Below are 72089 nucleotides of genomic sequence, written 5' to 3'. Positions count from 1 at the left end.
TCTGTTCCGTGGAACCTGTTGGATGCCAATCCCAGGATATGTATTCTCAACTTTAAACCAAGTCATGATAAAGTCCCACACCTCATACAAACCCTTCACCTCTGTCATTCAAGTTCTGATTCCTGGTTTTAAGACAGAGGATGAAGAAGGTGGACAGGGTATGAAGGAAGTAGATGGTGACCCTGGATGATGCCCAAACAAAATAGCTCCATATTTTTGTAGAGTTAAGCAAATTAAGTTGTTGTAAGAAGCAATTTTGTGATTTCTGTAAGCAGTAATAAACACCTGGAAAGAGGGAGGTGATGATCCTTCCAGAGGTTGCGAAGACCAATCAGGGCCATTGAGGGAGTTGCCAATGTCACTGTTACCCACCAACAATCCCAATTTCATGTCTGCTGACATCAGTGGATGTAAACTGATTGTATTTTCTTTTTTCTGCCTCCTCCACTGATGTTATTGGATAGCAGAAGAGGTGAGGAAAAAGAAGATGTGAAGGGAGACATGAAAATGCATGGCGGGTACAAAACAATGGCAGCTCCTTTCAGCAGTTACAGGTAACTCTCCACATGGCAGGTGGGGGTGACCAATGAACATCCCCAGGGACTTCGACCCAAGTCATAATAAAGCCCTACCCTTCATAATAACCCTCCACCCGGTCATTTAACCGGGGTGGTTTTCCATAGGGTTGAGGCAGGGTAGAGAGGGATAGGTGGAAGTAACTAAAGACCCTTGAGGATACCCAAAAAAAGCTGGAAAAAAAACATAATGGCTAAGTCTTTGTGTACTGGGATCTCTGTGGGCAATAACCTCAAATGTCCCTGAAAACAGACGTAACAATTACTCCCGTGATTGCGGGAGAATATGGGATAGGGGCTGCTTATGTCACTCTTATCTGACAGGGGTTCTTGAGTCATCCAAGTGACACAAAACTGTGAGGAACACTGGCTGCCTCTTTCGGCTGTCAAGGTTACCCCCAACAAGGTGGCGGAGTGGAGGGTGAGCTTGTCAAGGGAGCTCACCCAAAGTTTACCTGGCTGTCCCCTTAATTTCTACACTCCTCCCGGGTGTTGCATCTTGTGGTGTTCACTCTTAGAATTCACTCTTAGAATTTTTATCTTAAATGAAATGATTAAAAAAGTTAACTTTTTGGGGCTTTTTGACATTTTACTCATACTTGCATCTAAAATAAATTAGAAAAACACCATCATTTTCCCTTATAGCACATCCAGCTGCCCCTTGTGCGCGGTATGGTGCTTTGGGCAGACAATTATCATAACAACTTAATAAAGTCAAATTTTTATCTGGACACCCTGCCAGGAAAATTATGTTTCTCGACACCGCTGACCTAGGTTGCGCTAACGGGTTTATAACGTTCGTGTCAGGAGCACTTACTGGTTCAGATAATTTTTACGAGCGTCTTCTGCCCACTTCATAAAATAATGTATTTATTTCCAAATGCCGTATTGTGCTCTGCAGGTCTGTCTGGCCGCAAAGATAACACAATTAATGCCGCACAGATGCCGATCGCTCACTTCTGCAGCCGGTGAATGCTGTCTATCAGGAGTGGAGGGGCTAACAGACCTCAATAAAAATAAGTGGTCATTTTCCTGTCCCAAGAGGACACTTATTACCATGAAATGTATCAGTAGATTGCCAGTAATAGGGCCCAGCCCCCCTCCTTACTCCTGTCCCAAGCTTGCACACACAGCACAGTTTAAGATACGCTAAGATACAGGCTTATAGATTCTTAAAGTGGACATTTCAGTAACTTCAGCTTAAGTCTGCATGAATAAATTTTCTGATATTGATCAAACACCAACTATAACTTTGTAGCACGCCATGATGGAAGAGGCTGCAGCTGGAGCTGGGTGGTGGCCAGGCATTTGTCACTACAGCAGTGAAATGCACAGGTACCAGGATCTACAAAACCCCTTAGCTCCTACTTTATACAGCACCAGAATCTCTATGCTCCAGTCATTGGGTTCCTGAAACCCTCATCTCCAAAAATGTTTCAGAAACCCTTGTTTTAAGCTTCAGGCAACTCCAGAAACCTTTCAGCTGAGGTTGCAGTAGGCTCCATAAACCTTCTTCGGTTTCCAGAAGGCTCCACAAGTTCTTTGCTCTAGTTCAGGGCAGCTTCAGAATCCTTAAGGTCCAGAAACAATCACCTCCACCAGGCCTCATCTTCAGATAGCTTCAGTGACCCCCAGGTCCTTAAACACTAAGCTTCCACAGGCTCCAGAAGTTTTTACTTTCAAGGTAGGCCCAGAAACCATTGGCTCCAGCTTCAGGGGGGTTGCTAAACTTTCAACTCCAGAAATACTCAGCCTTAACAAGCTTCAGGGGTTTTTGGTTCTAGTTCCAGGCAGCTTTAGGAGCCTTTAGCTACATATGTCTAGATGTTTTAGGCCTCAGAAACCTACGGCAATATCCAGAAATCCTCAGCTTCATCAAAAGCTTTTGGTTTTATCTTCAGACACCTTCAGTGACCCTCAGCTTTTGAAGCACGAAGCTTTCATAGGGTCTAGAAGCTCCTGGCATTAGTTCAAGGTGGACTCAGGAACCCTTGGCTCCAGCGTCTGGCAGGCCCAGAAACCTTCAACTACAAAATCACTCAGCCCCAGCATGCTTCAGAAGTTTTTGGTTCTAGTTCCAAGCATCTTTAGAAATGTTTAGTTACAGAAACTCTTAATTCCAGATTATCCAGGCCTTATGAAGCTCTAGGTAGTTCAAAATATCCACCTCCAGCAATTCCCAGAAACCCTCAGCCCCATCAGAAGCTCTTGGCTACAGCTCCAGAGAGCTTCAGTAACCCTCAGCTGCAGAAACTCTCAGCACCAATGTGCTTCAGAGGTTCTGAATCTCTGGCCAGCCGTAGAAACCCTTAGCACCTTAACTGCAGATTGTCCTGGCCTCAGAAGCTCCAGGTAGTTCAAAATCTCCAACTCCAGCAAATACCAAAAACCCTCAGCACCATCAAAAGCTCTTGGTTTCATTTTCAGCTTCAGTAACCCTCTGAAATACTAAGATTCCATTAGCTGCAGATATTCTTAGCTCTAGCTCAAGGTGGCTTCAGACAGCTCCAGTAACCCTCAGCACCAACGTGCTTCAAAAGCTCTTGGCTCCAGGCAGCTTTAGAAACCTTTAGCTACAGAAACACGTAACTCTAGATTGTCAGCACCTCGGAAGCTCCAGGTGGTTTAAAACATTATAAATGTTGTAAATTATGTTCCTACTGTATCCTATAGAATTCCTGTGAGTGCACTACCTTCTACATATACCCTCACTGACCATTTTATCAGGTACACCCTGCTGGTACCAGGTTGGACTACCTTTGCCTTCAGAACTTCAATCATTCTTAATAGCAAAAATTCAACAAGGTTCTGGAAACATTCCTTCGGGGGGGATTTTGGAACCTTGAATCCTCCATTCCACTACATCCCAAAGGTGTTTGGTTGGCTGGAGATCTGGTGACTGTGGAGGTCATTTAAGTGACCCTATTGTCATATAAAAGAAACCAGTTATAGATGATCTGAGTTTTGTGACATGGTGCGTTATCCTGCTGGATGTAGTCATTAGAAGATGGGGACACTGTGGTTACAAAGGGATAGACATAGTCAGCAACAATACCAAGGTAGGATGTGGCATTTATATCATGCCCAGTAGGTACTATGGGGAACACAGTGTTCCCAGAAAATATCCCCCACACCATTACACCATCACCATCCTGAACCATTTATACACGGCTGGATGGACATCAGTTTATGTGCTGACAAGGTTCATGATGATAGGAGGAGAGAACAGAATGGCGCTGATATAATTTTTAATCAGTGTGCTGCTTCTGCAATAACTGGCCAGGTATTGGATAGAGATAAAAAAGAGACCTGTAAGTGCCGCTGAATTGGAAAAAAATAGGTCCCCTGCCCATCAGGTCTGTGCCATATGACAAAGCTGTATATATCTTAGGAATGGGTGGGCAAAAATCCTAATCCTTGAGCAGGCAAAGCTCACTCATTTTTGACTGGAGATCTACTCTAGGCTTTATAAGGACCCCTTTCTGGGAGCAGTAAATTTTTATTAAACTTTTCAAGGTTAGGTCAGTCTGCTACAAGACACGGCTGACCTGAAGATCTCAGACAGTTGAAGCGTTGCCAGGAAAAGTTCCCAGACACTTCTCTGAGTCTTCATAAAACTCCACGGCCCGGCTCCTTTGTTCCCTGGACAATCCCAGGACATGCTCATTGTCTGCAGGGTATAGGGGCTATGTCTGAACAATGGTCCATTCAGCCAGAGGCATAGAGCCCCTTCATAATCCGGAGATAAAAGAAAGTTCTCCAGAACACTGGAAGGAGTCACATGTACAGCATGGATACACCAGGCTGGTGGCTGGTGCATAGGCTGTGGTGGTGTCACATTGCAGGATAATGAGGCCTTACAGAATAAGTCATAGCACACATCTCCAACATGGGTCACCGAATCACTATATGTATATAATGAGATTAAGGTTAGCAATATTCTCAGCATCAATCAATATCTCTTCATTTACTCTTTATTGACCTGGGGAAGAATAATCATAGGTTTATAAATATCATCTATTGCTAAAGGAAGAGATTATATTGGACACACACTGACCCAGCATAATATAAAAAAACAGACAGAGATACAAAATAACTATGGAATGTGTTCAGCATTAACAAGAAGCTTAGGCTGTTTGCCTAGAACTTTGGAAAGAGGAAAGAAAGAAAGAAAGAAAGAAAGAAAGAAAGAAAGAAAGAAAGAAAGAAAGAAAGAAAAGAAAGAAAGAAAGAAAGAAAGTGACCCATGTGATGGCAACCACGTGATTTGGTGATCAATGCCTTTTAGCACATTCACTAGCATGACACCAAAACTCTTTTAGGCTATCTGTAAGTAGGGCCTATGGTTTAGGCAGGGATTCCCCAAGACCTAAAATTTTTTTAGTGGGTCCTTAGGGTTAAAAAGGTTTAGATAGATAGATAGATAGATAGATAGATAGATAGATCAAGGGAAGCCGATGGATTAGGAACATGGTTGTGCTGTTGGGCTGTATGTTTTTATATCTAAAGACTGAAGGACATGAAACTTAGGATCACTGTGATTTATATTGAAAATTGAAAGAAATTACTCACGAATTAGCTAAACAGGAATTGAATATACCAATGCCGCCATAACCACCTCCTTCCTTGCAACAATTTTAAAAAGGAGGGCTGCTGGAAGTACAAACATCAGACTTCTCCTCCCCTTCCTCCTGAAGAAGCGGATTTTTTTCCGTGAAACGCGTCGAGAACCAATTCAGAATTTAAACCCTTTAGGGGTATTCTTTATGGCTTTAAAAATCCAGCTTAAAATTGATGTCTTTCATCGCATATCTTTTTATAGATAGATAGATCACCTTATATTTGCAGTTATTTTATTCCATGGTTTGATTAGAATTATCTCCCTGGGCACATTTTGCAAAACTTATGATGTAGAACCTTGTAGTTTAGAATGTTCTATTAGGCCAGGATGTGACTGCCATCATATGGGCCGTACTAAGCTCCAGCTAGGAATATTTGGGGACAAAGCAGTAATTAGTGGAGGACACAATGGGGCTCATTGTCCTCCGGCTGATCACTGAGGTTTGCAGCTCCTCCAGCTGAGCAGCATTTAAATAGAGGGATGAACGATGTTCCTAGAGTTCCTGGGCGGACTTTTTCTGCGGCCCCCAGGCAGACAAATCTTCCTAGAATTTGGCCTTGGACATGACAGTGTGGAGCTGCTGGTGCTGAAGGACAGCGAAGGTTGTCTCTGGCTGGGAGCTCTGGTGCCCTCTAGTGAAGGCATGTGAAAATGATGGTGATTCCAAACCACCCTCCATCCCATGGAGAGAACACACATATATATGAATGCTGCATAGGCTGTTTTTTAATTTGCTTCTCATTAAAAATGTAACAAGCTTGATAAATGGTGTTTGTAACATAAGAGTTGCAGTGCTTATCTCCAATCCTCAAGGGCTGCCAACAAAGCATGTTTGCCCAACAACCAGGTAGAAGCACGGCAGCATTAATTAGTCATTAGGAAAACATTGATTATTTCGCCTGTAGCTTAAATAAGGGAGAGAAGATCTGAGGACCAAAGTTGGGATTAGCTGATTTACATCCTAAACACAAGGGAATGGTTCAATTTTTCATTATTCATTCTTAAAGGTTGTCAAAGATTACAACAAAAATTTCAGTTGGTATCTAACAGCTTAGAAACATCTGTCTTGTGTTTATTTTAGAAGGCTTGCCAACATTGCCATGCAATAGAAAGTAATATGGAAAGAAGTAAAATTTCAAATACTGCATTGTGAACAATGAAAATGTAATTTCTCCACAATGCTCATAGATACAGAAATAGATGGGGGGGGGGTGTTTTAAAGTGCTTTTAAAGCACTGTTAAAAAAAAAACCTATAGATTACAAAAAAAAAAAAAAAAAACATGCTGCAATGGTTTGTTCTAAAGGAAAACTTTTTTGATCTGATGAACATTGCAGGCCTTACCAGTCCCACTGAAGCTGGCGTCATTTTGATTTGGGCAATGACTTATTAGTTGGGTTCATTCGCCAATGCCATGCTCCAATGCAGCCTATACATGGTAATGAGTGGCCTTGAGTGGTCACACAGGGGCAAAGGCAGCTAGGACATCATTAGAAGGTTCACTTTAGGGAACTCGTTAGCTCCACATAGTTTTCAAGTCCTTAATGGGAACCTGTGCTATGCCTATGCAGCACAAAGCAATGGGGTCACCGATTTCCCCATACTCCATCTACTCCATTTAAGTGGGAAATGGCTTAAATATCCGGGCACAAAGTAGAAGGAAGGAGTCCTTTGTAAAAGCACTGTTGGTTGTTAATTGGCCTGGTGCTGTCCATAGTCTTGAGACATCTCGAAGTCACAACTTGGTCCTCAGAGATTTGGCACCTGAATGGGGCAGAGAAGAACCAGCAAGGGCTGCTGGAGAGGGAAAGGACTAGGAACCTGTGCTTTGCCCTTTACACATCATATGACTTTGAGAAAAACCTAAGCAGACAATTGATGAGGGGACACAAGACCCATCTTATCTTTATTTAAGTAATTGGTTTATTTGGATCATTTATTCCACTTGTTTTGTATCTTTTTATATTTAATAATAGATCCTAAAAAGACGATTATCAAATATGGAGCCAGTACGTTTTTGAGGGTCTGTAGGAAGCACTGACTGTGGCGTTAACCACTAGCTATCTCTTTTAAGATGTCCCCAGTTTTTCACAACCTTCGTCATCAACCATGGTTGTAGCTTGTCTTTGATGATCACCTATAGCATGCCCATAGTTTCTGACTATCTACTGACTAATTTGTCCAATTTGACCTTTTTTTGTGGCATAACATAAGATTTGGCCCCTTGGTGATATCTCAGGTAGCACTTGAAGTCTTCTACATCAAATAAGTTGACCACAACCAGTGTCTTATGGTAAGGAAGTCCTATAGCATGAGGAACACTGTCAGTAGCAAGGACTTGGACGCAAAACCCACTAGAGACAGGGATGTTTGGTATAACATTTTAGAAGATTTGTTTCTCTTCTTTCATCCTTGAATAAATTCTCTCTTTTCTCTGATTCCTCAGGGAAGTTCAAGCTGCTGGATCAGGACCGGGATGTGCGAGAACCTGTGCAGTATTTCAGCAGCGTAGAAGAGGTGGCAAGTGTCTTTCCGGACCGAGTGTTCGTCATGGAATCCATCACTTTCAGTGTCAAGGTCAGACATTGGGCATTCTGCAAGTGTGTGTGTGATAGGGTATATGAGCCCAAGAAGACCATGAAATGTGAATTGTGGTCTAACAGTCCTTTAGAAGCAAATTTTATAGTAAATGTGTGGCCATTTTCACCACAGGCAACCAATGTTGGCAGGATAGTGTAGGCACCTCCAACCACCAGCGACAAGTGTTTCTTTATTGTAGAGTATCTATGTCAAGTTTTTACTTCCATTGATAGTTTAGTTACAGAAATCAATCAATTACAATTTCAACAGCCAGGATGTACATTTTATGGGTATAAAGTCTTAACCTGAAAAAATGTGCCTTTTGTCTTGAGTTCATTGTGAAAATTAGCATTGCACTTTATGGTACATGAGTGTGCCTAGGTATTCCTGTGCCTACAGCCTCATAGCTGTATATCTGCAGTCCAAGATCTCAGAAACCACTTCCTTATGACTTCTGGCCTCACAAAATTTGGAGTGAGATTTGATGATGTTGCAATTGAGCTGTTCTCCTTGCTGGAGGCTTGGTTCTGAGGAGGCAAAGTCCTGCCTCTGTCAAGCTGGTGGCCTCCACAAAGAGACACAGTACAGACAATGGCATGAGAAATCAATGGAAATCAACAGAAAAAATCAATTGAAGACAGACCAGAGGCAATTGGAGAATGAAGAAGAAGCCATTGATGGGGTCATCTTTGTTCCACCAACCCCCTTCACCCTCCTCATAAGCACGTTTATGTGTACTGTAGCTTTTAATTTATCATTTTACTTATTTTTGAGATTGAAGAGGGGCCATTTTTGGCATACCAATTCAAGTCAAACATAGTTTGAGCTTTTGTAACTTGAGCCCCTTTTGCCCCAAACTTGGCATTTTTAAAGTCCAGTTCATTTCACCAAAATTGCAAAATGTAGCTAGAATCTTAACATTTTTAGCTAAAAATTTGGGTAAATGAGAATAACAAATTTTGTTGATTTCTAATCACAGAAATCCAATGTAAAATGAGATTAAAGTGTGGTATTCATGCTAGCTGGAATAATTTTTAATGAATATATAACTTTTTTCCCAGGTGGTGTCGGGGGAGTTTAGCGAGGACAGTGAGGTCTACAACTTCACACTACACACAGGAGATGAGCTTACTCTCATGGGTCAAGCAGAAATTCTGTGCGCTAAAACGGTCAAAGAAAAGTCCCGTTTCAACACCATCTTGAGGAAACTGGGCAAGACCGGCACACTGGGCAAACAGGTGAAAGGTAAAATGCCCTGCTTAATATGCATGAACCATCGAACCAACGAAAGCCTAAGCCTACCATTCCAATGCAAGGGCAGCTTTAGCACCCGGAGCCCATTGGAGCTACAGATGCAGGAGGGTGAGCACACCATACGGAGTATTATTGAGAAGGTTAGGCTGCCTGTCAACGTAATAGTGCCTACTCGCCCCCCTCGCAACCCCTATGACCATCACATTATCCGTGAAGGTCATCGATACAAACTGGTCAGTATTATCTCCAAGACTGTGGTTCTTTGTTGTCTTCTACGTAAGGAAGAGGTCAACCCCTTCCATTTCTTGCTGCTCACAGACATGCCCCGTTTTTTACTCCCTGAGGGTCTTCTTTGTGGTGACCCCCATTTTGACAAACTAGTAAAGGACTGCGCCCTTTACTGCCAGGAACAGAAGTTTAACCCAGATGAGTATTCTAAGGCTGTTCGGGAGACAAAGACAGATTTTGCTGAGGAATGTGCCAGCCCACGTAAAATACGGGTTTGCTTGCAGGGCTTCTCAGCCGGTTCAATAAACTACACCCGTGAGGAGCTGAGTCAGGGCCTACAGAGGTTATCCTTGTGTGTTTACAGTGGGACAGTCTCTGAGGATGCCAGCCCCCAGGATTGTCGAGATGCCCAACGCCAAGGGTTGGGGTCATCTTCTGATAACTCAGACTTAGATCGGGAGTACATGACACCAGATTGGGTGGAACATGATTTTAGGACTCAGGAACAGTTGGAAATACCCTACGAAGAACTTTGGACAAACCAGAATGTGGAAAATTACTCTGAGCCCAGCAGCAAGCCTGTCGGGTTGGAGAGTGGCAACAAGACCCAACAGGACCTTATCTCTTTTGTGACCACCCCTTCTCCTCTTGAAGGCAAGTCCTGTTCACCACCTCCACCAGCCTTAGGTGTCGATGAAGTAAAGACAGAAGCACCTCCACCAGTGCCCCCAAAATCTGAAGCAGTAAGTACATAATCCTTATTCTTCCTAGTCCTATCTTGCAAGTATGGAGTGTTTGATGAAAGTTTGGAATTCAATTTACATAAATTTGCTGAGCAACGCGTTTTGCAGAAATGAAGTTGTTAAAGAACAAGCCTTCACAGAATACATTCAAGGCGTCGAAGTTAATTTTTTCTAGAAAGCTCAAATGTCCAAATGAGAACATTGTCTATGTGGTTTGCTGGATCAACCAGGTTCACCCATGACAGTCTATCTTCTATCTTCTTTAGCCTTGGAGAGCTTTAATAAATCAGGCCCAATGTGACCAACTCAGGAAAACTACACCAAATACAGAGAGATAATTCACTTTACCCAAATAGGATTGTAAGGAGGGCCCAAGAAGGCACACTGATCCATGTTTGATGCTAGTATAATATCGGTACTTATATACAATCATTCATAGCTTATAGAGTAGTTACATGAACCATCGCGCATTCAAAAATATCTATATATTGTTTATCATAGAGAGACTGACCCTTAAATAAAGGCATTCTGATGGTACAGAAACTTTCACAGGGTAAGTCACAAGGGGCAACCCTCTTTTTTTGGTGATCAGAACCATGAATACTTACATAATACATATAACAAAGTAGAAAGTATTCAAAATAGTTAAATCTGAAAAACATAAAAAGGCAAAGTAAATATAAACATTTTTCAAGGGTAAATCAAGTTATCAAAAGGTCGAAGCCAACTATTAAACTTTAACTCTATGTCTTTGCTCATTTTTAGCTACTATTTTTTTCAACTTGACTAACTGTTGAATTTTTATGGTTGATCAAACTCATTTCCCCCACCTACTAGATTGTAAGCTCTTCGGGGCAGGGTCCTCTCCTCCTGTATCACTGTCTGTAATAGTCTGTCATTTGCAATCCCTATTTAATGTACAGCACTGCGTAAAATGTTGGCGCTATATAAATCCTGTTTATTAATAATAATAATAATAATAATAATAATAAGTAGAAAAATCCTTTGTTCATGGTTTTTGATCGTGACCATGTTTTCTAGGAGATTGAATGTGGTTAAAATTAATCAAAAATTGCCTCATAGCTATGAGAAAATGATTAAATTAAACATACATTTATTGATATTGAAAAATATAATACATTAAAAAAAGAAAAACTATTCCTAGGATAGCAACAATTTGTATAAGAGCACAGGGTCAATAGTAGAAGACCGGGATGCCAGGGTCTAGCTCAGTGTTTCTCAACCAAGGTTCCGTGGAATCTAAGGGTTCCTCCAGAGGTTTGAGCAATAAGCAATTTGTGACTCTCAGGTGAGTTAAGTGACATCAATTATCTTTTTGGCTATCTGTAAGGGTGGCATTCTTCCCAATGGCCAGCATGTAGGGGACATTCTTCCTAATGACCACTAAGTCAATTTACTGTGAGCTGTGGATATAGTAATTAAAGCAGAGGTTCCCTGCAGACCTGAAAGTTATTTCAAGGTTTCCCCCATGTTAAAAAAGTTGAGAAACACTGATCTAGCTGTCAATGCTCAAACGGTGCTTCTTCATGCTGCCTGTGAAGATTATTCTATTTGTTCCATCTGTTTAACTATCAGTCAGCACTTTTCCATCTTTGGAGTATCCATCATTACAGATCTGGATCACCTACCATTCTGCCCCAAGCCCCATTGTGTTTATTATAATGTTTGATGGTTCTAAACTGAACTGCATTTTTATATCATCATCAAGGTGTAATGATCTTTTATTCCATGGCACACTGTTGAAAAAATATTTTCACCTTAGTAACAGTGAGGGAAAATGTACTTGAAACAAACATGATCTTCTTCTTGCTTTTGTTTTGTAGGTGAGGCAGGAATGTCGCCTTCTCAATGCCCCACCAGTGCCCCCACGGGACGGCCGGCTCTTCCCTTCATCATCTAGCCCTCCTGTCCCACCGCGGCTTCCAAAATCCCAACTATCCCAAACACAATCACCCAGCCCCAGCCTTTCCTACTACTCTTCTGGGCTACACGACATGTGAGTATCTCATGGCCCAAATTTAACCACATGATTTCCTAGCGTTAGGAGGACCAGCCATTATGAAATTTAGGAAAAGCCGATATTAATTTTAAAGTAATTATGTAGGCAAAGTTTAAAAAAAATTAAGAAAAACATGTGAAAAACATGAGCATGACTTGTGGGTATGGGAGGTCCTGATAAACACTGCCCACCTTCTTATCCCAAATCGTCCTATTCTCTATGATTTTTGGGGTGCCTAATGCCAAAAGTGTCTAATAATGGAGTTCTTTATGTTCCTTATACTCACCAGAGCTTGCTTCATACCTTTATGTGAGGTGTGGGGAGACTGCCAACATCAAGAGCCAAACTTAGAGAATGCACAAAAAGTTAAAAAAGAGTGGGGATATACAAATTTCATGGGTAGGTCTAAATATTGAGATACGTTTGGTCTTGGTTGGCTCCTTACACCTTAAGGAAGAATTTCAGTTTAAAATGCCTTTACAGTTTTTCAAGACTATTTGGATCCTAAAAAATTAACTACACTGTATTTCAAAAAGGTTGTGGACACCTGACCATCACCAATATTGCCAAAAAATTGTGGTTCCTCTAAAATGATTGTTGCCAGTGAAGGATATTGTTCATGCCCATGGTTTTGTAACTGGATGCCCATCATGCTCATATGTGTTATGGATATGTTCATAAACCTTTGACTATTTTATAGCGCAGTGTTTCTCCAACTATGGTTGCGTGGAACTCTAAGGTTTCTCTGGAGATTTATTTGGCCACTCAGGTCAGTTTAACTGACACCAATGATCTTTTTATAGAGTAAGAGTGGCATACTTCCCAAACGGCCAGCAAAGGAAGAATCATTTCAAGGGTTCCTCCATGTTAGAAGAGTTTAAAAGGCTGGTATAGTGTTTCTGTTCACGTTTGTGTTCCATTTTTTATATCAAAGCTGATATATACTTTTTGATCTTTACAGATCAGGAAATCGCAGTGGCAGTTGTTCACCCTCCCCAGATTCCTATTCTTTATACTGCTACCCTTGTACCTGGGGAGACTGCAAGGCAGGAGATGCATCCAACCGGCCGATGTCCAACACCATGGCCTCCACTTCCCAACCCACACAGACATCTTGGTCAGATTCTTGGGCCTATGCTGACACCGGTCCGAGCGTGGCCAGTGGCCGCTCTACCCCTCTACTGAGCACAGACACAACAATTAAAACTTACTACAGCTGCCCAAGGTTAAAGCCCCCACAAACTCAAAAACGCTTTGCCCCTTTTGGAGCCTTGAACCCTTTTGCCAACCCAGCCTTTACGTCTACTCCTTCATCATCTGGAGATTGGTTAGATCCTCTGGAACATGCTAAATCTTCTTCATCTTCTGTCTCAGATGTTCTGGATCCCTTTGATGTGAGTAATAGTCAAAGCACATCCCCAGACTCCTCTTCCATTGGATCGGAGCTCCGATTCATGCCGGAATCCTTATTTAAAAGCGGGGGATCTGGGACTTCTCCTGCTCGACCACCCCGACCGGCAAAAGGGTTCGAGACTGAAAACATTGTAATTAGAAGCACAGCTCCTATCTCACCTACCATTGTAAGGGGTGCAGAGGGAGGGATCACAAGAGTTTATCTTACCCAAGGTGTCATTGAGGTGCCACCAATCTCATCCAGAAGTAGCTTGGATACATCTTCCTCTCACACTCCTGGTGCCCCAAGAGCTCCTGGAGACCCTACAACATGGCACCCACCACCTGATCTATCAGCTTTGTCAGTGGAAGAGGTCTCAAGGTGCCTCAGGTTTATTGGACTGTCTGAAGATGTAGTAACGTTCTTTGTGAGGGAACGTATTGACGGCAGCATCTTCGTCCAACTGACGGAGGAGATCCTTTCCGATGACTTCAAGTTGACTAAACTTCAAGTTAAAAAGATTATGCAGTTCATCAAAGGATGGAGGCCGAAGATTTAGATGGTATTGTACCCACAGACAAAACTTCTAAGCCTCCAAAAAAAAAGGTGATCAGGAGACGTTGCAGGGCACAGACTGGGCTATTTTTATCAACAGACTTCCAGAATTTTAAATTTTTTCCATATTTTGTGGACATTTGTTTTTAACTAATAGGTCCTCACAAAACAGTATACATAGCACAATTTGCACAAAATGTAACACAAGGTTAATGGCAACAACTGCTAAAAATTTAATATTGGAGCTGTGTATTAAATATTGAAAATGGCATAACTACTGGAACTGTATTATATTGTGAACATGATGTTGCATGGGGTGACTTGGTTTCTCTATTTTTCGGTCCATGGGCCTGATTTATTAAAGCTCTGCAAGATTGGAGAAGATAAGAACCTGGGTGATCCAGCAAACCTAGAATGAATTTCTTGAAAATAATTTGCTTTTATTTGGCAAATGTTTTCAATTCCGGAACAGATACATTTCAGGTTTGCTGGATCACCCAGGCTCTCCCATGGTAGTCTATCTTCTCCTGTCTTGAAGAGCTTTAAAAAATCAGGCCCAATATTTCAATGTGTGTTGCAGATATGAAAAAGCAATAAGGGCCTGTTTTCTGCTCATTAAATGTATGGCTATGTATCTGGTCTTGAGCAGAGTATGCAGCCAACATATAATTATTGCTATTTAGGTCTACCTGTACTATTGAGCCTTTTCGAGTTACTAAGGAGGGCTTGGCTCTGGTCGGTCCTCCAAAGTAAATGCAACCACCTGGCTGGGTTCAGGTGAGAAGGCCCTAGATCTTTTAGAGACAGGATTGGTGCATTTTTTGCACCAGGTATTTAGTTATTCTGACCTAAGATTCAGGCACGTGGACCTTCAAAAAGATATCTTCATTTATTTCTTGTACAATTGTCAGAAATGTAGAAGGTAAGAAAAAAAGTTGTTCCCCGTTTCTTTAAAAAAGAACCTGAGAAAGTTTTAAACTCTTCCCCTACAAATATAAACATTCTGGGGCTGGAATTACAAAAGTATAAATTCATGCATTCCTACTAAAAGTATGGAGATGTTCTAACAATCAGCCCGCTAATGCCACTCATCATACCGGTTTTTGTTGCCCACATCTTTTACAAACATCATTCCCTAGTGGTTGAACTTTTGATAGTTAGACTTACGTCTTTTTTCAGCCTATGTAACTATATTACCCCTGTAGAACACAGAGAGCTAAATCAGCATTTGCATCATTTGTAAAAGGCACGATTACTGATAGGGGGGCCCTTCCAAATTTTACTAATGCAGAATAGTGCACCTTACCGACATCTGTTACACGACCATTGAGTAAAACATTAATATTGGCTGTTAGCATTGATTTTATGAATAGGGCAGTTTTATTAAATTAAAAAAAAAAATATTCCAATAACCTCCGCAGCGGTAACCCAGAGTGTGACTCGAGGTAGAAATAAGTTGCTAAAAGCGGTAACCCCGAGTCACACTCGGGGTTGGTAAACCTATGGAAGCTAATAGTAAAAAGAGCCTTACCGGATCGGCCAGAGTCGTCCATCGCCGCCAACCCGGTCTTCTCTCTTCCTCCGGCCGACTTCTGCACGCGATGAGTCACCAGGTAGTTCCCGGTGACGTCAGTGCGTGTGTACGTTGCCGGTGGGGTGGGAAATTCAAAAGCTATTTGTATTGCATTCAATACAAAATAACTGTATTGAATGCAATACATTGGATTTATATGTGTAAAAGCAGTACATTGGTTTCATGAACATTTATTTTACAGTATATATATTAGTATGAGTATAAGATGTATTTTTTTTTTTTTTAATTAACAGAATTTTTTTTTTTTTTAAATAATAGATTTTTTAATTTATTCAGTTTATTATTTAGACGTGATTTGTGATTCAAACTTTATTATACTCATACTATTATAATATACTGTAAAATAAATTTTCATGAAAAACAATGTACCGCTTTTAGACCGGAAAGAAATGAACCGCTAGGCAGGTTAAGCAAAGAATTATACCAGAGCTCCTTTGCATGACCTGGTAGACAATGGCAAATATCCTAAAACCTGTTGCATAGACTTTGTTAACTGATGTGCAACCCATTCTGGTCTAAATTCATGGCCAAATGGTTTGAAAAATAACCCTCATTGTGATCTCTGACATGAGACTGCATTCTGTTGTATTTAATTGGACAATCCATGTCTTGTACACTTGTAGTGGCATATGAGGGTCAGCAAAGCACTTGCTGAGCATTGTCAAGAAAGAAGAGCTTGTATATGTATTAGGCAAACAGGTTGAAAAAAGACAAAAGTCCATCAAGTTCAACCACTAGGGAAATACACATAAAATCCTATAGACATAGTTGATCTAAAGGAAGGCAAAAAAAAAAACCTAATACAACTTGCTCCAATAGGAGAAAAAAAATCCTTCCTGATTGAAGCAATGGGATGTTCCCTGTATCACCACTCTCTGATATCTTTACTTTAAAGCCTTAATACCCAGTTATATTCTGTGCTTCTAGAACAGCAACAAACATTTTCTTAAAGCAATCTATAGAATTTACTGAAAGTACTTCCCAAGGGAGCCGATTCCACATTTTCACCTTACAGTGAAGAATCCCTTCCTTACCTGGAGCTTAAACTTCTTCTCCTCCAGGCACAAAGAGTGCCCCCTTGTTCTTTGTAATGATCTCAAAGTGAATAATGGTTAAGAGAGTTCTCTATATGGACCATTTATATATTTATACAGGGTAATTATATCCTTCCTTGTATGTCTCTTGTCAAGGCAGAATAGATTCAGTTCAGCTCATGGCCCCACTACAGCCATTAAAAAAATTGACAAACCATAGCTGTGGTTGGTAATATATTACCAAGATTTACATGGAGCTGGCTGGAAATACATTAAATATACACATACTTATCTTGAGGTCTTTAGGGAAAACAAAATTCAGAAATATGAATGTACCATGACTGTCTGATCTATGGTTCTGGTGGCTTTTCTAAATGCAGTACATTGTTTTTCATGAAAATTTATTTTACAGTATAATAGTATGAGTATATTAAAGTTTGAAACACAAAATCATTTAAAAACAATAAATTGAATAAATTAAAAAAATTTATATATTTAAAAAAAAAAAAAATAATACACATTTTACTCATACTAATATATATACTGTAAAATAAATGTTCTTGAAAACAATGTACTGCTTTTACACATAAAAATCCAATGTATTGCATTCAGTACAGTTATTTAGTATTGAATGCAATACAAATGGATTTTGAATGGATTTCCCCCCCTGCCTGGCCAAGATGTACACACGCACTGACGTCACCGGGAACTTCCCCGGTGACTCATCGGATGCAGAAGCAGGAAGAAGAAAGCAGACGGAGATTGCAGCGCTAGATGGCGTGGGACCCCGGCGGATCAGGTAAGCGCTCTATTTACTAACCTTCCCTAGGTGTTGCAACCCCGAGAGTGACTCTGGGTTACCACTTGTAGCAACTTTTTTCTACCTCGAGTCACTCTCGGGGTTACCACTAGGGAGGTTAAAGCTTTAAGGATCAGCACAGTAATAGGAGTCTTTTAAAAAAACAGAAAAAGCAGCAGCCCCCATATAGCTCAGTGCAGGTTGCTTGCTAGAGTGGGGCTCTATCACAGCCAATAAACATGGAACGGGTATAAAAATTATCATAGCAATTTGTTTCCTCTATAAAAAAAAAAAAAAAAATCTATACGACACCCTAAATAAAAAGCAGCCACGACACATAAATGAAAAGAAACATTTTATTAATCATGCCCACATTGCATGGAATGGACGCATTGCTGGGGCTCGGTCACCTCCTCTACTTGTCCATAGTGGACAATCAAGTCTTTTAGCCAGCGCTAAGTGCAAAAATTAAACTCCATTCAAGAAAAGCTTCTTTAGGGCGGGGACATTGTGCCCGAGTAATCGCAGACTTAAGGCACGTACGGCTCAAATCTTTAGTTGGGGGTTCAAGCCTTTCCTCTCCTCCTCGGCCTCTGTACAATCACTGGTCTCTGGGCTCATACATGGGTTAAGGCCCCCGATGTAGGCAGATAATTAGTGGTGGAATTTCTTATTGGGGTCGTTGGCGTGGTCGATCAGTAGCTGACAGGGTGTGAACTGGCTTCCGTACACGCTTTCGTACTTTCTCATCTTCTCTACGATACGCTTCGCTCCAAAGGCGTCCGTGTATCTGAAGGGACCTGTGTAGAGACAAAAAGAGGGTTTTATATGTGAAATGGGATCACATAGGAAGAGAATTTACAGTTTGCCAATGCACAAGGTCCAGGGTGAAAATATCTCCATTTATTTATTTTCTTTAAACAGGACATTACCTGTATCTAAACAATTAGCAAATGTTCTGATTTTGTTCGGAAAAATAGCAGAAAGCTTCCTGGTACGAGTGTAGCCAGGCACCCTATACCTACATTGTGAGATCTAAGTCATTGCTGGAAATTTGGGCATGTCCGTACTGTTCTGCTTATTGTTCTTGCCCGTCACTGGGAACATGGGAGTGCAAGGATCTCCCAGATTCAACATTATCTGTTCTGTGTATATGTTCTTCTCCATCTGGATCATTACTCTACTAGTTATCAGATCCATAGTTACCACTGGCAGCCTTGACATGAGGAAGCAATGCCCTGTCCATACCAGGATCGCTACCTTAATATGGCACTGAACAAGGCAAGGCAAGTCCATAATGACAAGAAATCAACTGCAGGGAGACCAAAGATAGTACTAGCAGCTGGTCCTTTGCTACAGTTGCCACATTACAGGTACTCTTCATTAAACATAATAAACATACAATGACTTTAAACATATTTTTACATGCAACCAGAGTTGAACATCATATGGCTTGGTTATCAGTCTCTCTTTATCTGCAAAGAAGGACACTGGACAAGTAAAGGTCTCCATGAGGAGTTAAATTAGATGTACTGCATATAATATGCTAACCGAAATGTGCTTCTAGCAGGGGAAAGAGGGGATAATAAGCATTTTTTTTGCTCCTTTGCTTGATACCGTTCAATGCGTGGATACCACAGATAAAAACCACGTGTACCTCTTCAGAGACCTTATAACTCCCCACTCTCCTTAGGTATGTTGTAAAATATGGTGACAAACAACCATGTGACTATTAGAGACTTATTTGTGGGTCACCTATATGGGGCTAATGAACCAAACTTTATCTCACCTCCAAGACATGGCGGGAAGCCAAGACCAAACACAGCACCGATATCTCCCTCCACTGGATTGCTCAGGATACCTTCCTGCAAGCACATGACGGCCTCATTCACAAAGCGGGTGACTAGACGCAGCTGGATGTCCTCATCAGATGAGCTTTAGGAAAAAAGGATTCACAGGCATTAATCACAAAGCTGTATTTAACCAAAAATGGATTCAAATATTCTGTGACTGCTGGGATCCTAAATACCAAAATGCTAGATTAAGTTTAGGTTTTAACCTCCCTGGCGGTAATCCCAAGTGTGGCTCGAGATGAATTTTCCATACCAAAAGCCGTAACCCCGAGAGCCACACTCAGGGTGGAGTTGCCAGGGAGCCTAAAAGTCCCACCTGGTGCCGGGCATCTGTGTACCTGGCAATCTGTGTCTCCGGCGTGTGAATGTTGGGGATGCAAGGCCAGGGGAAGCAGCTCGCTAGTGTGTGGCTGGGAGGCGGGAAATTTAAAATGCCAAGTATTTTTAAATGTAGCGCTATTACATTTAAAAATACTTAGTATTCATAACGCCAGGGAGGTTAAGGTACTATTTGTTGGCAAGCCTTGTACCGTCCCCCCCACTATATAGATGCCACCATTGCTAGTTATAGCAGTGTTCTCCCCAGCGCCTATTAGCTGGACACACCATCCTGCACTTTCCAGTAGCTGCCCGGCTGTTTTTGGGTGGTTGGGTCACAATCCAGGGAGCCACCACCCATCCACAGCTTCTGCCCACCCAGCCAATATCAAAATTCTGGGGAAAATATTGTATACACTGACCAAGCCGCAGCAGCCCCTTCCACTTTCATCATATTAGGATCAGACTTACACTTCAGGTTTGGCCTGCAGTTTGAATTTCTCCAGCAGTTCCTCTGTTCCAGAGTTGATAGCTCTGTCCTTCACTCCCTGCTGGTAGATGTAAAAACCTTTTCCAGATTTACGGCCTGCGACAAAACACAAGGATGTTCAGGACCTGCATGAGGCTGTATTCAAGCCATTAAAATGAGAGTTTCATATAGAGAAATGGTTTTACGGAAAATTTTAGTTAGTTAAGTAAACATTTTAAGGTTTAAATTATCAGGAGATGAAAAAATGAAGATGGTGAGATGAAGAACTGACATAAGTAGAACTAAATTATTCATTCTAACAATCTGAGATCAGGCAGGGCTTCATTGCAGACAGGGATAAGCAATGTCCCTTCCGCAAAAAGCATTCTTATAATATATATAAAATTTGCTGAGATGTGTGGGCAAAGCTCAGCATTTGATGAAAAGATACCTAGTACATTTCGGATTTTGCTGGAACCGAATTAGCTCGTCCTGGCCCAGAGATCAAATGAAGGAAGAGAAGAAAAATGGAACTCCCCATGATGGAATGGGGACAGGTGAGTATACAAGAGGGTTTTAGTTACACTTTCTAAAAGGACTCTTACACTGGTGAACATAGGTAATTAATCTTCATTTTGGGGTTATACAGGACACACCAAGAGCAATAAGTATATATCAGTATCAGTGATTGTACACTCTATTTTGAGGCTCTTGCCATAATGTACAATATGCACAAAATGTGTATTCACTAAAAATTGAGAAAAGGCAAATGCAATGTACTTGGACTCTCTGTAAACAAACAATTATGCTAGTTTTCTAGGGACTGTCATTACACATATAGGGCTCTTTTCATAAAACAGGGAATTGGAATATTCCCTCAAAGAGTTCCTGGTGGGAATCAAATACTGCCATTGAAACACATGGACCTGAAGATTCCCGCAAGGAAATGTCCAATTCCCTGCTTCTTTGAGAGGCACATTGTGATAAGCAACCCGACGGGTCGGCTGGACTAAAAGTTTTTTTAAATACTTTTTTTTTTTTTTAACTCATATAGGGAGTTCTAGAACTCACCCAAAAATCCCTTCTGTACCATGGCTTTTAACAAATCAATGTTTCCTCCTCCGAAACGTTCACCAAAAGCTTTTCCTAGATCTTCAGCCACGTGAGCTGCAACATCGATACCAACTTCATCGGCCAGAGTAGAGGCGCCCACAGGAAAGCCAAAACCGGTGGAGAGAGCATCCAGCTTCTTGGGGGCAACCCCTTCCTGATAACAGAATGGAATACAAACCAGAAGGTTAAAATACACCCATGTACAAATACACATACATGAACACACACTTGACCTTGAATAGCAAATATACAAACATTCTCACTGACCTGCAGAACTCGAACAACTTCTGCCATCATGGGACCCAAACATCTTGTGGTGTAAAATCCTGGCCCATCCTGAAAAAGTATTCAACATTTAAATAGAATACAAAAGTATATTTGTATATATATCTCTATCTTGATGTTATATAAAAGGTCATAACAGCTTGCTGGCTTTCGAAGTTGTAAGGTCGATGTGCACACACTTCTAAACCTAACCAGAGTTCACATCCTGAGAGTAACCTAAAAGTATTAATATGGTCAAACTTACCAGCATTTACCCAATGAAATAATCGTTTTGGGCTGTGTAAAACCTTAATACTTTAAAAAGGAAAAAATACATTTGTATTGTATGTATCAAAGTACAAAGCCCTGTTAAAAGAACTGTAAGCAAAAAATATGTGGTACTGGATCTTGTTGCACTCCCAGGAGTTACAGAGCAGCACTGAAGCCAGGCAAAGAAAAAAGCCACAGCTGTCAGGGGCCTCTCAGTGATGTTATTTCTGTCCAATTGTGCAGACATAACAAAACACATCAGGACTGGTTGATAAAGGTTGAAAATACAACCCGAGTTACATATTTGTTAAGTTGCCATTGATAATTTCTTCAAATACTCTGTCAATATTTGACAACGTTAACTCAAAACTATTTATTCCAGAAGTGAAAACTCTGGCCCGTGGGCCAAATCTCGGCCCTCAAGGTCCTTTTTTTTGGCTCCCCAAAGAATTGCGAAAATTAACTACATCTTGCCCGCCTGTCCATGTTCATCTCACATCTTCATTTTTTAATTCATGCAATACATTATTTCTGTACACCCATCAAAGCCCAGGCAATGATCACATGGTGCCTGACTTCCAGGGAGGGGGATGGTGTTTGTTTCAATCCATGAGAGACTACATAGTGTAATATTTAGTGTCAGACAAACGTGATGTGAGGATGAACCACACACCGTCTGCATAGATAGAAATTAGTCCTTTCAACCCTAAAGTGTGTAAAGGGGTTTGTTTTTGTTAGTTATGGATGAAGTGTTAAACTTCCTCATTTTTTTTCAATAAATTTCAAGTTTGGCCCCCGATTTGGTCTAAATTTTTAATTTCGGCTCTCTGTGTATTTGAGTTTGACACCCCTGATTTATTCTATAGGCTAAAGAATTGCATGCAAATTGAAGAATAGTAACATGTAAAACACAGAGCGGTATTATAGATACTCACCACTAGATGGCACTGCAGGATTTAGCATGCAATTACTACACACACAGGGGCTGTACAGCAAACCTGCACACATTACTACATAGGAGTCTACGGCGGAGGCCCACTATTTATTTACTACCTCTTTAAATGTGCCCAAATTACATTACAATTGCAGCTCTTTTAGCTTAATTACTGACATTTCTGTGCACGAATGTCACAATTACAACAGCCAGTGCCAATATGTATTACAACAACATATAAACCACCACTACATATCTCCCATCCTATTGTGTGTGAGATTCCCCCACATACTAGATTGTAAGCTCTTCGGGGCAGGGTCCTCCCCTCCTGTATCACTGTCTGTATTAGTCTGTCATTTGCAATCCCTATTTAATGTACAGCGTTGCCCAATATGTTGGCGCTATATAAATCCTGTTTAATAATAATAATATAACTTACCTTCACCACAATGATGACTTTGCCCTGCTTCAGTCCAACGGCTACAGCAGAAGCGGTGGTGTCCTGGGAAGTTTTTTCTGTAGTGATAATTTCCAAGAGCTGCATCTTATCCACAGGGGAGAAATAGTGCATCCCTATCACCTGTACAGCAGAGAGAGAGATGAATGTGGGTTACACCTCAATTACCTACAGGTACATGGTTAACGAGGAAGAATAAAAGACGTGCATTAGGTTTCACCAGTCCTGGCAACTACATTCAGCAAAAATCTTCCCTTGCAAGCGGATAGGCCTGCATTGCAAGGATCAAATACTCATTTACGTCTAGAGGTAGGGTAATGGTACTTTGTCATCAGCCTCCGCTAGAACCACCTCCACGTCTGCTATGCCTTGTGGTCACAAGGCACTGACACTATTTGTCACAATGCAGGCCCAGTAGACCTGCAGTAACAGTACCTTCCCCAGTAATAATAATAATAAGCTGGGTGGCAGCCCCTGTATTGTGACCCAACTCTTTAGTATACACCCAAAAATGCGGGGTGGTGCACCCGGCTAAAAGGGGCTGGGGAGAACACAGAGTAAGGAGAGAAAGTCTAATACCTGCCTATAGCAGTGAGATGAAAGAGAAGTGTACTGGTAACCAGGGCATGAAGGATAAGTGAAAACGATCCTGGAGTTCAACTTTTGTTTTGGCACACAATGAAATTAAATCCTGAGCCATCTCCACATAGCATTAGGATTAGTTGTCCGGATTAAAGACAACTACAGCTACCATTATTTGAAAGAAATTATCTGGATTATCCAAATTTTTACTACTTATGGGGAGCACTCTGGCCTATGCAGCGCTAGGTCCTAGGTTCAAATCTCGCCCAGGACACTATCTGCATGGAGTTTGCAGGTTCTCCCCATGTTTGCGTAGGTTTCCTCTGGCTACACATAGCAAAAACATGCAGTTAGATTAATAGGCTTCCACCCAAATTCACATTTCAGTCATGAATCATAACGCGAACGATTCCTTAAGGAACTGCAGTAACTAACGGTATACCAAAAGTGTGGGTGCTAAATAAATACTGTATAATAATAATAATGTTGCAGAATATTCCACAATATTGCTACTCCAAGATGTTCCTCCAAGACATAACCAAAGCTGAACGATCTGCTCCTTAATGATCCCGGAAGGTACACACGAACCGCAGACTCACCTTGTCAGGTCTCTTGCTGACTGCAGCGATTTGACCAATGGGGAGGGCGGATGTGTTACTGGCAAATATACAGTGAGGGGGGACAACCTGAGGAAGACAGACAGCAGGTGTCATAAAACAGACAAAGCCATAGATAAATATTACTGAGATACAAACATGAAAGATGATCAGAGACTCACAGCCTCCACTTCCTGCAGAACTTTGTGTTTGATTTTAATGTCCTCAAAGACGGCCTCGATCACCATGTCTGCTGTCTCAAAGCCCTTGTAGTCCAGTTGACCTGTCAGGTTGCTCATCACACTGTCCCTCTCGAAGGAGGTCAGAGTCTTCTTCCTCACCTTGTCATTCAGCCTGCAGGAGGGAAGACAATGGCATCATATAATAGGACACACAGTTTGTGTTTATAGTGAGTTAGTACCTGGTAATCAGCAGCTAGCTTACAGATGGGATATTATATTGGTTCTGGCCATGGCTATGAACAATACCACTTTTCGCTGCATTTGCAAATAAGGTTGTTGTATGCAATGCTAAGTAGTGTGCCATGTAGCTCAATAGGAGGTCTCAGGCTTTTGGAGTCACTGTGACCCCTGCAGACAGAACACAACTTTCAGGCCCTGAGAGGAGCCCAAACTGCGCATGCCCAGTCAATCAAACCACATTTGGACATGTCCGGCTAACATAACCCAGGCACGGAAGATCTTCAATGAAAATAAATTATTACCAAAGGTCCAGCATGCCTTGCCCACGTAGATAAGGGCAGGTTGATCTCCTTGGACTTTGAAAGCCTGTACAGTGGCAGAACATTGCTGGTGATTAAGAATCCCCATTATGTGTTGTATGAATAATGTTAATCTGTAACTAGCCATAAATACGGTGATAGTCCTGGCCTACACTGCAAGGTCACATGATAAAAGGTACTGTGATGCATCCCTGAGTATAAACCTCAGCAGCGAGCACCCGAGACTCACTTTGTACTTTTGAAACTTGCATACTGGGACACAGCAAGGTCTCTTGGCCAGGCCAGTTTTTTAAGCGATATTGTTTACGTTCTCCAGTGGGAAATTGAACTTAGAATGGTTCAAAAATGGCATGCAGAGGGCAAATAACTAATCATTAGTATTATTTGTGGTCTCCTTGCAGCAAATTTTTTTATTAGTACTGACCTTCCATGTCTTGTTCTGCAAGGTTTCTTTATGTGGAGACTCCAATAAAAGTATACCATTTCCAAATCTAACTGCTCCTTATAAAATAAATATTTTTTTTCCCTGCCAGCGAGTCTGAAATTGTTTATTAGGATAGACCACCAGTTAAAACGAATAAAATTGTACTGTCAGATCACCAGGATAATCAATAAACCTGCTTCATTGGGGTATGGCTGCATTTGGTGTTCATTTCCTAAACAATTTGATTAAATCTTTCAAGACAGTAATTACTTTATATTGAGGTCTATGCATGAACACAAAGACCTTTTCTACACTAGTGATATTTTTTGGTCTCATATGTGCAAATTCTCCTTCTTTCTTACCCTTTGTAGACCTGCTGCTGTCCTCTGCCCAGACCTTCCACTGTAGTATCTTTCAGAATGGTCTGAATGCCTTTATCCACAGAGACCTGAGCAATACCGGCTCCCATCAGACCAGCACCGAGGATGGCCAAGTTCCTGCAATTATAGAGAATCCCTTTATAATGTTTTATACATGATTACCATTACAAAACAATACATTTCTGTGTTTGTAATACAGCACATTCTCGAAGAAACCTAATTACCTAATACAGGCAGGGCAAAAAGATGCGTGAAAAGGGCTTGAACCACAGATACTCCCCTTTCAGCACTCACTTGTTGTCCTATATCAGATACTTGTAGCTATTATGGAACCAGTCCCTTGGCTTAAACAGTAAAGTTACCATCACCACCACTTCAGTGTTCAACGCCAGCTAACCTTGGGGATTTTAGTACCAACTGTGTGAAAGGGGCATTATTAGAAGAGCAAGGGTAGATCGGAGTAGACCTCTTTGCATAGAGAAAATCACACTGTCCTAGATGTGTAAGATGATGGCGTCTTTTTAGGTGTTGTATCATTTTGGGAAGTAGTCTAGAGCCTATGCCCTGTGTTTACAGCTTAGCAAGACTGAATATTGATATACTAACTGAAGTCTCCAGCAGTAATGCCAATAACATTGCTGGATTTACAGACAAAAAGGGAAGCTGTATATATGGAAGAACAAAATAACAGGACGTAAAACCTCAAAACAGCAGAAAAAAATAGGAAATAGGAAAAATAACTACTTAGTACAATTTGAAACAAAACAATTAGAGACTTACTTGACTTCTTTCTGAGGAGTTCCAAATTTGTTCTTTTTGCACTGAACCTGTCCATGGTAGAGTCCAGTCAGAGCTTTAGATTCACTGGTCATTCCCAGCTCACCAAATTTCTGTAAGAAAGGAGAATGAAGGTGAGAGATAGCAGCCATACTCATATCTGGATTAAATGACAGAACTAAAATAAAAGCACATGGACTTGTCCTTGTCTTATATTCACCTATATCACTCGCTGACCATGTTCTTGTCAGATGTTCTAACTCCCATAAGTACACCCTGACTTCTATTTCCAACAAATACAGGACAAGTTAGCATGTACTTGTATGAGTCAATGACAAGGAAGTGTTAAATGAATACAGGACAAGCACTCCAAAAACCAGAACGTATTGCCCATTAGCAAAGTACCGTATTTTTTGCCATATAAGACGCACTTTTTCTTCCCCAAAACTGGGGGGGAAAAGTTAGTGCGTCCTATACGACAAATGTGTTAAAAAAAATAATTAAAATATTATACTCACCCGATAATTTGAAACAAAACAATTAGAGACTTACTTGACTTCTTTCTGAGGAGTTCCAAATTTGTTCTTTTTGCACTGAACCTGTCCATGGTAGAGTCCAATCAGAGCTTTAGATTCACTGGTCATTCCCAGCTCACCAAATTTCTGTAAGAAAGGAGAATGAAGGTGAGCGATAGCAGCCATACTCATATCTGGATTAAATGACAGAACTAAAATAAAAGCACATGGACCTTGTCTTATATTCACCTAAATCACTCGCTGACATGTTCTTGTCAGGTGTTCTACTCCCATAAGTACACCCTGACTTCTATTTCCAACAAATACAGGACAAGTTAGCGTGTACTTGTATGAGTCAATGACAAGGAAGTGTTAAATGAATACAGGACAAGCACTCCTAAAACCAGAATGTATTGCCCATTTGCAAAGTACTCCGCTGTGCTCTTTAACGTGTGGTGTTTTAGGAACAGCAATACTTATTTTTATTTATTTAGAACTCTTAAAATTCAGCCAATAACACAGGTTGATCAATTACCTCCTTTCTTTAAATACACAGCAAACACTTTACCTGTGACTCTGCCAGATATCCAGCCTCAGATCCCTGCTCCAAACCAGTCTTCACCACCTGATAGAACAATATGGAACACATTATGTCAGCTGTGAACTTCAAATGTGAAAATTTTCTTTTGTGAAACACAATTGTTCTAATATACATTGATATAAATCCTAAAACTTGCTTTTATTACAGCAAACCCATGGACATTTTGCCTAGAGGCACATACTACTTATACAGTGTTGTTTTCTCTAAAATGTCAGGTCTACCTTGGCTGCCACATTGCTGGCTATGTGGATCACCCCTACCCACTGGCGATACAGTGCAACACAGCCAATAAAGTGAAGCTGACAGCAGAAAAGCATTGCTAAAACAAAAGCAAGTAAAGAACCAGGCACTTTCAAAGGCAAGTGTGTTTTTTTGTTTTTACTTTAGTTCCCCTTTAAGGAAGTACTCTAATATATGGCACAAAGAACTGGCAACATACATGCTTTTAGAACAGAACGTGATAGCGATGGGGGCTTCAACAGTGCATACCTCAATGATTTTCAGAGGAGCTGGGTACAGGCCCTTGGTCTGTTTCTGGACTTTATTCTTTACAGTATTGTAGATCTGCTGCCTCACAAAAGCGATGGACATAACATAGTCTGTGAGCTCTGAAAAGGAGACAGAACAAATCACTTATACAGGACAAACACATGACAGACAGTAATAATGAACAATGATAGTAAAGAAGGTTATGCTGTGCACCAGGAGTCTCAGTCTTCAGGGTGAAAAACACCCAGAGCCATTTAATCCGGAAGACGGTGGAATTAAAGTGCAAAGCGGGAACAAATCATCCCCTAAACGGCAGTCATTTAAAGTGTACAAATGCAAACCGTGCTGCTGGTAGCAACATGGAAGTGCCCCAGTTTGCACCATTGGAAGATTGCCTGCTACCACAAAAAACAAAAGAGAACCTAACATGCCACGTGACCAACATAAAGGTCACGCAGCAAGCTGAGTCATTTTATCCCCCCATCTTTTGTGTTCAGTCTCTGGGTGTGTATACCTGCTGTGCCCTATATGAAGGGTCCCCACCATTTGTGCAGTGTTCCTGGATCTGCATCCCCCTTAAAAGTGGTTAATAGATAATTCTGCAGGGGACCTGCCTACCCATGCTCATCTCCTATTCACCCCACCAATCTATATCCCCCTCTTTTGTATGCTATTCCCCACCTCTTAGATTGTAGGATAGATGTAAGCTCTTCGGGGCAGGGTCCTCTCCTCTTGTGTCACTGTCTGTATCTATCATTTGCAACCCCTATTTAATGCACAGTGCTGCGTAATATGTTGGGGCCATTATGAATACTGTTTAATAATACTTAAAGGGACTCACCCCACCAAACCTAAACTAGACGTTTAATATCACTCTTGGGTGGATGACCCCTTAGGCAGCATTATCTAGTTCTTACTTGCAATCAGCCCCTTCTTCTTTTTCAGGGAGATTTGTTTATTGGCAATTCCTCTAGCAAAGTCTACAGCAACTTCTTCCAGATACTCCATTGTGCGTTCTTCAGGACTTTTCAGACCAGGGCCTGACAGAAGAAAGAGGTAAAAAAAAAAAAAAAAAAAAAAAAGGTAATAAATTCACAACACCTGCTGTACTTTCTAAGAACCTGTTATGGTGTCAGTGAAGTCATTATTATTATAAAGGGGGCTGCAAAATGTCATTAGGACTCACCTAGAGGATCCACAAGCTGGTCTACAAGACCCATTCTCTTGGCACGGTCAGCTCGAATGTTCCTGCCAGTGAGCATCATGTCAAATGCAGCTGGTATGCCAACCTGGAAAAGAAAAGCCAAGCATAATGAGAAAGGATTTAGACTTGAAATCTAAAAGGTGTTCATTACTTAAAAAAAAAAAAAAATCTCAACATAACCTATCCTGTGACTTTCACTTTCCTTATAGACTGATTGGCAAGTTACAATTTTTTATTACATTACATTTACATTTTTACATGTGGCAAGTGCTGGAGCCTATTTGTTGGCCACTATGTATTAAAGGAAAGCAGGTGACACCCCATTTGCTTCTCTAAACCTCTTTGAAAATAGAGGGTGTGTTACAGATTGGCAAGGGTAGGTACAAGCACTGAAGAAACAGAACACGCTGGGGTAGGGAGTACAGCTAACATAACGAGATAGCTCTTTATTATGGCCATAGGCATTAGATTCTTGTCATACAATTACAATCTGTACCACAAGGACCTAAACTATGTACAGATTGACTATGGATCAGATTTCTGTAGCTGGAACCAATCTTTTTTGGTCATTTCCAGTGGAAGTGGAACTTTGAAGAGCTGAACACAAAACGCTCACCAGTTCTACGGAGGGAGGGGTTCTATTGCTTCTTTCCCTTATGAAAAGGACAGTGGTTGTCCTTGTTTGGTCATTTAGCGAACCGCCATGGCCATTGCATGATTGCTAAATGACATCAAGGAGCACTGTAGACATTTAATATTTTTTTTTTATCAGGATCATAATCCGTCACCTCAGGTGACAAATATCTAGCGTGTCTAACTACTCATTTGATTTGATTTACACACAACCAGGCTGTTAAAATAATGATAGATTAAAATAAGATTGTACAATTAGATTATCCATTAGCGTGTATATATGTTGCCCAATTTTTATATTAACTTTTTTTTTTATTTCCCTCTTTCTTTAACAATCAACATACCTCATACAGCAGACACTTACCATCTTGGGCAGCCTCTGAGTGCCTCCAGCTCCTGGCAGCAACCCCAAGAGGACCTCTGGGGTGCCTAGAACGGTCTTCTTATCTTTTGTAGCCACACGATATTGGCAAGCAATGGCCACCTGGAAACATTATAGGGCTTAAGCATTGACTGAACAGTTCAACACACAGATACCCCATCGATGCGGCTCTGCCGAGAGGCGACCCATCGATGCGGATCAGCCAATTCTATAATAAGAACAAATCTAAACCCATGGTTTAAAAAATATTCATGATCACCCTTTATTTTACAGAGCAAACATATTTGTTGATTTACATACTCCTGCTACACGGCTAAGCAGGTGACTCAATTATTTTCTGATTCAGTTTACCATCTGCTCACTTGACATTGATTCACCCTCAGGCAGCTGAGCAAAGAAACAGGAAAGCTAACCTAAAAATGGTGATCTTTTTCATGCAGCAACAGGTTTGCTATGATGCCCCATTTTCCCACGCCTTTTTGCTTCATTCTCCCTTTGTTTTGGGATAGCAGCCGCATGGTGGACTCAGCAGAATATGAAACGCAATATTGCTGTGTTCTCAGCAGGAAGAGCCCTTGGTTCTGTGTATGTTCCAACTAAAGTAACAGAGCTTACACACCAGCAGCTGGATCTAGCACTTGGGTATAAGTTTACTTACATTGTTATCATTTATCTAGTGCTGTGGCCACAAATTACTATTATAAGACATTACACACCTCTAGGCCTCCTCCCAAGCACGATCCATTGATTGCAGCCACTATGGGTTTTGGGGACTTTTCAAGCTTTTCAAACATTCTCTGACCCTCAGCGGACAGCTGTGTTATTTCTTGTGAGGTCTTGCAGGATTCAATCATGCTAAAAGAAAAGATTTTGTGTCAGGAACAGGGCAACATGCTCATGTTTTAAAAGAAAAAAATCATTATATTTTCAAGAACAAACGTTTCTCCAAAAAAAAGTCAATGTATATCTTGAGATTTTAAAGCTTTGGAAAAAGTACAAAACCCTCAACGTTAGAATAAGGGTGATATACCACAACTGGACATTCCAGAAAGAAAGGTCTTGCTGAAGTGAACTTGCTCACTGAAACAGGTGTCCTTATAGAGAGATTTGCCCATCCATTCCTATGAATTATTTGTGGACAACTGTAAATACTGGATTTTCCCTCACATTCCCCCCAATAGACAAATATCACAAGGTTAGAGAATGTGATTCCTCCCCAGCTTATCCTTAGCTTATGATATAAAAGTGATTACAGCACAAGAACTCAGGCACCTGCTGCAACCTCCCTCTCAAAATAAATCCTTCTACAGATGTTGTATATTCACCTAGAGGACGCTGCTGGATCAAGGGGAGCAAGTAGGATTTTCTTTATGCTACCCGGAGTGTGGCTCGGGGGTTACCGCTTTTGGTATATAAAAATTCACCCGAGCCACACTTGGGATCATTTTAACTACATATCTAGGAATACCATTTCATCAATAATATACACACTGTGATCCTATACCTATATCTATATTCTCACATTAGAATCCTTTATATGTTGTGGTAACCTAAACACACCCATATTGCAATTATTTTTATATGTCGTGAAACTAAGTATAAAAAGGATACGGATATCCATTAATGGGAATTTTGGGATGACAATGTAATGCTGATACCACTATTGAAAATCTTTGTATAGACAAATGTTGTAATTTGAGACAATAGATTGTTGTGAAGTGGAACATTTACTTGAAATAGCATGTCTTTCTGTGCTTTTACTAAATTCTTCTATAACGGTATATATCGGTTACAACCATGAGGTGTACAGCGATTTCAATGCTGGGCCCATGGAGAGACATACATTTTGGAAACAAAACCTATCAACAAAAATAGAAATATTTGTACAGATGTACTCGTATAGGTGTACTCCTATCTCTTAATTCCAAAAGTAGTCCTCCCAAAGCAGCGGTCGCCAACTGGTCCTGCTGGGGGGGGGGGGGGGGGAATTGCAGGTTTAGAGCGGTGGGCAGGTTGTGTCTCTGTACACAAACCCATTTTTTGTAAACTAAATGGTACAGTTAATCTTGCAGCTTTCTAGCAAGTGTTATTTATTCAACCATCTGAAGCATCTCTCACTTGATATCAGCCCCAGCGATGAAGCAGCCTGGTTTGCTGGAGATCAGGACCGCACTTTTCACAGCATCGTTGGCCCAGACTTCATTCATGATGTCACTGAATTCACTCTGCAGCTGCTTGGACAGTGTGTTCACCTGTGTGGCACAAATATCAGTTTTAGAGTAAATAACATACAGCTACTTTATATTATAAAGTGCTAGGGATTCATTTTATTTAAAGTACAGTTTGAGTTATAGCAGCACTGAGTAAGCCGTATTTATCTTTTCAGCTAGCAACTCCCAACTTTATAATTCAATGTGCCCAATCCTGGTAAAGATAAACGCCAGCCTTACCTTCCATTCTTGCACTGTTATACAGGCTCACCATGAGCAGAAATACTCTGCAGCAAGTCAGAGAGAGCCTATCTTAGTCCATGGATGAAGGATGTTTAGTATTAACTGCATATGTCCCTGAATCACCCCTTACATTTACTGTATTTCAGTTCTTTCAATGGGCCTGATTTATTAAAGGTCTCCAAGGCTGGAGAGGATAAACTTACATCAGTAGAGTTGGGTGATCCAACAAACCTGGAATGGATTTCTTAAAATCATTTGCTAGCAAATGTTTTGAATCCTGGACAGATCCATTTAATGTTTTCAGGATCACCCAGGTTCACCGACGGAAGTGTATCCTCTCCAGCCTTGGGGAGTTTAAATAAATCAGGCCTAATAATGGAGGCTTAGCATGTGGGCGTTAACTATAGTATTATTTCACAACCTTTCCAACATGGGGGAACCCCTTGTAATAACTTTTAGGTTCTCAGAGAACCCCTACTATACAGCTAACAGTATATTAGTGCAGTGGTCAGTAAGAAGAATGCTTCTTACATTGGGAAGAATGTCAGCCAAAAAGATCATTGGTGTCACTTAATCTGACCTGAGAGGTTCAAACTGCTCATTGTTCTAGGAACTCTTAGCAACTTCTGGAGGAACCCCGATTGAGAAACATCATATAGAGTGTTCCACAGACAAATGCTGCTTGCCTAGGAATGCAAACGCCTCCACACGGACACCCACTTATCAAGGCATTTTGATATATGAACAATGCCTCCCAAGAACTATACTGAAAGATGATGTATGCTGCCATTGCTTCCTCAAAATATACCCTGAATGGTCAGGTTATGTTTCTTTGCCTTTAATTCTGAATCTCTGACCCAGAATAAATATGCAGCCCCAGTGTTCAGTATCACAAACTTGCCACAACATCATCTGATATGCGATTGTGACTGACACTACTGAAACCAAAGGAGCAGCTTTACATGCAGGTATTCTTTATAATGAGTCCAGCAATGGCAGCTTCCAGAATCTTTCATTATAGGTTCTCTTTAGGAGGAGTACGGAGTCAGGAGGCTCTCATGTTCTCAGGAAGTTCTGGCTTTAAATGATATAAGACAACACCAACAGAACAGTCATGTTATACCTTAGAATCTGGGGTGTTGAAGCGGACAACGGCGACATCTTTTTTGATCTCGTAGTTTACATGCGTCCTTGCTGTAATGACATAATAAAGACAAGACGTTATACAGAGCGCTGCAATGTGCGATTCGCCAGAGACAACAGACACAATGCGACTTACAAAGCATGGCAGATGACATTGATAGGGATCGGCAGGTAAAACCTGTGAAGAGAACACAAAAATAAATTATGAAAAGAAGTTCATATCACAAAGATATAAAATAAATAGGCTCTGGATAGGAATGCATTGATTTTGTTCCGCATGTTTTAACTTTGTAATAGGTTACACTGATAATGCAAAATTCCCCCCAGAAACTGTTTTAAGCTGGGTGAGAAGAAGATGTAGGCGGGTGGCAGCACCTAACTTTTCAGTAATCACCCACAGAGTGCCAGGTGGTGCACCCAGGTAAATGGGGCTGAGGAGAACATTGCAATGACACCTAAACAGACAGAGAAAAAATGGAATTGGATTTTATGCCTGAATCAGATTATTTCCAAGCACCCCACCCAGATGTGGAAACTTCAGGACACCTCTAACCTGCAAGGTGACATTTGCACGCTTGAACAGCGCCCTGTGGCCGAGTCACATGGGAGATCAGAGGGCAAATTGGCTGGCTGACAGGCAGCAAAGATCACTGCCAAGTGTCCAATAGAAACCAGTAAACACCCCGATTGTATTTCGTGATGGCAGAGGTGGACTCTGATAATCGGGAAAGAGATACCAAGTAGTGTACAGGTATACAACTCAATGCAAATTATAAATCTATCTTCTGCAATGATAACAGCTGCTCCCACAATGCAAGAGGAGCCTTTCTGTGCTCCTGCACAACATATGCTTAAACCAGCCAAACATATTTGTGTTTTTGCACATGGTGAGGAGGCGTTGGTCGGAATGTCCCTGTTTAATGTGTACGTCTGTTCATATTACAGACATAACTACAACGGCGACATTTTACGGTCACCGCCGGCATACAATACACGGCATGTGCTGAGCCTGGGAGACCTTTCCTCTATATTACTCATCAGAGTATGCAGACTCCAACCTTTACCCTATATATCACGCCGGGCACACGGCCAGCATACCTTGCATTGCAAAACAATAAAGTAAATAGGTTGCTAGCTGAAATTTAACCTGAGCCGTATGTGTATATGACACATCAATATAACACTAAGAAATAAAAATCATATGAACAAAAAAAAAAGTAAGATCTGGAAAGTGTGTAAAGCAGCACCAGGAGGCATTGAAATATCACTAGGGGCATGGCATGGGTAAACATGTCTCCTTATCCCTAAGCCTTCCTATTAAGCTTGTGAGGTTGCAATGCCCCCGCACAGTCACATGGAGAAGGGGCATCACTAATCCTGGCATTTCATGTGTTGGCATTTGCCGACTCCAGGATTGGATATAAAAGGCTTTGGTATACTCCTGTACCCTGCATCTGATATAAAAGGCTTTTACTATTAATAAACAGGATTTATTTAGCGCCAACATATTACACAGTGCTGTACATTAAATAAGGGTGCAAATGACAGACAGATACAGACACAGTGACACAGGATGAAGAGAGGACCCTGATCTGAAGAGCTTACAATCGAGGCTTTGGTATATTCCTGTACCCTGCATCTGATATAAAAGACTTCTATACCCTGAGTGCTCTCTATAGGAAAGCATTCACTTATATACATTTTTGCAACAAGTAAAGCCGGATCATGGAACTGTTTCTGTCAGTTTTTTTTCCCCCAATGCACCACAACACAAATACATGACAATAAATGACAACACGTGGCTGTTACTACTACACAAAGGGCTGAATCCGGCCTAAAACATTTGCATTTCCTATTCGTTTTTGCAGCTGCAGCTCTTGATTGATCCTGTAGAGGGCGATCTGACCCCTGGACAGCACTCCCCTCCATTGCCCCCTGATGGGAATGAGGACTCTGCAAGGTCATTGCTGTCCTTTATTCCCGGATATTAATGAATTAGGGACGGATAGAAATGTGCAAACAGTTGGGAATGCTTTGCAGAGAATATAAAGAAGTGGATACATTGTAGATAATAAAAGCCAGGCATGCAATGATTGGGAAGACATGAGATGATTTATACTCTCAGCTCCCTCATGTCATTACAATGTTATATGATCCTGCCATGTGTGGGGCTATGGGAGGACACACAGATAGGAGTACAGAATAGCGGCATAGGGGGGGAGGGTAGGATTGAGATCCAGCCACCGCCTTATTAATAGTCTACAACATGGAGGAATGTGATCACTCCGACCTCACACAAGGCCCCAAGGTCATTTTAGAACCGGGCCCATCACAAAGCCATGTCAGTAGGTTTTTAACAACTTAGAAACACCCGCCTGTTCTTCACGACTGACAGCCTGACAAGATTCTGTTCCAATAGAAATAGGCTAAGCCCGTGTTGTGAACTATTAGTGCACAATGCTTATAGATACAGAGATGAATGGGGGCTCGTTTTAAAGAGATTCACCCATATTTTCAGAAAATGTTAATACTTTATTATAATCGTGGGTACAGGCTTCCCTTAACCTTAAAGTAACTTCTGTAATCCCATAACATAGATACAAAATAAAACGACCAGCATGGAGATAGGGTCAGATTTTTAATGTCTCAGCTTGCAGACTGATCCATTACCTCCAGCAAGGGCCACACACCGGGGCCCGCTGTAATCACATAGTGTCTGCAGTCCCCCATGTTGATCCAGCAAAGATATTGGAACTGATTTATTAGTCTACCAAGACTGGAGAAGATAGATAATCATGGGTTAACCTGGGTGATACAGCAAACCTGGAATGGATTATGTCCAGGAACCTTCATCAATAGTAAATGATTTTAAGGAAATCCATTCCAGGTTTGCTGGATCACCCAGGTTGCCGATTTAGGTTTTTCACATCATCATAGGCATTTCGTCACATGATCTATGCTAAGAGGAAACAGCGGCTCGCCATCATACAGTGTGAACCAATGACAAGCATGGAGGTAATAGGAGCCAATCAACATGCTTGTTCCAGGTCAGGGACTCTAAGCACTGAATAGGAGGTGAGGATAGCAGACAGATAACAGGTGTCTCCTGCTGATGTAGCCTCTGGGTTTCCTCGCCTGTGTTTGTATAAAAGATATAAGAATGTATATCCATGGGGCGGACATAATTCTTAAATTTATATGAGGCCTCTGCTCCAGCCTTGTGTACATTCATTTTGCTGTACCAATGCAAACACTGACAGTTTCCAACTTTTGCTTGAACCTTCGGGGGATCTTTATCCATTAGAACAGATATCCATCTATGGGGGGGGCTCCTGATAAATCAATAAATCAGACCTGTGATTGGAGGAGAACAGGTCAGGTGATCTACTTTGGTACCATAACATAGCTCCCTATGACCATTAAAGAAAAGGGGGCCCTGTGCATAGTGAGCAGGTCATGTGACCTCGTCCTCATTCATTCAAATCAAGCTCAGTACTCAATAGAGCAGACAGAGCTTTCCAATTGGAGGAGAGCAGATCAGGTGACCTCTTTTCATATCCTCACATAGCTCCCTATACCTATAGATGCAGAGGCAGTGTTGAGCATAATGAGCAGGTCATGCGAGGAAGCCTACTCATTGGAGGAGAGCTGTCAGGTGACCTGGTTCCATTCCTTCACATACCCCTATATGCCAATTGAAGCAAAGTGAGATCTGAGGATGGAGAACAGGTCATGTGACCTGTCCCCATTCTTTCACTAAGGCTCAGCGCTCAATAGAGAAGAGTGAGCGTTCTGATTGGAGGAGAGCAGTCAGATGACACACATCCATTCCTTTACATTAGCCCTCTATACCCATTGAAGCATAGTGAGCTCTGAGGACAGACAGCGGCGGGTAATGTGACTTCGTCCTCATTCATTACCAGAGCTCCTGTTACTCAATAGAGCTAAGGGAGCATTCAGATTGGAGGAGAGCAACACACTTCCATAGCTTGACATGCCCATTGAAGCAGAGGGAGCCCTGAGGATACAGAGCAGGTCATTTGACTTGTGCTCATAGCGCTATGTGAATGAAAGACAACGGAGCTTTGTGATTGGAGGAGAGCAGGTCATGTGAGTTCTAATAACCTACTCCGGTCTCCGGTTCTGAGATGCAAATCTTTACATACCACCGATTATAAATGTGCCCAGTCATGAACACACAGGGTAATAATGTCTACCATATCTCACCCCATAAATCAGCTGTTACCCTTGTCTTACAGTCATGTGATTCTAATCTCCTGCAGACCTTTTCACCCACTTCCTGCCTACATGGACATTCTCCTGGCAGCACATTTGTGTTCCGGGCTAACATCCATTTATATTCTCTACCAGCAGAATAGCTGACCAGGTGACAACATAGGGAAATGTTTGGAGAAAGTGGTCCCCCTATGGTGATAGAACACAGACCTTTATGGCAGGATCACCAGGGATTGATTTAATGAAAGCCAATGAATGAGTCCTTTGTGGGGATCTGGGCACCGATGTCCGAGCTGCAGCCAGAAGCCCCCACTGAGATCTGTATTCAGCGCTCATAGTCCTGAGGCTTCACAACTCATCAGGGATTCACAACGCTGCTTAGATGGGGAGCTGCCATGGATCGTCACATGACTCAGCCGTACATCACCGAGTCCATGATAAGTGCTCCAATATGATGCTCTATGGTATATGTCAGAGATATAGCAATATATAATAGTGTGTGACAGTGTCAGCTCCTCTGTACAGAGACTGATGGGACTGGCTCAGTGTTCTCTGTACAGCACTGTGGTATATGTCAGAGCTATATAAATATATAATAGTGTGTGACTGTGGGGGGACATTAGAGTCTCAGCTCTTCTGTACAGAGACTGATGGGACTGGCTCAGTGTTCTCTGTACAGCACTGTGGTATATGTCAGAGCTATATAATGGATAATAGTGGTTGATGGCAGAGTATCAGCTCCTCAGCCCAGAGGTCAATGTGACTGGCTCGGTGTTGTCTGTACAGCACCATGGTATATGTCAGCACTATATGCATGCAAAATATTTAGTGATGACATTGGACCGTCAGCTCCTAAGCCCAGAGACGGATATATAACCAGCCCAGAATCCTCTATACAGGGCCACGGTATATGTCTGTGCTATAGAAATGTATAAAAACATTATGCGACATTAGAGTGTCAGCTCCTCAGCCCAGAGAATGAAGGGACCGGCTTAATGTTGTCTGTACAATGCCACAGTATATGTCAGAGCTATGGAAATCTATAACAATAGTGTGTGACGCCAGCGTCAGCTCCTCGGCCCCCACAGACTGACATGACTGGCTCCGAGCTCTCTATACAACGCTATGGTATAAGTCAGAGCTATGTGTATATTATTGGTGTGACAGAGTGTCAGCTCCTCAGCCCAGAGGCTGATAGGACTGGCTCAGTGCTCTCTATACAATGCCACAATATATGTCAGAGGTATAATAAAGTATAATAATAGAATGTGACATTGGAGTGTAAGCTCCTCAGCCCAGAGACTAATCAGAGACCTCTGTACACCCCCACAGTATAAGTCCGCGCTATAGAAATGTAATCTTTGAGCGCGCATTAGACTGTCAGCTCCTGTGGTGAAGACTAGTCTGTCCAAGCATGCTTTATACAGCACCGTGGTATATGTCAGAGCTATACACAGGTGGATACTGGACCACACAGCTTTACAGGAACACGCTGCTTAGCCGGGAAAAATAGTTTATAAAGTATGCAATATCGCCCCCGTACAGGTAACACAGCTCCCCTCTTCCCCCAGCTCAGTGCTCCCCTACCCCGGTACCTGTCTTCCCGCCCAGCCGGACCAGAGCTCCGATACTCCTGACAGCCGCCATGTTGTCCGAGGTGACACTGACAGGACCCCGCGGGGAGCCGGCTCATCAGCCCTCACCCTTAGGGCTGCGGGAAGCGCTGCCTGATTGAATTTTCACACTACTTGGCACATTAACTGGGAAACACCCAGCATTAATTATTTCTAACAAAATGAATGGTAATAGAATTATTTTACGTATATATCTGATAAGGGGAAAGCGATAAATTTAGTATTTTTGGAGACAGGCGCTTGTGGGCAGCCTCAGCAGGGAGACATTCAGGGGTCCTTGTGCTGAACTTGACGTCTGGGGCGGCTGACAGAGAGCGAACACCGAGCGGCGCAGAGCTGAGGTAAGTGCGCGGGGCGAATAATAATTCGGGATTTGCCCTGTAAAGCCGGTATGTCTTATTAGACTGCTGTAAAAATCATGACGTATCACCCTCTGTCATACCTAATAGGAAACTTTGTACTTAGTGTGTTAATCAACCAAAAAACTGAAATCCATAGCAAAGTCATGTATAGGCCTCGCCTGGCTCTGTGGAGGTCTCCATGGCAACGGTTTTTGGGGAGTTGGGTTCTATTCATCTTTATTCTGGTATTGAGATGCAGTGACCCCCTCCCCCACAAGCTTATGGAGATCATTGTAAAGATATATTCAGGTGTGTGTTCCTTTAAAAAGCACAAATGTATTTAATATACATGCAGCTAGCATAAGTACCTATCCCTGCCTTCTTATCAGCTGACCTGTACATCTGCACCCAGCCAATCAGATCAGGAGGATGAGTACAGGGATGGACTGATCAGATGCTTGCTGCTCCTTCATCGTCCAATTAGCAGGGAGATAACTGCCTAATGCAAAACATGGTGTACATGACTTCCAGTATGTTTCTTTTTCCATTTCTGTTTTTATATAGTCAGCTTTGTGTTGACTGGTGGCAGCCATTTTTGCAGGATTTTGTGATGAAGCGCCCCAAATGGGAATTAAACAGCCTGGGATCATGGGCAGAGTCATAAAGTGCCACTCTGCCTACAGAGGAATGCCAGTGTTTGATGAAGAGGTAGGAGAGGATCACGAATGTCCCCTGGGTGGGGAAACTTTGAAGTTCTCATCATCTGATGAATATAAAACATTAGCTGTGGCTGCAATATTCACCCTCTATCTAAAACCGCCCCCCACAGATTCACTTCCCGATCCAGTGCCACTTCTGCTCTGCATAGCCCTCACTTCCTGTGGGACCTGGGTGTCAGGGCTCCGCCCACATGCCCCTCCCCCCCAGACTCCTTGGGGAATTCTAATGGTACATCACCACTCTAATATTTAATATTCAGGTTAAAGAGGACCTGTCATCTTCAAATAGACCAAATACACCCGGGATAATGTAAGTGTACAGATTTGTTGGGCACCCCTCCCTTTCTAATCACATGCTCATGCTTGTCATGTGATGTCTGGGGGTGGGGCATTGAAGTTGAGCACTTTCATTTTGCAGAATACAACACTTGGGTAGTGACACCGGCAGGGTGACCCCCTAGGCTCACAGGAAGTAAGTCTATCACAGGAAGTAGGTCGTGGAGTCTACACGGAACAGGGAATGGAGCAGGCTGATCACGTGTTTAGTCATCTGATTTTATCCACATTGGTGATTGGATGATTAGTGTCCCTATAATACCTTAAGATGGTGCTTTGTAGAGGGCGAGTTGTTTGTATGTGGTAGCTGCCCCATATTTACACAGTACACAGCGTCACATGTATAAAGGTTACAAACAATGATTGGTGGTGTAGTTATCTTACACGCCATTGTCCATGAGTATGACTGGGCTTTCATTGGATGATCCCAAATCTCAAGAGAATGCAGCCTATCACAACGCAGCAGCTTGCTCTGGGATCCTCCACTGTCCCAGAATCTCACCACAAATCTACATGACTTCCTAAGGGTTATATTATTGTATTAATGAGAGATTCCTGCTGTTAGCAGAGGAGATTTAACTTTTACATGCAGGTTTTTGGCTAAATTCAGACAGGTGACTGATAATGGCTTTGGGAACGGCTATGGAGCTGTACACCCGGGAGTAGTCAGGTACCATTTCCTAAATATTCTAGTGTTTTTTTGGCTGTTCTCTTGCCACAGGTTGCAAAGGATCAAGGGGTCATATGCTGCCCGCTTTGGGATTACAGCTGGCCTTGGCGATCCCAAAAGCCTCAGAGGTTTATCATGAGTCCACCCACAGTTCCATCCTCTCCCATTCAAGTGAATCGGAGTGGCCTTTTGGGATTGACCCTGATTCTGTCCACCACCCCGCTTTGTGATCACCGCCCTTCCTCTTTAAGGTCACCGCCAGCCCTCCCCGCCCGCTTTGGGATCTTGCCTTTTAGAACATTTTAGCCTCTGCATGCACTTTAAATGCAATAATAAATTATTCCCATTGACAGAGGTGGACGGTCGCAGCATCATCACAGACTGCTGGATAAAAGACAAATGTATGAAATAGAACACCGCTCTGTTTCAGTTGTCCCCTGTAATATTTCTACAAGTCGCCCTCGGTTTGTTGTTTGCTAGCAGTCCTAAGGATGCGATGTATTTCCTGTTATCGGTAAATCCGGCAGAAAGCAGAGCGATCTGATCGGGGTGAAGCCCAAGTCTAACTCATGTCAGAGGTTTGTTCCAGGTCAGGGAAGGAGGGGACGGGGTGACGCCTCTACACCGCTCCTTCAGCTGACAATTACATCCAGGAGGTGACAACATTCTATTACCATGCAGCAGCATCTCACAACATGTAGTCACTCCCCATCTTTACAGGAGGGACAGCTTCACTTTGTATCAGTTTATTTACATTGTGCTGCTTCAGAACCAGGAAATTGGAGCTCAGGGCTGCAGATTTGCCATGTGGCTGTATTGTAGGAGGCGGCGTGTGATGTTTATCCAAATCGAGAAGTACAGGGCATGCCCCGGGCAAGCAGAGCACTGGCAGACACTACCATGACAGCTAGGAAGTTCTTTTATTTTGTGGAGCCACTGATAACCTGCAATATATGACATTGGTGTGTTTGGGTTTAGACCATAGAATGAAACCTGAATCGTTCTCTGTGAGGTATTACTTGCAGGTTTCCTTATCTCCCCCACACTGTGAGTGGAGGGTGAAAGGAGTAGCAGAAGACTGATGAGCTTATCTCTTTTACTTTGCTCTCTCCTCCTATGAGCATGGCTTTTTGCACCTGCACAGCTCCCACCCTGCCCCTTGCTGATAAGTCGAATTCAGGCCCTCACACGACTTTAATAATGTCCCCATAAAAATGTCACTCTATTATCGCTGTATTACTCAGGCCTCCAATCTATGAACCATCACAACATCCATCACCTACAAAATACCCCCAGCATTGGTTTTGTAGTGATCACATGACCACATTCCTGATTCTAACCTCCATATTGTTGGGGGTTGTCAGCCATAGCAAAACCTGCAGGGTGTTATAGTGGTATTTACTGCATGACATGGAGAAGAATTGCTCACAGACTATTGCAACAGATTGTGGGCCGCCCGCTGACCCCCTTCAAGGCTTTTGGGGCGCCTGTTGACCCCTTCAAGCCTTTTTCGCCGCCGGTTGACCCCCTTCAGGGATTTTGGGCCGCCCACTGACCCCCTTTGAGGCTTTCGGGGTGTCCGCCGCCCCCTTTGAGGTTTTCGGGGTGTCCGCCGCCCCCTTTGAGGTTTTCGGGGTGTCCGCCGCCCCCTTTGAGGCTTTCGGGGTGTCCGCCACCCCCTTTAGGGCTTTGTATGGCTTCCCTCGGGCACAATGTAACACCCAGTTAAATTTGCAGTGTGATTTTATGATCTGTGATTGTTCTATGACAAGGTGGAGAAATTGAGCAGCAGTGAGTATAGCGGAGGAGGTCATTGCGATGACATTGCTATGTAGGTCGCCTTACAATGACATTGAACCATCAGGGTGTAAATGCCCCATATGTGCTGTCAGTATTCCCCTCCCATGTGACTTTGTATTGTCCCTGTTATTCCACATGCAGGGAATTGGGTGAAAGGTGACACAGGGAAAGTAGGTGAAAGGTCTCAGCCTGGAGGCGTGTGAGCATTCTCCCAATGATAGAGAGGAGGGGGAGCGAATACTTCCTGTGGTTGTCAGGACATCAGATTTGCAGCATGTGCTTAATGTGTAAAAATAGCACTGAAACTCCGCTAATTAGAGCTCAGCAACGCTTTTTATTCAGCAGATTTTATAAGCAGCAGATTGTAGGTGGTTTAGTCTGTCGCCACCTTGTGGTTGCTTTCTGTCATTATAGAAACCAGAAATCAGTCATTTAAACCAGAACAAAACTTGTAGCAATATCTATACGCATGTAGATAGATCTAGATGTAAGCCCATCGCTTAACTTTAAAGTGGGCCCTGAAAGATTATGGAAGCCACCATTGTTAGAATTCCTAAAGCAAACATAGGGGAACCCTTGATATAACCTCAGGTAACCCCGGCTATAATTACTCTATACACAGATCACAGTATATTTGTATGGTGGTCTGTAGGATTCATATACTTTACATTGCTGGCGATTGGGAAGAATGTCACGCTTACAGATAGACAAAAAGATCATTGGTGTCACTTATACTGACCTGAGAGGTCCATATTGCTCGAGAAACCCCCAGCAACCACTAGAGGAACCCTGGTTGAGAAATATTTCCCTGGATGTAAAGCTGGCCATTTTGGTTTCAGTAGTGAGCACACATAAATGCAGATAACTGTGTGACTTTGCGTTGTTTGTCGGTCGGCTGAACGCTGGAGCTGCATCCTCATTCTGGGCTGGGGATTCAGAAACAGAACTAAAGTTCCACTCTTACAAATTAGTGATTTGACGGGTCATTACAGAAACACACAGACGATGTGCCTTCTGCGATATTCATTCTTGCCTGGCTCAAACACTGAGCTGCACATGTAGAGCTCCAGCTTTGGTTTCCAGGATCCTGACTTCCCCTGCACATGCCGGGAATCAATGAACTCCCATGCGCTTGTGCAGAAATACAAGCAAAATGGCCGGAGATCGTCGATTGGAATAGAATGACCGTGCCCTGCAGGGGAACAGGGACAGGCAAATATTGTTTAGTGCCACTTTTAAAGCCATCAAATTTGCCTATCTACTAAATGTTTATCGTTTTACAATTGTTTCTTCTATATGGTTTTGTTCTTGTCTGTGTCTAATTTTTGAAGCTGGCATCTTAGACTTAGGCTACATGCACACGAGCAATGATTGTCGTTAGAAAACTAACAATTAACGACCCATCAACGATTATTCACAATTATTTTGAACGATCGTATTGTGCACAATTCGGGGTATGCTATAACGATACTATCGTTCAAATATAATCCACCAATAATGGACACACATTAGATACGATCGTTTGATTGATGCAGGAAGTGACATGTACAGGAGAAAGAGTATCACAGAACCATCACTGAACTACTGTACACACGATAGCAAACAATCGACCCAATCAGATCAACCGGGTCAGTCGTTCGTTTCCAGCGACATTCCTCGTTCGTCATCATCAATGGCCAGTCGTTGTGCACTTTTTTTGTTAACGATCGGTCGTTAATCGTTTGTTTCCAACTATAAATATTGCAGGTGTGTACGTAGCTAAGTCAGCTTGAATTTTTATTGCTTAGGAGGAAACCTTAAATCAGCATTCATTACTTCCAAGGATGAAGCAGAGCCTGCAGGTGTAATGTGTAAGGTGTATGTGGCTAGCCTGGCCCCACCTCCTGAGTCTCTCCATTGGTCCTGTAATGTGATAGGCAGCCATGTTGACCTATAGGGAGGCAGCAGGAGGGTAGGCACAGCTGCTTGTATCCTTGGATCTTCTGACCATTCTGACCTGTAGTTTTATAAGGGTACCCTCTTTATGCAGTATGTGATAAAAGTGCTACATTTGGTTTGTTTCACAAGTTTATTTTAACAAGGCTTCAAATATTTAATCTTGGCAGCGGGTTTACTCATTGTGCAATCTGATACTTGTCTGACAAGGTTTTCTCTTGTTCTGGCAGAATCCAAGATGGCCTTCATGTTAAGACAAAGTGCCCGATGCCTCCCCACAACAAGCAGACTTGGTAAGAAGAGAACTACAATCTCCACAGCTCTCAACATCTTCATCATCATTACATTTTTTTTTTTGGTATTGTGCTGAGCACAGCTTATTGTATTATAAATGCTAATGAATACATTGTGCCTGTGTGTATGATAGTGGTAAGAAACGTTCAGTGACATCATGTCTCGGTAACAGATTTTATTACATTCATACAGGAGAGCTGCTGGTTAATAAACCTAAAAGCATGCCTCTCACAATATTTCAGCGGTGATAGTTGTATTTATTCGAAGAGGAACTAAACTGAAAAGTGCCTAAAATTAAAAAAAAAAAATCGGTCCAGAGGTGTCTTCCATCAGGTCCCCCGTTGTCCCAGAGCCAGCATGCCGGCCGGCGCCATCTCACCTCCTGGTTCTTCTTGGTCACCCGACCCAGGCGCGAGATTGGGTGACATAGGTTGGAAAAAAAATTTGCACAGAAGGAGCACCCAGGAGGCAATCGAATGAGGGGGCGGTGCTGCACCAAAAAAAAGCGTGTTGCACCTAAGAAAAAAAAATAATTTTTACCTTACATAAAAAAAGGATTGACTACACTAATTGTAAAATTTTTGGTGAAATTTCTGAGTTTAGGTACACTTTAGGTACAATCTGTTTGTTTGAAGTTCAGCTTGAAATATGCAAAGGTCAAGACCCCCCAGTCTTAAACCAGCTCCATTTATCCTCTGCACAATCATCTTAATCTAAAACCTGCTGAACATTGCTGATACCCCTCATGTACTAACCCAACTTATGACTGAAGACTTATAATAAATGTGTTACTGATACCACAGATCTATTACTCATCTTCTGCTTTTCCTTTTTTTTGTAGCAGGGGTCAGACCCATCAGCTGCTCCTCCCAGCTCCAGGTACCAGGTAAGGTTCTATTGGATGTCTTATTTTTCAGCCAGGAATGTTGTCAGGAATACAGATGGGGTCCCATATGACAGCTGCCTTGGAAGCATATGTGCAGTTTTTGTTTTTGTTTTTTTTCTCCCTAGCAAGCTGATGGCAGGTAGGCTCTTGGTTCAGCTGTGATAACACTTATTGCAGCTGTTAATTCCAATAAAAGCTGGAGCTTAGAGGGGTACAGGCTTAAGGTGCGTACACACTTCCAATTTTTATCGTTCAAAACGAATGACGAACGATCGATTGGGCAAAAATCGTTCGTAAAAAAAGTAACCAACGACGCCGACGAACGAGGAATGTCGTTGGAAACGAACGACCGGACCGGCGGATCGGATTGGACGACGATCGTTGAACATCGTTCGTGTGTACGATCATTCGTTGATCGTCCATGGTCTGAGCATGCGTAATGAACGAACGTTCGTTCACTTTCCTGTCGTGCACATAGTTCCTCTATCGCTCAAACGATCGTATCTATTGTGTGTACAATATCTACGAACGATCGTGTCCTTATCTCTATGTGCAGGCTAGGTGCTATACGATCGTTCGTAGATATCGTGCAGGATCGTTCGTCGTTCGTTTTCCAACGATAATAATTGGAAGTGTGTATGTAGCTTTACAAGCAAAGATAAGATTTCAATGTAACTTGTCACAAAGAGAAGATAGTACAAACAGTGTTTTATATTTGTCACTGATTCATTAAAGCTCTCCAAGACTGGGAGACATGTGAGAACCTGGGTGATCCATCAAACCTCGAATGGATTTCTTAAATATAATTTGCTAATTTTGCAGAGCTTTAATAAACCAGGGCCTAAGTGTCTTTAGAATGTCTTTGCACACGACAACTTAGTGACCGATCAATGGACCAGAACCACACTTGTAATTCATAAAGGGTGTTAGGGAAAAAGTGTGATCCAGGATGCTGCGAGGTGAGATGGAATTCTTCTTCCAGAGCAAAAACTTTTCCAGGTGCCAAGGGAAATTTGTCCGGACTAGAGAGAGACTGAAATTATTTTATTTATTATTTTAGTATATTTGTTTTCAACCTAAATAAACAACCATCCCCATATTTAATTCTAGCTGTGCAAACAAAGAGTAAGAAGACTCTTGCAAAGCCGGGTGTGAAGAATATCGTCATAGTTGATGGCGTCCGTACTCCATTCCTACTCTCTGGAACCACGTATGTTCCCATTACCTTCATTTTCTTCAGTGTCCACTGAGCAGTATAATTATATGTGGGGTTTTTTCCTACCTGGATAAATCTAGAATATTTATTATTTTAGTGTCAAGAACTTTAACAGATCTTTGTTCTCAGTTCTGAGCTAGTTCGCCCCTTATCCCAAGCACAGGCCTCCCTACCTCATGGTGCTTGGTGAATACATCCCAATGTGTCGAAAATATTAAAACTCAGATAGTGTTTATGAGGTTGGGCTTATGTAGAAAGTAACTTTCTGTTTTATGTCTTTTAGATTTGCAGATCTGATGCCTCATGACCTGGCCAGAACAGCATTACAGTACGTATCTTGTAGTCATTCTGGGGGTAATGTGCACACACATGGATACTAGTACATAGAAGTGAACCTGTGTGCCATGTACCTTTCTTCTGTTATCCCGGAAATCTCTTGGGCACCTGGGAGCTTGTGTTCTGAAACTCACATTTTCCCAGCCTGGAGCTCTGCTCATTGTATCATCACACAATGCAATAAGCTTCCTTTTTACTTCATTTTATTGGGCACTGAAATTCCCACACAGCATTGTGGGGACACAGGCCAAGCTATAGATTCACACTGCTGCAATACCATGCATTTGTCAAACAAAGAGGTTTATCTGGGTATCCAGAAGATGATTGTAATGGTTCACACATATACTTTGTCTTTTCTGGTCCTCAAATGAATCATGATTGTTTAATCGTGGAATGTAACGCAAACTAAACACATGGTTTAAATACATTGGTTAGTGTTTTACATTCTTAAGGATTTGTTGCAGAGCCCCCCTCTTCTCTTCTCTCTCTCTTGTCTTCTCTTTCCTCTCTCTTGTCTTCTCTTTCCTCTCTCTTGTCTTGTCCTCTCCTCTCGTCTTGTCTTCTTGTCCGATCCTCCCCTCTCTTGTCCTCTCCTCCCCTCTCTTGTCCGATCCTCTCCTCTCATGTCCTCTCCTCTTTCCCCTCTCCCCTCTTTCCTTTTATCCTTCTCTCTTTGAACAGACATGATGGTGCTGATTCCATACACAGACATAGAAGCTGAATTTCCGATAAACATTAATCATTCACTGACTCAGTCTTTGTAATAACTCAGCAATGTCATTATATTATTGGAATTGTAGCAGTAGTCACCATATAAATCATATCATTTCCTTATTGTCTTTATGTTGCAATCTTTTAATTGCAGCAGCTGCTTGCACAAGTTTTTCCTTGTTTTCTCAAATAAACTTGTGTTAAACACGTCACTTACCATTCAGTGAAAATGCAACCTTGCTCAATTTGTCTGCCCTTTAAAAAATTAAAATGATTCAACAAACAATATCATGTAATAAGATCATAGCATGGTATGTATCCTAACATCTAAGCAAAAGCTAATAGCTGATATATTCTGCATAGAAAAAATTCCTCAGAGCACATCCAAGCAGAATTGCTTCTTTTACCCTTTTATTTACATTCTTTTATCGATTAATTTAATTTTTATATATCGTCTTGTATACTACACACAGAGTGCACCAGACAGGCAGTGACTTTCTGACCTAATAAAGTTTGAACCGTGTAGATACCCGCACACACACAAACATTTGTCTGGAGTTCTGCCTTAAAGTAAAATTACCTACCCCATGTTTCCTACCCTCTGATGCTTCTCTGCATTGATTCAGGGGTTTGCTGAATCGGACAAACATTCCCCGGGAGACTGTTGACTATATTGTGTACGGCACCGTCATTCAGGAAGTAAAAACCAGCAATGTTGCCCGTGAGGTGAGTGTGTTTATTTCTGGGGGGCCAGTGCAAGTATGTCTCACCAGAATATGCACTACATTTGGCATATGTCAGACTGATTGGTGTAAATTCTAATCGATATGAATGTTCTGTCTGTTCCTGTACAGGCTGCTCTTGGAGCCGGTTTCTCTAATAGGACTCCCGCTCACACCGTCACCATGGCATGCATCTCCTCCAACCAAGCCATGACCACAGGTTTGTATTCTGTAAGCAGTCCCTAGAATTTCCCCTGGAATGTTTCTGTAGTTAGAGAAAGATAAAAGCTGCTGTGGTGCAAGTGATGAATTGCCTAGCACTGAGACAGGAACCAGCGCTGCGGTGATGAAGTGGCTGAACCTGGGGTACATTTGTCAGGTCCCTTAGTACAGCTGATACTCCTAATAAAATTAATTCTGCAACCAGGAAACCAAACAAATATTATATTTATATACAGAATTGGGCTTTTTGCATTGCACTCACATATACGCTGATATAATCGGTTGCATTGTCAAATCGTCTCAATCCCGACGCAAACCTGTTCAGATTTGTTTCAACATTGCCAGCAGAGCACAAATGCCTTACAAACAGCAATGTTTTGTCCTGATGTTGATGCTTAGCATAGATATATCAAGTGGCACTGGATAGATGGTGGGGTGACTCATTACAGTGGATGGTCGTTTGTTTTATTAGTAACTTCTGCAAGGTTGCTTGACTCATGAAAAGACTTATCTGGATGGGACCCTTTAATGTTGTTTATATTTGGATAGTTGTGGGGCTTGATGGTTGTGACAATAAGACAGCTTGTCATAGCTTAGTGACTGGGAATATAGAATTATAGTTTAGGGAAGTGATGAATATAAAATGAAATAAATGGCAAAAAACAAAAAAATCCATGGTCATTGTATGCAGGAACCCCTTTGAACTTTTATATGAGCAGAGGACTGACTAGAGAAAATTGTTTTTTTTTTTTGTTTTTTGTTTTTTTGTGTCTTCACATATACATTTTCTGCTATTTTACAGGTGTCGGACTAATTGCATCCGGTCAGTGTGATGTAGTGGTGGCTGGAGGCGTTGAGTTCATGTCCGATGTCCCCATTCGTCATAGCAGGAAGATGAGGAAAGCCATGCTGAGTCTTAACAAAGCCAAAACCCTCGGACAGAAGCTTTCTCTGGCAGCCAAAATCCGCCCTGACTACTTTGCCCCAGAGGTAACGCAATTTAACACCTTGAGATCTAGATTTTTTTGCAGCTAATTCAGCTGTGAAATGGTAGAGCCTCGTGTTGCAGGAAAGGCGCTGGTATTTCGGAGATTACAGACTGCTACTTAGCTCATATAGACAGATTGACAGTCTCATGAAAGCACAGTTTCAACCTGCAAAATATAGATTGATTTAAGCTAGTGGAGACTTAGTCTAAGCAGGCCAGGGGTGGCTTTGAGAAACTCGGCCACTTGGCTCTGAATGCGCAAGCTGAGAGACTTTCTTTAATGTCAGAAGCTGGGACATAACAGTTGATGTGGGCAATAGTAAAGCTTTGTGTACAGCCTGGACAATGCAATCTATGAACTACAAGGTGTCTGAACTCCAGCAGTATCATTGGATTAGGTATTTTATAGCCATTGCTAGGGTTACATTAAATGAGTGGAAAGATTAACGTGTTTTTTTTAGCTAAAATATCTTTTTGACTATATAAAAAAAAAAAATGTTCTCTAATTTAGCTCCCAGCCGTCGCAGAGTTTTCTACCAGTGAGACAATGGGTCACTCAGCAGACAGACTGGCTGCAGCATTCGCCGTGTCTCGGGTAGAACAGGACGAGTACGCCCTGCGCTCACATACTCTGGCCAAGAAAGCCCAGGATGCTGGATATCTGTCAGATGTCATCCCTTACAAAGTACCAGGTGATTTCCCCCCCCCCCCCTCTTTTTTTAATCTGATTCATGTGCAATCATTCTTTATTTGCTAGAAGCAACATTTAAGTGTATGGTTAATGTTCTAAATTTAAATTTATTTTATGGTTTGTATACCTCCCTGGGAATGAAGTAATGTGATCATTGAGGCTACAATACCTTCTTCACTTTAAATTCTTATAGCTGAGAACTGCAGAGAAAGAGCGAGGAGTGAATGCAAACCAAACATATATAGAACCACCACTCTGACCTTCTTTTCTTTCAATTACAGGTAAAGATACAGTGGAGAAAGACAACGGAATCCGGCCCACCTCTATGGAGCAAATGGCAAAGCTGAAACCAGCTTTCGTGAAACCATACGGGACAGTTACTGCCGCCAACTCCTCCTTCCTGGTAATCACTCCTAGAGCTTTCTTATTTCCACCTTTGCAAGATGATGCATATTTATTGGTTCCAATAATCAAAGGGACTCTAGCAAGAAACATTTTTATTATTAGGACCTGATAGATTTTTTTTTTTGGGTTGAACAGTGGCACTTTTACTGGCATGAGCAGTGTTCTCCCCTTTTAGTCGAGCTCACCACCCGGCTGTTTTGGAAGAGTTAGGTTACAATACAGGGGCTGCCACCCACCTACAATTTCTTCCCACTCAGCTTAAAAACATTTCTGGGTTGAACACTGATGAGTATTTTGTATTATATTGGGACCACTGTAAGACAGGGTAGAATGTCTTGGCTATTTTGCATTGCACTTGGGGCACTCTAATGCAGGGTACATTTAGTACATTATTATTATTACCAGTACAACAATCCCTTCACATTTCTAAAATTGTGTCAGTGGAGATTGCAAACTCATAAAGCAAGTTGTCTTCCTGCTTTTGGTCATATTTGAAGAAATCCTTCATTGTGGAGGCTTTTATATCCTATAATACAGTTTTCATTGTCCTTTTCTTTCCAGACGGATGGGGCTTCTGCTGTGCTGATCATGTCTGAGGAGAAAGCTCTGGCCATGGGATACAAGCCTAAGGCCTACCTGCGGTAAGCAAATCTCTCTTTTGCTCCAATTTTTCCAGGTTGAAAAAAGGCAGAAGTCCATCAAGTTCAACCACTGGGGACATAAACATATCCCAGATAAAACACATAGACATAGTTCTATATTGTGACTCATATTTTTAGAAACCACCCAAAAAAGAGCTTTTCCCGCTCCTCTCCTGCAATACCTACCACAGCCAATGTTTGTTGGATCATATCCCTGTCTGGGGTTGCAGAACTCTTACTTAGGCTGACCTCACAGTTGACAAATATTTTTCACTTTTTGTCTTTTCCAATAGTAATAACCAAAAAAAAAAATCTTGCACACTTCAAGCTCTTGTGCCCAGAGACATCGCTTGCTATAAAAGATAAACATACAAAGAAAGATGTGTAACCAAAAACAGATAATCCAGGTGATCAGCGCCTGAATGCTGAGATTCCTTCAGGTTTGCCATTGTTGCGTATTATTATTAAACAGGATTTATATAGCGCCAACATATTACGCAGCGCTGTACAGGGGTGGCAAATGACAAATACAAACGGTGACACCGGAGGAGGAGGAGAGGACCCTGGTCTGTTTAATATTGAATCTGATAAGTCTTTGGTCTTGCTGGGGACCACGGCTTGCCGTGTGCTTAAGGATGGAGTTGTACAGTGATATCCACATTGCATAGACAATCATATTTTATAGTAACAGTGCTATTACTACATTTCCCAGCATACCTCTGGCAGGCTCTGTAAGCATATACGACAGTGTATTCAGGCTTAGAAACACAATTTACCAAAGCTCACAATGCAGTGTAACCATAGAACTCTGAACATAATGTTCTATAGGAAAACTGAGTGACCCATAAGACACTGGACTGTTAGTATCTCCATGTTTTTTGCAGGCTTGTAAGGACAGCATTATCATCGCAGACAGGCATTTTTTTTTCTTGCTTAGATTTAATTTAAACTTTGTTTCCTCTTCTTAGGGATTTTGTCTATGTATCTCAGGACCCCAAAGATCAGCTTCTCCTTGGGTACGTATGAACGTTCTTACATTACTGTATACATTACCATATTGTAATAATGAAGAGTAGCAACATTTGGACTCCTCCAGGTTCTGTACCATATAATATTATTATATACTGTATTTATATAGCGCCAACATATTACACAGTGCTGTACAATAAATAAAGGTTGCAAATGATGGACAGATACAATGACACAGGAAGAGGGGAGGACTCTGCTCGAAAGAGCTTACAATCTAAGAGAAGGTGGAAGTAGCACTTCCTGTTAAGGTACATGGTGTACCTAAACCAACCTCAGAGGTCAAATTTAGGCAACCTGCGGTGTTTGTGCCTTTGTAAATCTTTATAAGGTTATTATAGGTTGATATCATTCCGCCACAACCTCTATCTGGAAAATGTAAATTGCACTCTGGTATCTGGGATGTGCCTTTAGGTAGATAAAATGATTGCAGTCCCGGCCTCCATATAAATCGATTGCAGTCCTGGCCACAGTGAACACTTCAGCTGCAAGTTACTGTGCACACTCCAGCTCGAAACTAAAGCAGCTCCTATTGTTTTTATTGTTTTGTTCGGTTGAGGCTACCCCTCTGTCAGCATATGTGTAGTAACTATACCTAATGTGTGATCCCAGATAGGGTATGCCATTACATTTCTTAATGATAACTATATATTACTGTGAAAGTACAGTTATTCTCTAACTTTGGGGATACTCAATGGGAATCTTTCATAGACAACAGCACCACCTGCAGGACAAGTTTGGATCTACAGCACCAACTTTTATGTTTTAGATCATAGTTGGTTCAGTGGACTCCTAGGGTTCCTTGAAGGAGTTCTAGGGATTCCTTGAGCAATTTGCACCTCCCAGGTCACCAGTGATCTTTTTGGCTGTCTGTAAGGGTGATATTCCTCCCACTTGATCATCATGTAAGAAGCATTAGTCCTACCACACTACTGCACTGTGAGTTGTGGATATAGTAATTATAGCAGGGGTTCTCTAAGACCTAAATATTAATTTTTCAAAGGTTCCGCTATTATAAAAAAGGTTGAGAGAAGCTGTTTTGGTTGTTTGGGATTTGTAATAAATCTATGTAATATTTTTATTGCAGGCCAACCTACGCTACACCCAAAGTGCTTGAAAAAGCCGGTTTGACATTAGCCGACATTGATGCCTTTGAGTTCCACGAGGCCTTTGCTGTAAGATATAAATATGCTATCTTTGTATTTATGATTGATCTCGCTTTTCAACATTTCCTCCAGTTTTTTCCATTTTTTTAAAACGTGCATAGTTCTGACATTTTGTAGTGCAGTAAAAAAAGGTAAGGTGCAATGCTATTCAATGTACAAGTCAATGTCTCTCCCACAGTCACACACTAATGTCATCTTGTGATGCTTATATATTGTTTAAACAAGAAAGACAAATAGGATACTTATCCAGAAGATACTTTTTGTTTTGCTCAAATTCATTCCCCCGTTTTCCTGTAGATGGCGATCTTGTCTGTCTTTAGCATATTGAATAAAATACAAACATAAATACATTCTTAGTGTCAGACCTCAGAAACAAACTCCCATTGACAGACCCCAGCTTCTATAAACACAAATGTCCAACCATGGGCAAACATACTTGTTTACATCAGTGGGGGTAAGTGAGCAGCAAAAGTCAGGCAAACACTACTGCTTTCACTAGTCTTGTACTGGGACAGACGCCGTAAGGGAACGCATTTCCAACCCATCAGATATCATCTTTACCCCCTATTGCTTCTATTAGTAGCAGAACTACAGGACTGTATAAATATGCTGACTTTAAGGCCAAGTTTCAGATAGCAGGGAGAACAGACGTTCATGGGCAGCTTGCAGCCATTGGCACCCTACCAGCCTGACCTCAGCCGCCCCCAACCGCTGTGCTAGTTCTTAATGAGCCATTGTTTCAACACTTTACCAGGGTTGATCCTGAACTGCTCCCCATCATCCCTATTCACTCCTTATGATCGCCCCAGTATGAGATGTTGTCATGTATCTTCTACATGTATCTTCTTACCTGCAGGTGTGGTTCACAGGCGTGAGGAAGTGCTATCCACAACATCACTGCCTGTCTGAACTAGCTGCAAACCTGAACTTCAGGATATGCAAATATTAGTAAAATACAAAAGACATGTATGCTCAGATCCCAGTATTCTTTGTGGGTTTGGGTAGTAATCTGGTGTATAACTTTTTCTGTGTAGAACATGGGCGTCAAACTCTGGCCCCCAACATCCTGTGTTTTGTCCTCCAAAGAAATCCTAATTATTAACTGCAGCTGGCCCGCTGCTGCATTGAAATAGTGCCGCTACTACAATGTCCGGCATCACTCGCATCTTTAGACTAGCGGGTTCTCTGCCTAGGCGTGGCCCCGCATTGGACTGTTTTATAGAGGCAAGTAATGCTGGGAATTTGAGTAGCAGCGCTATTTCAATGAAGAGGGAGTTCGGCGGCCACTCGTAACATTTAGCTCCGCATTGGCTGTGTCTGGCATTTCCAGCACTCCCCCTCAGCTGTACTTTTCCTTGTTACTCCAAGACATGGACTTGAATGGTTGGATTTTCATAGAAGAATATTGTTATTATTATTGTTAGCCTGTGCAAAAAGGTTACCATTGAAATTTAACTCAGAAGGCTACAAATAGAAAAAGAGGCAAGATTTTTTCTTTTACAAATTTTATGCCTCTTTCTCTATTATAAGCGTGTTCCAGATTGAATGTGAAGCAAAACCTCTTTGTTTCCATATGAAAAGGGTTTATATCTAATGAGAAGGAAAACTTTCCTCAATTTTGGCCAGCAACTTTCTCTGAGTTTTTAATTTTGTGGCCCTCTGTGTATTTGAGTTTGACACCCCTGGTGTAGAAGATCCCTGTAATAAAGACCGGTCACTGCTGCACCATCACCTTATGTAGGGTGACTGGTCTTGTATCAGCCCCCTCCTGTAGTTGGGGCGACCAGCTTGGCCCCTCCAACTCCCATAGGCTCTGGTCTGTGCACAGATTACATGCAGCATGATTGGGGTTCTGACACTATTGCAAGGTAGTTCTCAAGGCATTTTGTGCAAACTAAGTGGATTTATAGTGTGTGTGTGTGTGTGTGTGTGTGTGTGTGTGTGTGTGTGTGTGTGGCTGGGCCCACCACCCGGCTGTTTTTGAGTGGTTACTGATGAGTTGGGTCACAGTTCAGGGGCTTCCACCCAGCTTACAAACATTTCTGGGTTGAGCACTGATATATATATATATAAAGTCTACATCCCATGTTAATAGGGCAGTGCAAGCTTTTGGAACTCATATTCAGCTTAATTGTTTGTTAAAAGAGCTATTCTTGGTGCACATAGGAGTGATGATTAGGATGAAATGACAGCCAGCGGTGATGCCTTGCACCATTCTGCAATTCTAGGGAACACAGGCAACACTGACTGAGCTGCTTAGGTAGGCGCTCATTACAGTAAGTGACCAAAAAAGCTTTGAACGTTATAGCCCTTTCTTCTTCTAGAAGCCTCTATATGCTCGCTATGCTGGTCCAGCTCCTCCACCCCTCACTTCCCTATAAAATCTTTTATGTAGCTAATGAGGGAAGAGTGAATACTAAAGAGTAAAGGGTCACTTAAGTGCCAACTCTGAGGGTCTGCTGGAATCTCATCCAACATGACAACACCCAGCAGCAATCTGTTTTCAACCTTTGTACAGGGGAAACTTTTGCAGGTAAATTCCATCCTATAATATGGCAAAGGTCCATCTAATCCTATGGAAAGATAGTTGGAAAAACAAATATTCTGAACTTTAAGGTCTGTTACATTTTAATGCATGCTAAAATATTCTTTGTATGCTGGATTGGCTTTTGCAGCACACTTCACATTTCCTGTCCTGAGAGATTATTTTCATCATGAATAGTGCAATGAACATTAAGTAGTCAAAGAATATTCATAAACGCCATCTATGACTGGCTGTAGACTTAAAGTGCTGAGGTCAGGGGGTGAGTGGATGTTTGTATTTACAGCAATGTCTTTACACTGATATTTATCTTGGCTCATCACACAGATGACAAGCTCAGGCATTGATTTACATGTTCCCTCTATTTACCCCGGGTAATCCAATGCAAAGGTTGGGCAGTTCACGGGAGCTTGGCTCAATAACAGTATTCTGAATGGAGTATTGTAACATTTAATATTGGTGAGAAAGTGTCGTTCATCATCAAGTACATTTTAGGTTTGGATATCAACAAGGCTTGCAAGCTCTGCCAGTTTTGCACAGGGAAGCACAGAGACCCACAAATAACATTATTGGCATAAAATATGGTATCAAAAACATTTTATATTTACATGAACAGGATGAGGAGGGAAAGCAGTAAGCAGGAAGGCTAGATATAATCATATTGAATTTCAGCTTTAAGATTGTGTGTTTTCTTTTTTACAGGGGCAGATCTTGGCCAATATGAAAGCAATGGAGTCTGAATGGTTCGCCCAGAATTACATGGGAAGAAAAACAAAGGTGACTTGCCTAGTTTCATACGATAAATGTGGCCATCAGCTGTGGAACTAACTATGCTGCTTCTAATGTGCATTTAGACCCTCTGCTTTTTTTTTTTTCTCCAACCAGACCTTAGAATATGTGAAAAGAATTGAATTCTCACAAAAATTCAGAGGTCTTTCCAAACTTCTTCTGAAAATGTTGGGTTACATGATCCCGGTCTTGGTACTTTTTGAGGGTCCATGAGGCATAGCGCCTGATTTAATAAAGCTCTCCTGGAGAGGATACACTTTCATCAGTGAAGCTGATGAAGGTCATTTGCTAGCAAATGTTTTGAATCCTTGACCAGATTCATTCCAGGTTTTAACAGCTGGGGTGGATCACTGTCTCTCGGTCACCCTTTTGCCGCTACGGGCTGTCGTCTGGTGATGGCAACTGCTCATCGGTTGAAGAAGGAAGGAGGACAGTATGGAGTGGTGGCAGCCTGTGCAGCAGGAGGACAGGTGAGCTTTTTATACAGTCTGCTCAATTATTTTTTTTGTTCCTTTTGATCATAAGTAGGAGCAGACATGATTGCTTATTTCATGTTTAATTATTTGTGATATGTAGTGTTTTAGGAGTACAGATTTGCTGCCTGGGTTGCCCAGGAATTATTCTACTGCAGGAATTTCTTTACAGAAAATGTTGTCAAACGATTCATGTCCGCATGTCATTAAAGCTTACATACCCAGCACAAATCTAGCAGTGGGCTTGATATATTTAAAGCTTTCCATCACTGGTGAAGATGCACTATCATGGGAGAATCTGGGTGATCAAACAAACCTGCAAATGGTGGAGTGAAGGGTGCTTTGTTGTTCTCTCCTCCATGGATATGCATAGTGGTTTTTCCTGATCAGTCGTTCATTGACCCGCCTATTGAGGAAGTCTTTTTATATAGACCCATATATCATACTTCAATTTGCATACACAACTAAAGGAGTCCGAGCAATGACTCCTTGCCACTGCTCTGTTTAGCAGAGATTCCATTGGAGATATTAAAAAAAAAAAAAAAAAGTAATGGGTGCACCCTGTATTTGATATTTAATTTTTTTCTTTCATAGAAATTACACATCAGCCTAAATTAAATTTAATTGACCCAAAACCCTTACAGGTCCCCCTTAGGCAAAAAAACAATATACTAAAAAGATGCCATAGCAAGGAGAAATTGTGTGCTACAAATAGTATGTTTTTTTTGCACATTGTATACAGGCTACACATTTCATGCTGTTTGTGATTTGTTAAGATGTTCTAATTCCTTCAGGTAATCTCGTTATGACTTGTTGTTCCTGTTGTCAATGAAGTTTGTAGATAAATATAACCTCATTTAACTTGTCTGTTCATTCCTCTCTGCTCATCTCCCCGGAGCTCATTGTCAGAGGATGATCTCAGCACATTATTAATTAACAGATCATTATAGCAAGTTGTGTCTGTGTTGGAGTGGTGCATCCTGAGGGAGAGAATTCCCCGACCTCTAAGCAGAGAATAGACCTCACAGCACCTGTCGCTGTTCTCCCTCCTCTCCCGCCTTGCTGTTCCTCTTTGTCTTATTTTGTGCATATGTTTGGTTAGCCAAATATCTGCACCTGGGCACACTGCCGCACTGTGCAATCACCGCTGAAAGGGACTGTATGGCAAATCTTCTTTGTATTCTGTCGCTATATATAAATTATGTATATAGAAAAACTGCAAGAATCTGACATACAGCCCGACGTCTTTCATGGATTCCATGAACGGCAATTGGGAACAACCACTATACAAGACAAGGGAGGAAAGCTCAGTAGCATTCTGTTTACTAATCCTCCCCGCTCCACTTTCTATAGAACAGAGCAGCCTAGTGTACAGAGATCTTTTGTTCACCTGTCACTAGGAAATGTCATGAAAGATCACTTCCAGCGACAGAAAATGGGCGTGTGTACATAGCCATAGGCTACATATACAATTTTAAATGTACCCTGCCAGGAATTTGTCTTCTAATAGGCAGTTTTATCCTCACCCAAACTATTTCTCTCCTGCTCTATCATCACCTATTAAATCTTCCCAGTGTGTAATGAATCAGCGATATATTGCAACAAATGCTTAACAATAAAAAAAAAAATAATAATAATAATAAAAAAAAAAAAAACCTAATGAATTCGAAAACCAGTTTTTCGTTATTGTGTGCAATTTTTTTAAGAGGTGCCCAGGCTTTTTAACCTTGTCTCTGAATGGATTTCAAAAAATAAATTTGTATTCCTTGTGCTTTATTTTGTTTTCTATATCACCGACATATTATGCAGTGCTGTAAAATGTCCAAAGTCATGTCTCTAACTGTCCCTTAAAGGGGCTCACAGTTTCTGCCATAGTCATATGTAAATAAAACAGTCTTTTGAGGCAAGACAACCTACCTGGATGTTTTTTTTTCCCTGTGGGAGGAAACCCACGCAAACACTGGGAGAACATACAAACTTCTTACAAATTGTGTCCTGGCTGAGAGTCCGACCTGGGACCCAGCACTGCAGTGGCAGGATTCTAGTCACTGTGCCACATTATTAGAGTTTTTACAACATGCATCGTCCACCCCTGATGAAGTGACCTCTATTTTATTAGTAGATCTTTCAAATGAGAAAGGATGAGACCGTGCAGGGCAGAGTAGGTTTCTAAATTGTTTTTGGTCTGTAAAATGGTAAATCCTAATGATGTGCTAGGAGCAGAAACCATATGACCAAGAGATGAAGCCAGATCATTGAGGATCCCATAACCTGCATATGTGTTTGGGAACGCTTCTGCATAAGCGTCAAATATAAAACTGTAAATGTATTTATTATTTTTACTAGTTTCAAAGCGTTTTCAATAAAAAAAAATAAAAAAAAACAGTTGCAATGAATGACAGATATTTTTTTCTTTGTTTTTAGGGTCACGCAATGATCGTGGAAGCATACCCCCAGTAACATGTAGCTTCATTTCGGGTCCCAACCCATGCACCAGAGTAATGCACTAATAAACAAAGAATGTCTTTCTCCTGCAAAGGATAATTTTGCCGCACTGTAAATATTTTTTTAGTTGCCTTGTTCGCGGTCTTCAGTAATATACTGATTTGTACTTGGCACCAAGCAAGTTCTGCAAAATTGGATTCAGTTGCCTAATGATGGATTGGGTCAAAGTAGGTGCCCATGGCCATTCCTTGCTTTTCCTGCAGAAGAAAAGAGAAGTCACTGCTGAAATACAGACAGATGAATTGATGTTGAATAAAACCTGTGTTGCTCACCGCTTGAAAACGATCTTCTGGAAAAGTGAACATCTTTCCCTAACCGTGTCAGGGTCTCCGCAGGTAATGTGGAGTGAAGGGAAGTTTTGAAAATTTAATAAAAATGTAATTTTGCAAAATTTGTTTTGGTTTGATTTAAAACACCTTCAAGACTGAGCTTTCCATATGCAGCCTGTAATTATCATAAATGAGACATAACAAAACTCTAAACAAATTCTCTAAGGGATAACTGCTCCTGGAAATCTCCATTCAGAGGTGTCTTGCATCGGGTCCCGCGTTGTCCTGGAGCCGACGCTCTGGGCCCCGCCATCTTCTCCTCTTCCTGGTACTTCTTCCTATGTCACCTGACGCAAGATAGGGTGACGTAGGATGGAAAAAAACTTGCCGATCTCACTGTGTATGCGTGAGATCTGCCAAAATTTCTGCGCAAAAAGGCTCCTTCTGCACATGCACAAGATGCTTGGGTAGGTGCAGAAGAAGCACCTCCCGGGATGTGTGATGTAGGTATCCTTGGAGGGTTTACGCACTCGTTCATTCATTAGGGGCCAGTGCTGTACCCTTTTTTTTTTTTTTTTTTTTTTTTTTTTTTCAGTACGCTTTAAGTGCAGAATCGATCAGAATGTGCAAATATCTGTAGTTGCTACAAGAACTTGGCTTGTTGTGTCTATTCCTTGTTTTTATCCCTTTCTCATTATCCCGTCTGCTGCCTTTGTGAGTACTGGGAGTACTGGAGCCATTCATATGAACAACATTTACAAGCATTGGCACCTAGACTGATAAATTCAGGACAGGTAACCTCTAATGTCATCTAATCATCTAGCCCAGGGTTTCTCCAGAGGTTGTTTAGGGGTTCCTTGAGCAATTAACTATTTGTGCCTCTCGGGTCAATATTACTGACACCAATGATCTTTTTGGCTATCTGTGAGGGTAACATTCTTCCCACTGGCCAGCAATGTAAGAGGCATTCTTCCTACCCACCACCAATGTAGATGTACTGTGAGCTGTGTATATAGTATCTATAAGGGTGAAAGTTATTTAGAAGGGTTTCCCCATGTAAAAAGTTTGCGGATCAAATCTAGCATTTGTACTAGCCTGTTCACATAGTGTTTTTTGGTATAGACAGAGGTTCTTCCCAGATCACTTCCTCATTTAACAAGAGACCTTAGGTTCCGATGCTGTGGTTTCACTTTGACTTGCAGGTCCCATCTCCAACTGTCCTTTAACTGAATATTAAACGTAGAACACCGAGCAGTACTCTGTGCTGCTTTCCTTACAGACTTCAAAAGGCTTAAACCAAAATAGATTAAAGTATTTTACATAGTTTTCATTGAAAAAAATACACACAGGACTCTAATATTAGACAGCCTCATTAATGTATTAATTTATATTTTTATTTATTAGCTTTTGAACAAATATCAGCGTATAAAATATTTTAAATACAGATTTGCACAGCAGAGGAGCGCACATGGTATTGTTTATGGAAGTGGTAGCACTTCTAGAAGTCATTCTTGTTGAACTTGCGCCATACCATGTCTTCAACAAAAAATGTAGCCTAACATCTGATCAATTGGACTTCTGGCCACATAATGTACCATGCCACCAGTTCCTGCCACCATTTTCAGCTTTCTATCTTTCTATAGGTCTCCATGCTCTCCATATTTGAGTCTTGGTCTTGTTCCTGTGAAGATGATACACAACTAAATTACTATAGCTGTTTTGTTACAGCAACACTTAATGCGCAAGCTTAGCATCATCATATGTAATACATCGATCAGCCAAAACATTAAAACCACTTAGATAATATTGTCTAAGTCTCCTTTGCATCTCCAAAACAGTAGTATCTAGTACCAAGAAGTGATCGGTTGATTCTTCAAGTCACACTGCATCCACCAATTTGTTTCTTCCCGTCATACATCCTGCATGAATCTTTTTCTAAGATGATTGATGCGCACACAGCCATCTACAATAAATCTAACCTAAAATGGGATTCCTCAAGACCAAATCATTATTTTTGGCTGCATTGTCTAGATTGACCCAGTTGTAGGTACTTTCAGTGGTAAAAAGAAGTCCGTATTGGCGCTCTCCCCTGGTCTGCAGTTAGGCTGTGTGTTTTTACATCCTGTTCTTACTGTCATGGTCACAATTATTTTTTTAGCAGTTTGTACTGCTAAATTGTAGCTGTTGGATCAGATGGGCTGCCGGCCATCAGTTGGGCACCCATAACCTTGTTACCGGCTATCTTCCTTGGACCGCTTATGGTACGGACTAACAACTGCACACACGGAGCATCCCACAAATCCTGTCCTGGAGATGCTTTGACTGGTTCTTTGGCTTATGTCAAGATACTGACTTGATTTACCTCTTGTCAGATGCCATTGTAACATTTTGGCTGATAATTGTATATTATATGTATATAATCCTGTGTTCCCTTAATGCCTTCCTAGGAGCAGACCTCACAATGTACCTGCTTTCGCTTTCAATTACAATTTAGCTTGAAAGGCACCCCTTTAGGACTAAGCTCCACCTTTGGCCATCTCCAGTCTTAATACCCATCATTGTATTCAGGAATGGTGATACCAATGGCACAGAGAGACTGAATTCTGGAGACACCCATAGTAAGGTTTTGTTTTCACTAAGGTGTTACTCTTTTGCAAACTGGACTTTCTTCATTACAGATGATTCACTATGTACTCTTCCCTATCATTAGGTTGTAGATGACTGTCAAAGTTGGCTACAACCAGCCAGTCTTTTTACAGAAATTAAATATTCATTTTGAATCCACTTTAGTAGATGTCTTCATAAGAGGTGAGGTTGGGGTAATTGCGCCTTTCTGGTCTTTTTCCAAACATTGTCAACAGGAAGTTGAGGTGAAACCTCCTGGCACCCAGATAACAATTAGAATTGGTAGGTCTCCAGAAGTCCTAACTTTTCTCCAATTTCCTAACAGCATACTGTTATGTCGAATTTTTTTTTATGTTGTTTTGCTCCAATTTAGAAGTTTTTCCCTCACTTTGTCAGGACGATACAAATGCCTCCATCTCCCCAAAGTTGATGCATGCACTAGTAAATACATGTTGGGGATTCCATCCTTGTTCAGGCCATACAAAACTAAAAGTTACACATTTGGTGTAGGCAAGACACATGCAGTTCTGGGCCATATAACAAAACTCATAGAGATCAAAAGATCTATGATGGCCTATGGGTACATCAAGCTGTATTTCTAAGACTTGTTAGAAAACCATATTTTACCAGCCTGATCCTTCCCTACAGTCTGGTCTTTCCATACCCAACACCATCTGGTGAAGATGACCAAATCTGAATTGCTTACCAAATTGTATGAGTTATTTTCACATCCGCTAAGTGGTGGGAATAGAGACAGAAATTTTTTAAGCCAGTTGGAAATCTCTTCTCTCACCTGTGGACAAAACAAGATTCTTAGAGATCCAGATAAAGAAAGTTTAAATTCAACATCATACCAATCTGTCTAAAGGAGAACTTCAACACGAAGGGCTGAAAGACTAGAGACACTGGATCAATAGCTCCAACCAACTTATTTCTATGGACTTGAGCAAACATATCCATAAGAAGCCAAATGAAGGTCTACCAAACTTAAGGCTTGTTACCATAAACTGGAACTCTTGACATTCATCTTTGTTGCTGCTAAACAAACCCTTGTGGCAAAGGCTGGAGGTCCCACCACAGCATGAAAAGCGTTACGGTTCGGTACCAGTGTAAGAAAATTGAAAATTGACCATTCGAAACTCTACTACATATCTAAATATTTAAAGCCTTTTTACTCCAACTGTACAACCTTCAATTGAAGGGAGGCTTATTGTTCCGATAAAACTCTAATTGGATCAAGCAGCAATGGACTACGGGTTTTGGGCACTCATGAGAGTAGATGAAGAGAACATATCGTGGGCAGATCAAATCTCAAGTCAGAAGACGAGAAAACATGACCCAAATACCAATGAAGAAGGAGCTCACAGTGTGAAGTCTTCATTACAAATGTATTTTTACTGGCATTTACTTGCTCACCTTTAGTAAAGGTAGAATTGGTAACAATGAAGGGGTCAACTATATTGTTGATTTTTTTTTTTTATGCTGCTATCAAAGGCGACGGTTTATGCAGTTCTATGGGCCTTCTTGCAGTAGATGGCACTCCTTGGGGGGCCGGGACCAGAACCAATGAGGGTATGGATGGAATGTATGTGGCAAAAACTCTAATGAAACCATCAAGATTGGATGCTTTGCTTTGTGAATATCTTTTCAAATTTGTGCGGTAACCTGGCATGAAAATGTGCCTGTGTTCCAGGGTTTCCTGTATTAACACCAATTATTATAGCTCTCCCATCTTGGACAGGGTGACTGATCATGTATCCGCCCCCTCCTGTAGTCTTCTGTAGGCAGTTTGTAGTGGATGAAGCTGATGGAACCCACCCACTGCTCTTCAGATTCAGGATGCGAGTGTACGCGCGCACTCGAGTGCCGGATCGCGGGTCGCGCGTATTATCGCGCTTCCAGCGATCGCGGATTTCAATGATGAATCAGGGGCACTGGATCAATAGCTCCAACCAACTTATTTCTATGGACTTGAGCAAGCCAAATGAAGGTCTACCAAACTTAAGGTTAGTTACTATAAACTGGAACTCTTGGCATTCATCTTTGTTGGCTGCTAAACAAACCCTTATGGCAAAGGCTGGAGATCCCACCACAGCATGAAAAGCATTATACGGTTCCGTACCAGTGTAAGAAAATTGAAAATTGACTCTACTACATATCTAAATATTTAAAACATGGCCTTTCTACCCCAACTGTACTACCTTCAATTGAAGGGAGGCCTATTGTTCTGATAAAACTCTAATTGGATCAAGCAGCAATGGACTACAGGTTTTGGGCACTCATGAGAGTAGATGAAGAGAACATATCGTGGGCAGATCAAATCTCAAGTCAGAAAGAAAACATGACCCAAATACCAATGAAGAAGGAGCTCACAGTGTGAAGTCTTCATTACAAATGTATTTTTTACTGGCATTTCCTTGCTCACCTTTAGTAAAGGTAGAATTGGTAAGAATGAAGGGGTCAACAATATTGTTGAATTTTTTTTTATGCTGCTATCAAAGGCGACGGTCTATGCAGTTCTGTGGGCCTTCTTGCAGTAGATGGCACTCCTTGGGGGGGCCGGGACCAGAACCAATGAGGGTATGGATGGAATTTATGTGGCAAAAACTCTAATGAAACCATCAAGATTGGATGCTTTGCTTTGTGAATATCTTTTCAAATTTGTGTGGTAGCCTGGCATGAAAATGTGCCTGTGTTCCAGGGTTTCCTGTATTAACACCAATTATTATTGCTCTCTCTTCATGGACAGGGTGACTGATCATGTATCCGCCCCCTCCTGTAGTCTTCTGTAGGCAGTTTGTAGTGGATGAAGCTGATGGAACCCACCCACTGCTCTTCTCTCTGCACATGCCCAGTTCACCACAGTGATCATGTGACTATTACATTGGAGGGGTAACTGGGTTTGCAAAGGCATTTGGTGCTCACAAAGCTGATTGATATACTTGCAGTTCTTGTACCTGTACCTGTTCTGTTTTTAGAACACAATGACAGCACCACAGCTTGTGACAGACTTTACTTCCTATGAGAAATCCAAATCTTTCAAACTTTCAAACCCAGAATCAAGACACAAATCCATTTTGTGGGTTTATGTCTTTTTGAACTCTGAATAACTTTTTGTTTCCTGTCTACCATTGTTATCCTCCGTTCCCCTTCTTTATGTAACTTACCTTTTTATCCAAAAGGCATCCAAATATTAAAATAAAAACACCCTGGAAATGAAAAAAAAAAAGACCATGAGCTAAGGGGCCACAATAAAAATAATACATATTATTGGACAGTATCAGTTTGTTTAAAGTATATTTCTTGTGCAACACAAGTCTCACAAGCAGAGAAGGGACATTTGTTGATCATGGACAATTGGCCCAATCCTTTGTTCATTTTTTAGGTTGGATATTCAGATTTTTTTTTTAATCTATGTCTCGTGTCCTTAAACTACATTTATAAAAGGGGTCATTTGGGCTACATGCCAGTTCCCATACCTATCCATTTTCCATGTCTAGAATTTTGTATCACATGACATTGTAAGGTGGAACTTCCATGATGTCCGTGGAGATTTTCTATTTTCTATTTTGGAGATTTGCTGGCTATTTCACAGGTTAGAATGGACTGTAAGTTAACAAAATTCTCCCCATTAGTGACACCAATAAATCTTTTTTTGACTGAGAGTGAAGAAGGGTTTGATATTCAGGTCAGGTTTAGCTCTGTCCCCATTTAGGTTAGAATTTTCCCCAGTTCCTGTCTACATTTCTACAGTAAGTGTCTACAGTGACAGTGAATTATGAAAGACAACACAATTCACGGCTCTGACATTCATTTATATAGCGCAATCTTTTGGGTTAACTTATTGAAATGCATAGTTGGGGTGGGGATCACATACTCTTTGATATGGGAACCCATCCTTGAATTGAAATGAACTGAAAAAAAAAACTTTGACTGGAAAGCAAGTTGGTTTGCCCCGTGAATCTGGAAAGATTTGTGCATATGTTATCTAGATCTTTGCTCCATCAAAGATACATGATAAATTTAGCTAAATCAATTCACTAATTGCTGTTCTTAAATAAATTCATTCTAAATACATACCTGGTAGTCGTTAATAAGTGTAAATGCATACTGAAAGAACTCATGAGTTTCCTCTGTTAATGCTAAAGTCTCTAGAATCCATGTGATACCAAACACTGATGTCAAAATGGTGATAGCCTTGGTCACCAGTGCTTTCCCATCATCTTCTTCTTCTTGGTCTTCTGACTCAGGAGGCCTCAATGTTCTCCAGACCATAACCCCAATAACGACAAAATTTAAGACTGTGATAAGAAGAACTGGTCCAGAAAAGGCAAACACAGCTCCTTTCTCTCCATCAAGAAAACAATCACCTTCTTCAATGTATGCTTTCTTGGGGTAGTCTAAACTTAACGTCACAATTGCAATAACAAATGGGAAGACGTACCCAATAATCACCATGACGGGAATCATAAACTTCCTGACCAGCTGATAAAAGGCAAAGACCATTTCGTGGAGAAGAATAAGTCCATGGAACAGCATCCAGTAAAATGAAGCTAAATAGAAGAAGTGCTGCAAGAAAGCAGCTGCGATGCATAATTTGTTTTCATGGGTCTCTGTTATAAAGGTCGAGAACAAGAACCAAATATCAGCAATTAGCATAGAAACAGAAATATTTATCATGGCCGTTTGACGGTAAAAAGAAGTATAGTCCTTGACTACTGTCTTCCACTCTACAATATAGAAAATGATGCATATAAGCAAACTTAATATAGAAAAACTAGTTCCAACTTGTCTATGAGTTTCCAGAACTTCGTCTTCATGAACACCAACAGACGTCAACACCGAGAAGGATGTCAAATGGTTACACCTGCATATAGTGATGTCGCTTCTATATAAGGTTCGGCATCCCTCCGTTGACCAACCTCCAACTCCTTCAAATAGGTTATAATCCCAAAACACACATTGTTCAAAAGTATTTTTCATGGTACTGGGGTTTGTCCTTCGCCCAAAGACCATATCTAAATTGACTCGTTTGAGACTCTGGGTACTCATCATAGCATTGTTAATTACAATACGATTGCTCACAGAGTGGTCATGTCCTTCAACGCTATCTCCAAAATGACTAGGAAGGATTTTCCCAAGATTCCTAACCATTATACTTGTCACCATAAGTTCTCCTTCCATGATTCCGTTGGGCGTTTTGATATTATTGATGTAGACTTCCATGGATGGGGTTGTGTTAAAGTTGTTTTTGTAGCCAGTAAATGACGAGGTATTTAGGATCACTGTATCCAGTTTAACATTGGGGTAGTTCATTTTAAGGGAAGGGCTTTTTCCGTCTGGTTTTAAAAGCCAAGGTATGTTTTCAATAGCCTGCATGAAGGTGGAGGTGATGTTTGGGTCTTTGTAATAAATGTCCATCCAGATTGCTTCAAGACTCACATCCAGCATTTGACTGGACACTTTGAGAAGACCCTACAGTGAATGAAATGAAGTCAGAATTACAATTGAAAATAGGTGCTTGTTTTTGGATTGTTTTATCTTTTAATGCCATTGGCTGCCACTGAAACTTTTGATACTGGTCTTATATTTGCCTAATGATTCTTGTAGCTCGAATACCTAATTACTTGCAGCAGTTTTTGTTTCTGTGACTATCCTGGATGACTGACTACGTGTTTAAACCCTGCAACTTCCTTTTCCAAATTATTGTGGTTTATCCCATCATCTCATTTTCTGCTACTGTAAACTACAGCGGTAGTTGTAGACATGTATCTTAGCTTGGACTTTGGCATTGATTCTCTCTCTTTTAGTACTGGATTACCCTATGTACTTACCTATGCTGCTGAGAACTATTGATTATTTGCCCATTTTCTTCATTGCCTAGTGTGGGCTCCCTACTATGGTTCAACTTTTGCCAGACTTCTGGCTCCCTGGGTCGTTACAGCATAAACTGCAGGCTGGATTTTCTTTTTTCTTAGTCACTTCCCCTGCTCTACTTTATAAACAATGATCCCAATGTAGTTTTGTCTCACAGCTTCTTGGCTCTACCTTGTGAATTTGTCTTGACTTCTTCCAGAGTATATTAGCCTAAAAAACAGGACACAAGGAAGGCAGCTATAACACCTAGGCTGCACTTTATCCTAGAATAACCAGGCCAGAAGATGACTAAAGTCACCATGGGTTTCTAGAGGTTGCTTAAAATTAGATACTTGTGTCTCTCAGGTCAGTTTAACCGATACCAATAGTCATTTTGGCTAAGGATGACATTCTTTCCCACTGGCCAGCAATGTAAGAGAATTCTTCTCTATGATGCTATTTGACCACCATGCTAATGTGCTGTGGGTATAGTAATTATAGAAGGGGTTCCCCAAGACCTAGACTTTCTCAAGAGTTCCCCTATATTAAAAAGGTAAAAAATAGCCTGGTAAAGCAAAATACTAGGTCAACATCCAGTAAGTAGGCCTATTTGCCTGCAGCTTGGAGATAGACATACAGCATGGATGATGTAATAATAGCAATTTTTTCTTAGGATTTAATGTTTGCTGTCTCAAATGTTAGAAACATTCATGGGAACAAATGTAAAGAGCATTTTCCAAACCTTGAACTAGGTTATTTTCTAACTTCTACTAGGATTTAATGTCAAGAATGTTCGTTGGATCCTTCCAGTAGACTAGTAATGTTCAATGAGTCCTTCACTAAGCGATTTTCTATATTCTCTTAGGGTCGAATACCCTTCAGTAGGCCAGTAGCTGGCTCAGACACAGCACTAGTGCACGGAGCCATTCCCTGCTCAGCTCCTGTCCTAAACCCATGTTGTGCAGTCTGATATGTCCCTGTTTTGTTCCCTTGTGCAGTTCCTGTCTTGCGGGTCTAGTGTCACCAGCATCTCCCTGTGTCTCCTGCATTGCCCGTGTGCCTTTGATGACCCCCGTTTCACCCATGTCTCCATTGTCCTCCTGTGTCTCCTACTATCCCCTGTGTTCCAGTGCTGCCTGTGTCCCCTGACACTCTCCTGGGTCCTGTGACCCCTGTGTCTCTTTGTTGCCTTTTGGTACCTGGCTTTGTTTCTGATTTCACCTGTTTGCTGTCTGCCTCAACCCCAGCTACTCCGACTACTCCGTTGCCTGCTGATTTTGTACTCTGGAGGAGACTAGGCCGATACTTAGACTCTGCACCTTGGCCCTTCTCAGGGCTCACACCATCAATGAGCTATATTTAGTCCTCCCTAGTGGCTCTGACTCTTAGAGAATGACAGTTATAAAGGTTCACAGAACCCTTCACAAGGCTATTTTCCATTTTATCTAGGCCAAATTTGAACCTCATTTCTAATGTACATCATTTAGCACTGCTTATAATGATCTATACCTGTGATAGAAACCATAGAAAAGAATCGGGATGCCGGTGAAGTTTGTGACTATTGGGTATGTTTAAAAAGCAGTGATTCTGAAATTCACTAAACGTTCTCTGACGGAGAATCAATCATTGCCACTAAGAACATGAACCTGGAAGATTCTCCACCAGAGAACATAAGCTGAATGTTAGATTCTTCTTCTTAAAAGCACCTCTATGTTATTATATCTAAAATAGGTCTATAAAAAAATAATTGGGCCTGATTTATTAAAGCTCTACATGACTGGAGAAGACAGGCTATCATGGGAGATATAAGAAGCCTAGAGTGGATTGCTTTAAATCATTTGCCCTGAATACTTTCAATCCTGGACCAGATCTATTCCAGGCTTGCTGGTCACCCAGGTTCTCCCATGATAGTCTATCATCTCTAGTTTTGGAGAGCCCTAATAAATCAGACCCATTATGCCACCTAATTCCCAAGAAAGGAATGAACCCATCACAATTCTTTGTGTCTGTTAAGGTCTACAACCTTACCTAATGTAATATAAAATACTTACAGACACAGTG

The 72089-nt window shown here is 41.5% G+C and overlaps 3 protein-coding genes across 5 annotated transcripts in view; 2 read left to right on the top strand and 1 right to left on the bottom strand.

Moving 5' to 3' along the window:
* Window positions 1–14245, top strand: part of GAREM2 (GRB2 associated regulator of MAPK1 subtype 2) — a 54984-nt gene extending 40739 nt beyond the window's left edge. Inside the window, exons 3-6 of the mRNA XM_072407280.1 lie at window positions 7642–7772; window positions 8837–10000; window positions 11845–12017; window positions 12982–14245. Coding sequence (XP_072263381.1) covers window positions 7642–7772; window positions 8837–10000; window positions 11845–12017; window positions 12982–13972 — 2459 coding nt within the window. The 3' untranslated portion in view covers window positions 13973–14245. The remainder of the gene's footprint in view (window positions 1–7641; window positions 7773–8836; window positions 10001–11844; window positions 12018–12981) is intronic.
* A 3492-nt stretch (window positions 14246–17737) lies between these two features.
* Window positions 17738–39937, bottom strand: HADHA (hydroxyacyl-CoA dehydrogenase trifunctional multienzyme complex subunit alpha). 2 transcript variants are annotated; one of them, XM_072407279.1, is made up of 20 exons: window positions 39826–39937; window positions 34131–34172; window positions 33975–34045; window positions 32517–32650; window positions 31115–31253; window positions 30381–30500; window positions 29366–29468; window positions 29097–29219; window positions 28180–28298; window positions 27658–27714; window positions 27127–27236; window positions 25780–25914; window positions 24434–24605; window positions 24255–24341; window positions 23056–23196; window positions 21416–21484; window positions 21107–21302; window positions 20038–20152; window positions 19185–19330; window positions 17738–18195 (listed from the first exon to the last, which is right to left on the bottom strand). In XM_072407279.1, exons 1-20 carry the CDS (start codon window positions 39875–39877, stop codon window positions 18050–18052), a joined length of 2277 nt encoding a protein of 758 aa, XP_072263380.1. In that variant the 5' UTR covers window positions 39878–39937; the 3' UTR covers window positions 17738–18049. The 2 variants fall into 2 exon arrangements, with proteins under 2 accessions (XP_072263380.1, XP_072263379.1); XM_072407278.1 differs by lacking the exon at window positions 27127–27236 and adding an exon at window positions 26578–26687.
* Window positions 39938–40117: 180 nt separating this feature from the next.
* HADHB (hydroxyacyl-CoA dehydrogenase trifunctional multienzyme complex subunit beta) lies at window positions 40118–61669 on the top strand. 2 transcript variants are annotated; one of them, XM_072407276.1, is made up of 16 exons: window positions 40164–40205; window positions 45896–45958; window positions 46804–46845; window positions 47956–48055; window positions 48345–48389; window positions 49735–49834; window positions 49963–50050; window positions 50855–51042; window positions 51552–51732; window positions 52013–52134; window positions 52698–52777; window positions 53746–53793; window positions 54891–54978; window positions 58214–58316; window positions 58628–58770; window positions 61198–61669. In XM_072407276.1, the coding sequence occupies exons 2-16, from the start codon at window positions 45904–45906 to the stop codon at window positions 61231–61233; spliced, it is 1419 nt and encodes a 472-aa protein (XP_072263377.1). In that variant the 5' UTR covers window positions 40164–40205; window positions 45896–45903; the 3' UTR covers window positions 61234–61669. The 2 variants fall into 2 exon arrangements, with proteins under 2 accessions (XP_072263376.1, XP_072263377.1); XM_072407275.1 differs by lacking the exons at window positions 58628–58770; window positions 61198–61669 and having other exon boundaries at window positions 40118–40205; window positions 46801–46845; window positions 58214–58369.
* The last annotated feature ends 10420 nt before the right edge of the window (window positions 61670–72089 follow it).

Source organism: Pyxicephalus adspersus, chromosome 4 (genome assembly GCF_032062135.1).
Source record: "Pyxicephalus adspersus chromosome 4, UCB_Pads_2.0, whole genome shotgun sequence".
Classification (NCBI taxonomy): domain Eukaryota; kingdom Metazoa; phylum Chordata; class Amphibia; order Anura; family Pyxicephalidae; genus Pyxicephalus; species Pyxicephalus adspersus.
The sequence above is the reverse complement of the archived record's forward strand: the minus strand, read 5'-3'. Positions and strand labels throughout refer to the sequence as shown.

Coding starts and splice junctions, on each gene's coding strand:
- HADHB (XM_072407276.1), top strand. CDS start 45,904: ATGGCCTTCATGTTAAGACAAAGTGCCCGATGCCTCCCCACAACAAGC. Junction 49,835..49,962: donor CCAGCAATGTTGCCCGTGAG/GTGAGTGTGTTT, acceptor GTTCCTGTACAG/GCTGCTCTTGGAGCCGGTTT. Junction 50,051..50,854: donor CAACCAAGCCATGACCACAG/GTTTGTATTCTG, acceptor GCTATTTTACAG/GTGTCGGACTAATTGCATCC.
- HADHA (XM_072407279.1), bottom strand. CDS start 39,877: ATGGCGGCTGTCAGGAGTATCGGAGCTCTGGTCCGGCTGGGCGGGAAG. Junction 28,299..29,096: donor GAAGAAGGGGCTGATTGCAA/GTAAGAACTAGA, acceptor TCTCCTTTTCAG/AGCTCACAGACTATGTTATG. Junction 19,331..20,037: donor CTGCAGGCCAAACCTGAAGT/GTAAGTCTGATC, acceptor TTTTTCCTAAAG/CTCATCTGATGAGGACATCC.